The sequence below is a fragment of the Dama dama genome, chromosome 1 (genome assembly GCF_033118175.1).
Source record: "Dama dama isolate Ldn47 chromosome 1, ASM3311817v1, whole genome shotgun sequence".
Classification (NCBI taxonomy): domain Eukaryota; kingdom Metazoa; phylum Chordata; class Mammalia; order Artiodactyla; family Cervidae; genus Dama; species Dama dama.
In genome coordinates, this window is record NC_083681.1 from 76,002,200 (window position 1) to 76,074,077 (window position 71,878).

Genomic DNA, 71,878 nt, shown 5'->3' on the forward strand with positions numbered 1-71,878 from the left:
ATTGGGTTTTAATTGAGGTTGCCTAAATTTGTATATAAAGTTAGGAATAGTCAAAATTATTATGTTAACTTTTATTATTTAAATGTAATTTGTAAGAATTTGGGGGGATGGATATGTTTTCCATTTGACATATGTATTTTCTTGTAGTAGTTTTATGGTTTTCTCTGCATAACTATATTACATTTCAAAGTACTTATTTTTTTTTCTTGGCTATCATTAAAGGAATATTTTTGAGTTGTGTTTTTAACTAGTAATTGTATTTTAATTTTTTATTGTGTTAGTGATGTTCAGATTTATGTATGTATTTGTTTACTTATTTATTCATTTCCTAGATTTATGTATTAGGTTTTGCTTGCAAGAAACAGAAGCCCATAAAACTAGCTTAAGCAGAGAGGAGAATTTATTTGAGGAATAAGGGGCATTCTCTGGTACCCAGGTACACAGGGACTGAATCAGGATTGGAAAAGTCAAGGATCATGGATACTTTCTGCCATGATCTTTCTCTCTACTATTATTCTTGCTCTAGAACACTAGTCTCCCATTCTTTTTTAATCTTCAGGTTTGGTGACTTTACATAATCCTAAAATTTTAAAAATAAAATTGTGTGTATTTCATATTTATAACTTGGTATTTGATGGTCATATACATAATGAAACGATGACTACTGTTAAGCCAATTGACATATTCATCTCCTCCTGTGGTTACTCTTGGTGTCTGTGGGTGTGTGTGAGAAGACTTGTAATGTGCTCTCAGGAAATTTTGAAGTTCAGCATGCATCCTGATGTGAGGAATTCTGACACGTATGACTTTGTTCCCATCTGTCTATATCATTGACTTCTATTTTCTCTGTTGGTTCTAGTCCTTATTGATCAGGTGCAGTTTTACTTTTCCAAAAGAATATTTCTTGAAAATTTCAGTGTGAAATCAGAGATAAGAGGAAAAGCAATGGGTGAAATTTACAGCAGAGAGTCAAGGTCTTCATACTGTTTCTTCCTTATTTTACATGGATCCTATGTGGTGAAAATATGCCTAATATGGTGCCTTAATCTAGAGAGTATTGTTTGGAATCAGATGTTGTGATCCATATTTCTTTTGTTTTCTCTGAGAGCATGTGTGTGCATGTGCGTGCTCCATCACTCACTTACTTATGTCAGTAAATAGTGTCTTACTCTTTGAGACCCAGTGGACTGTAGACCTTCAGGCTCCTCTGTCCATGGAATTTTCCAGGCAAGAATACTGAAGTGGGTTGCCATTTCCTACTCCAGGGGATCTTTGAGACCCAGGGATCAAACCCATGTCTCTTGTGTCTCTTGTTTTGGCAGGTGGATTCTTTACTACAGTACCACCTGGGAAGCCCACTCTGAGGGTGTATAGATGTATAAAAGGTGCTCAGTTAAGCATCTGCTCACGGAAATAACTCACAGAGGAGTCTTCATCTTGGTATCATATACTTTGCTGCTGGCCACCAACCGGGAACGGGGACAGGCAGTCTGGTCAGTCACCACAGTGCTCTCAGAGGACAAGCTCTGCGAGTTCAGGATCTGTGAGTTGTTTGAGCAGTGTGCCAAGAGTTGTGGAAGTGATAGTGAAATGATGGAGACAAACTACTAAGTGGAATTCTCTACAAAGTGTTTGAGCACTTGTTATGTAAACCCAGTTATTGAAGCTGCAGGGCTGGCGAAGGACTCTGACCTGAGTGAGCTGAGGGCTAGAATGGAGTGAAGAAAACAATACAGAGGGCCTTTTGGAAAGGGAAGGATTAACCATGGGAGGATGATTCCCTGAAGAAAAGATGAGGGATAGAAGGAATTTAGAATTTAGGAGTAGTAGTGTGTCATGGGGATTTCCCAATAAATTTGATCCATCAAAATGCAATGAAGATGGTAAAAATATAAGAGCTGAACTTGAATGACTCCCTAAATTCAGAATATCTTCTGGTGGGTTAGAAGAAACCCTATGAATTCAACCTAATTCTGAGTCCTACAGTTGGCTATTTTCTGTGTGATCCTGAGTAAATAACCATTTCTCTGAGCCCTCATTTTCTAATATATAAACTATTGTTAGATTGGTCATATTTAATGCTCAATGAGCACATATTGCCTAAATAAATGAGTTCATGATAAATTTTTGCTGTAAACTGATTTACACTGTCCAATTGGCTATAAATGAGATGAATTTGTTATAATTGGTGTTCATTTCATTGCAGATTTCTGATTACCTCCGGTCCAGTACATATGAATCAACTCCATGGCGAGGACCAATAACGTGACTGAGTTAATTATCGCTGGTCTTTTCCAGGACCCAGAGGTGCAGAGGGCATGCTTTGTGGTGTTTCTCCCCGTGTACTTGGCCACGGTGGTGGGCAACGGCCTCATTGTCCTGACGGTTAGAGTCAGTAAGAGCCTGCGTGCCCCCATGTACTTCTTCCTTAGTCACCTGTCGCTGGTGGAGATCAGTTACTCCTCCACTGTTGTCCCTAAATTCATCACAGACTTACTTTCTGAGATTAAAACTATCTCCCTGGAGGGCTGTGTGGCTCAGATATTCTTCTTTCACTTGTTTGGAGTTGCTGAGATCTTCCTGCTCACGGTGATGGCCTATGACCGCTACGTGGCCATCTGCAAGCCCCTGCACTACACAGCCGTCATGAGCCGGCCTGTGTGCCACCGTCTGCTGGCTGCTTCCTGGCTGGGGGGCTTTTCTCACTCCATGGTTCAGATCATTATCACTCTCCAGCTACCCTTCTGCGGTCCCAACCTGATTGACCACTACTTCTGTGACCTCCATCCCTTGTTCAAGCTTGCCTGCACTGACACCTCTGTGGAGGGGGTCGTTGTGTTGGCCAACAGTGGATTATTCTCCATCTTTTCTTTCCTCCTCTTGGTGTCCTCCTATATTGTCATCCTGGTCAGCTTGAGGAACCATTCAGCAGAGGGCAGACGCAAAGCCCTCTCCACCTGTGTCTCTCACATCACGGTGGTTACCTTGTTCTTTGGACCCGCCATCTTCCTCTACATGCGGCCCCCCTCCACCTTCACTGAGGACAAGCTGGTGGCCGTGTTCTACACGGTGGTCACCCCCATGCTAAACCCCATCATCTACACACTCAGAAATGCAGAGATGAAAGTTGCGTTGAAGAGCTTGTGGGGCAGGAAAGTAAACTCAGGGTTGCAATAAAAATGAAAATATTAAAAAAAATTAGTATGTATAGGGTGACCAAATATGATTCTGACTTTAGTGAATATGAGCAAGAGAGGAAAATTTAACCTGTTCATGTTTTTTGTTGTATTGTTTTTTCATTTATTTTTATTAGTTGGAGGCTAATTACTTTACAATATTGTAGTGGCTTTTGTCATACATTGACGTGAATCAGCCATGGATTTACATCCCAATCCCCCCCCACCCCCCCACCTCCCTCTCCACCCGATTCCTCTGGGTCTTCCCAGTGCACCAGGCCCGAGCACTTGTCTCATGCATTCAGCCTGGGCTGGTGATCTGTTTCACCCTTGATAATATACATGTTTCGATGCTGTTCTCTCAAAACATCCTACCCTCGCCTTCTCCCACAGAGTCCAAAAGTCTGTTCTGTACATCTGTGTCTCTATTTTATTTTATTAGTTTTTACAACACTGACCTAGGATGATGAGAATTTAATTTTCCTTTTCCTTTAGACACCACCAGAAAATTCCAAGCTTCCCTTGTACCTCAGTGCTGCCATCATTAAACCCAAATGCCCCACAGAATTCACGCTTGTAAATTATTTTCTGACTATTTCCTTTTGTGTCAGCTTTCTTTTATTCTAACTTCATGGTCATTAAACAATAAAATATATAATTCTTAGGTGCTCTAGATATGTGTGGTTCTTTAATTTCTATGAAGCTTATTTTATAAATAAAGATTTGTTGTTGATGATTTAGTTGCTAAGTGGTGTCTGACTCTTTTGCAACTCCGTGGGCTGTAGCCCACCAGGCTCCTCTGTCCATGGGATTTCCCAGTCAGGAATGCTGGAGTGGATTGCCATTACCTTCTCCAGGGGTCTCCCTGACCCAGGAATTGAAATCATGTCCCCTGTATTGGCAGGTGGATTCTTTACTGCATACCCACCTGGGAAGCTCAAATGAAGATCTAGGTACCAGTAAAAAATTTACTAAATGACTGAAGAAACTTGTTTGCAAAATAGTAACTGACTTATTCCTGAGAATCCAACCAAGCTTGCCTGTCCACTAAGTGATGGAATGAGGGCACCCTTTTATCAGTCTATGTGGCCTCAGACTTCCCTGGCAGTTCCAGAAGACCTTGGCTCCTGCTCTGTCTAAACCTTCACTGTTTCAGTCTGATCAGAACCAGGCCTCAAAATTTTTCCAGATACCATTCTCTTCATAAAACATGTGCCAATTTCATTGGGTTGGGAAGACAACTTCCTGTGAAAACTAACTGGCTTTTGCTTATGTGGACAGCTTTTTAGGGTATTTAAGCCTATTTTATACTATTGCTATTTCTGGATGTTTATATCTTGAAGTCTACTTGAGGGCTGAACATTACTTACCTTTATGTTCTACTTCAGTGTCGGCATAATTTTATGCACATACTATGTCCTCAGCAAAGTTGAATAAATGAATACAAAATTAAATAGATTAATGGATAACAGAATATATGAATGGCATGTAAACTCTGGTGTCAAGGTTCATACACAGTGATGTGAAGAATAAAGAATGTCCTATGGCCTCAGCATCCAATCCTAAGCTTCAGTTTCTAGAGTACACTTTTACAATTATTTTCTTTGCATAGAAATGGTGAAATTTTCACTTGGCATTATAGAATCACCCCAATTAACAAACAATCTACATTAACCATCTTAATGTTAACAGGTATGCTATCATTCACTTCAGTTCAGTCACTCAGTCGTGTCCAGCTCTGTGACCCCATGAATCGCAGCATGCCAGGCCTCCCTGTCCGTCACCAACTCCCGGAGTTTACTCAAACTCATGTCCATTGAGTCGGTGATGCCACCCAACCATCTCATCCTCTGTCATCCCCTTCTCCTCTTGCCTTCAATCTTTCCCAGCATCAGGGTCTTTTCAAATGAGTCAGCTTTTCACATCAGGTGGCCAAAGTATTGGAGTTTCAGCTTCAGCATCAGTCCTTCCAATGAAGATTCAGGACTGATCTCCTTTAGGATGGACTGGCTGGATCTCCTAGCTGTCCAAGGGACTCTCAAGAGTAACACTGATGCTATCATTAGTGAGTAAAACTTGCTAATACGCTTGAGTCATGACGACAGAAGAAATATTGCTTCAAGTCAGATTTGGTGAGATTAAGATAGAATTGCCACTTTATTAAGTTTCTGTACAGAGCATCTGAGACTGTGTTTTCACCCAAAATATTTTTGGTTTCTTATATACCATCTTTTCCCGTATAAGACCTGAGTAGTTCATGTCATGTTGTATTTTTAGATAAGCTCCTTGTACTCCTTGGTATCAACCATAGCTCTTTCTGAGCTGTTCTTATTTAAATGTCTTCTCTTCTTTGGCGATCCATAAGGCAAAGTGCAGAGATTTTAGGGAAGAACACTTGGATTTAAATTCCCACCTTGTTATCTTCTACCTGTACAACATTGGGTTCATTCGCTTTTTCTCTTGGTGTCAGCACGCTGTGATTTGTGGAAAGATTGTGGCATGTGGAGAGAGATTAGAATTAAATTTTATTTACTTATTTATTTACTGCTGTGCTGGGTCTTTATTGCTGTGCGAATTTTCTCTAGTTGTGGCGAGCAAAGGGCCACTCTCTACTTGCAGGGTTCGGGCTTCTCATTGCGGAGGCTTCTCTTGTTGCGGAGCACAGGCTCCAGACCGCACGGGCTTCAGTAGCTGCATCGCGTGGGCTCCTTGGTCGCGGCTCCCGGGCTCTGGCGCACAGGCTCAATAGATTGGTGCACGGGCTTAGCTGCTCTGCGCATGTGGGATCTTCCCGGGCCAGGGGATTGAATCTGGAAACAAGATTACATTTTTGTTTCATCCCTCCCTGTCTTCCCCGGTGGCTCAGAGGTTAAAGCATCTGCCTCCAATGCTGGAGACCCGAGTTCGATCCCCGGGTCGGGAAGATCCCCTGGAGAAGAAAATGGCAACCCACTCCAGTATTCTTGCCTGGAGAATCCCATGGACTGTAGCCCACCAGGCTCCTCCGTCCATGGGGTCGTAAAGAGTCGGACACGACTGAGCGACTTCACATCAGTGAGATCACACAGGAGTGCCAGAAAGGCTTTTCTAACTTCCTTGGTACCCTCATCCCATTAATATAATTCTAATATCTGAAATTCCCCAGTAGGAGCTTTGTTTCAGGGGAGTAGGGCTTTGCTAGAAGGGAAACTATTGTTAATCACTAATGTCTTAATTTGGATAATTTTACAAGATGGTTTTCTTTTCTTTCTAGATGGTTGTTATCTGGCCACTGAAATACGGTTCAATCCAAATCTAGTTCATCGTCTGCTTTTGCTGTGAGCTAAGAATTGTTTTTACATTTTAAATGTTTGAAAAAAAAAATCAAAGGAGGGTAATACGTTGTGATACATGAAAGTTATACATAATTCATATGTTAGTGGTCATAAATAAGGTTTCACTGGGCTATAGTTGTACCCAGTATTTTTCTTCTTATTTATGGCAGTTTTTGAGTTAGATTGCCATGAGTAGTTGTGAAACAGTGCGGTCTACATAGCCTAAAATACTTACCATGTAACCCTTTAGAGAAATTTGCCTGTCCCTGGCTTAAGCCATAGTGAAGTTTATTATTTATTCAACAAGAAGCTGGGAGGTCAGCGGTCCCAGGGTTGTTTTGTTATTCCTATGATGCCCAAGCACCTGGTTGGTGCCCCTTCAATTCTCTAGGCTGTCCCGTCCTGGCTGCTAGATGTCTATGGTAGCTCTTGGTGTTATCTCCTCGCATGCAGGGAGGGAGAGGCTCTCACTTTATTGTGGGAAATATTTCCCAGAAATTCCCCAGAACAACTCTGACTCCTATTGACCAGAACTAGGTCATATGTCTATGCTGAGATGCAAAGGAGGCTGGAATAGTAAGCAGTGAAAATAGGAATGAGATTATAATATTAGACCAAATATTGTGTTTCCTCTGAGCTGGTCACCCTGGTGTTCAATAATGTCAGAGTTCTTTCATTAAATAAGGGATGTTTCCACAGGGAGTTTTGGTGGAGGGAACCCTAGGGGATAATGATGTGGGCAGAGTGAGGTTGTTAAAGGATTTGAATCTGGTGCCAGAGTCTTCGACTGAAATCCAGTTTAACCACTTAGAGACTGTGCAACCCCAAGTAAATGACTAAAACCCATAATTCAGTTTCCCTAATTAGCATGAAAGTTTGGACCAAGTGCAAGAAGCATTTTATTTTTTTGGCCACGCTGCACAGCGTGTGGGATCTCAGTTCTCTAACCAGAGATTGAACCTGTGCCCCCTGCCCTGGAAGCATGAAGTCTTACCCACTGGACCACCAAAGAATTCCTAAGAACCATTTTCCTAGCAATACTGTTTTCCTGACAGCACACCCTGATTTTTTCCCTGATGAATGATAAAGGATTGAGGCCCTAGAATGTGAGTTCTTTTGTGAAATTTAAAATCTCTTGTTACAAGAAATTTAAACCATATACAGATGTTATCATCATAGCATGGTTAATAGACTCACCTGTACCAGATACCTAGTTTCAATAACGATCAATTTAGGAGAAATCTTGCTATGTCTCTATCAGGGTATCTTGATGGCAACATTGTTGACATTTTGGTTCAGATACTTTTGGGAGGCTGTCCTGTTCATGTAGGATGTCCTGGAATCCCAGGCTTCAACCTACTGGACGCCAGGAGTAACACATCTCCACCCAAACTGTGACAAGGACAAATGTCTCCAGATATTGCCAAATGTCCTCTCAGAGGAAAATCGCCCCCAGTTAGGAACCACTGATTTGTACCAGTTTCTCCTTCCATCCAAAATTTAGAGTATTCCTGGAACATCCCTGGTGGCCCAGTGGTTAAGAATCCACCTTCCAACCCTGCTGATGCGATTCCATCCCTGGTTGGGAGCTAAGATCCATCATGCCTGAGGGCGACTAAGCCCGCGGCCAAAACTAGATAGAGGCCCCCAGGTGCAGGCATTGGAGAAAGCCCACATGCCACGGTGGAAGATCCTGCAGGCCTCGGTGAAGACCTCGTGTGCCGCAGCTAAGGCCCGCCACAGCCAAGGAAGTAAATAAAAACAGGAAACACCCCAAATTCCCAAAACAAAACAAAAAAAACTAGAGTGTTCCTATATCATCCTTGGTAAACTGAAATGAGGTAAAGCAAAGTGGCAATCACCTTAGGACACATATTGCTAACAGACACATAAAACAAATCAAGATAAACCACCGATGCTCACAGACACAGCTGAGAGTTACGGCAGCTTGATGCTGAAATGCTTGGCAGTGCCAGTTGCTTGGGGCGTGTGCTGCCTCTGTAATGCTCACTTGTTAAGACAAATGCTGCTATTTTCCCTTTTTATCTTTTTCTGTAAAAGGAAAAAATCCTTTTCGGGAAACAGGTAACAGGAAAATAGTGGTGGTGTGAAGTGAACCTATGAAAAGTGGGGGATGCCTGTAACCTCGTCCAAACCAAAGGCCAGGAGAAGCGCTATCTCAGTTTTCTGACACATACCACCCATATTCCTTGGACCCATCCTTTGAGTGGTGTCTTGTCATGTGAAGTCACATGACTGAGTTTGTGATAAGCAAGAGGTGGATCTAACTGACCTCTGCATGGTATAGGGACCCACAGCCTAAGTGCCCCGTGAACACTGGGTGAAATTACTTTAATATATTCCCTATTGACTTCTGAAGTTATGTTACCTACAAGGAAGTTTGGGATGTTAGTACCCAGGTCCTGCTTCCCATGAGGCAGGTGCCTGATGAGGAAGGGGAAAGACATGGCCTCTCTGGGGACCAGTCGTCTCTCATTTGATCATCATGCCTTCCCCCTGGCATCCCTTAGCAGGGTGAACTCAAGGCTGAGCTGCCAGAATTCTTCTTTTTCTGTGGAACATGGAGAGACAAGAGTTCTGTGTTCTTCTTAATCAGGTGGAGTAGACCCACGGGCTTAGTCCCAACATTCCCAAGCGTAAGGCTGGAAAGGGGAGCCGATTTCCCATCTGGCAACTCCTGAGCTATATGAGCTCTGGTTGTGAGCTTGGCCTGACTGCTTTGAAACTGTATAACTGAGACCTGCACTACGTGAGGGATGTTCTCAGGGCGTTATTTGCCCCTCTGTGACCAGAGCAGAAAAAAGATCTGGGGTGAGACATCAAAGGCACAGAAACTCTGGGTGAGTTTTGTTTCGTGATCATGTGATCATTACAACTCCCCTTTGAAAGTGAAGGGAATGCTACCAGGAAGGCCTTGGTATTTTGCAAAGTGCTGTCACGCTGGTCTGGTCTTTGCCTGAGGCAAGCACTGCACTTAGATCTGGGATTCAGGGATGGAGAGGATGTGGTCTTGGTCCTTGGTGACCTTTGTTCTTTCAGTATTTGCTGAACTTCTGTGATGTACCAGATACTGCACTAAGAAGGCTAGGATGATCTATATGCACTGATCCTCCATCCTATGTACATTCAGTGAGTGTGATTTTGTGCAGGTGCTTTAGTTGGCACTGGAGATAGAGTGGTGGTAAGAAATAATCTCTGCTCTAAAAGTTCAGTCTGGTGGGGCAGATGGTCACATAAAATAATTATAGTAAATTCAATGTGTGTGTGCTTGCTAAGTGGCTTTAGTTGTGACTGACTCTTTGTGACCCCGTGGACTGTAGCTCACCAGGCTCCTCTGTCCATGGGGTTCTCCAGGCAAGAATACTGAAGTGGGTTGCATGCCCTCCTCCAGGGGATCCTCCCGACCCAGGGATCGAACCCCCGTCTCTTGCATCTCCCGCTTTGGCAGGGTGATTCTTTACCATTAGTGCCACCTGGGACGCCCTACAATTCAATGTGCAAAGTGCAGTATTTCCAAAATGTTCTGAGAGGAGGGTCACTGAGCCTAGGGTTCTATGGATTGCAGAGATGGATTTCCTATTTCTGAGAAGGTTCAAAGGTTGCAGAGTTTGAATGGTAGCATTTCAGGTACGCAAGGGACTATTATATAATTCACTCCTTAAGGAAGGAGTCTTTTGTTTCATATCATTTCAGATCACCCTTCCAAATTACTGCCTCCTGGTGACTACATCATGGCTAAAACACACAATGTGACAGAGTTTATTTTCCTGGGACTTTCTCCCAATCAGCTGGTGCAGAAAGTCTGCTTTGTGATATTTCTGCTCCTGTATGTAGCCATCGTGCTGGGGAATTTCCTCATTGTCCTCACTGTCATGAGCAGCAGAAGCCTTGGCTCCCCCATGTACTTCTTCCTCAGCTACCTGTCCTTTGCGGAGATCTGCTACGCCTCGACGACAGCCCCCAGACTCATCTCAGATCTGCTGGCTGAAAGGAAAGCCATATCTCTGTGGGGCTGCATGTCACAGGTTTTCTTTATTCACTTGTTTGGTGGCACTGAGATTTTCCTGCTCACCGTGATGGCCTATGACCGCTACGTGGCCATCTGCAAGCCCCTCAGCTACACCACCATCATGAACCGGCAGGCGTGTGCCTTCCTGGTGGGAGCAGCATGGGTGGGGGGCTTCGTGCATTCCTTGGCCCAAATCCTTCTCATCTTCCGCTTGCCCTTCTGTGGCCCCAATGTGATCGACCACTATTTCTGTGACGTGCTTCCCCTGCTCAAACTTGCCTGCTCTGACACCTTCCTCGTTGGTCTTCTGATTGTTGCCAACGGGGGGACCCTGTCTGTGATCAGCTTCGTGGTCCTCTTAGCCTCCTATGTGGTCATCTTGCTCCATCTGAGGACTCGGAGCTCCGAGGGGCGGCGCAAGGCCCTGTCCACCTGTGGGTCCCACATCACCGTGGTCACCTTGTTCTTTGGGCCCTGCGTCTTCATCTATCTGAGACCTTCTACCACCCTGTCTGTGGACAAGACGGTGGCCGTGTTCTACACGGTGATCACCCCACTGCTCAACCCTGTCATCTACTCCCTGAGAAATGCTGAAGTGAAGAAGGCCATGAAGAGGCTGTGGGTCAGAGCGATGAAGCTAGAAGAGAGGTAGAGGCTGATCTGTGGTCTTGGTCTTGGTCTTGATCTGTGAGTTCAGAATGATGCTAAGACCAGCATTTAAAAATCCTATTATAGAGGAAAATAAAAACAGAGAAATGCTCACAATAAACATTTTAATAAAAATATGTATATTATTGCATTCAATAAAAATGTAAAAGATTATGTCTAAGTAGATGTAAAGATTGGAAGCAAATCTACTCCATCTTTTCAGTAGTCAGAAAAAAAAAAGATGTCTAGTCCAAACTGAAGGGGCAGAATGGGACGAAGTTCAGTTCGCAGGACTTGTTAGTTCTAGAGTATTCTAACTGGTTTCCATGCTCAACTTCATTATAATTACTTGTAAAATATTTCCTCTTATGGATATACTGTTACTTAAGTCATTGTTATGGTTAGAAGTTTAGATCATTTCTAATTTTTTAGTCATATAAGTAACACTGAGGGAAAAATAATACTGAGGTCAGGATCTGTGAATAGAAATATTTTACTGTATTTTTTTAAAGAAGCTCACTTGCTATTCTGGCCTGGAGAATTCCATGGACTGTATGGACATGGACATGGGGTCCCAAAGAGTTGGACACGATTGAGTGACTTTCACCTTCACTTGCTATAAATAATTTACTATTTTAAAAGTTATTGAAACCTTTAAGGCATAATGTTAAATTGAGGTTTAGAAATGCTGTAGTAACCTTCTTTGTGACAGAATTGAACATGATCACTTAACATTTTCTTGGTGAGAAGTAAGATTTCATGTAGTCTCAAAGTATCTCCCCACAACATATTTATTAGTTGCAAAAGTTAGTTGCAGAAGTCTACAGTGGAGAAACCTGGAATTCACCCCATTAAACAATTCCTCATAGTTAGCATCCTCAGTATTGAGACTGGAGAGGCGTACAGTATTATTACTGTGGTATTCCTACCACAATATGTAACCTGAGTCTAATCATGACAACATATCGTGGAAACACCAACTAAGGAATATCCTGCAAAGTTATTAGCCTATGTTCTTGTAAAATACAGGACAAAAGAATTGAAGAATTTTTCTAGATTACAGAGAGATGATAACCAAATGTAACCTGTGATCCCTGACTGGATCCTGTACTAGATGAAGGTCATTAGTTGATAAAAGTGCTGTAGGTGAGGTATTTTTAATAATAAATGATCTCATAGTTAATTTCCTGATGTTGACAACTGTAATGTGTTTATGTCTTAGAAAGTCCTTGGATCAAGGAATTGCTCATTAAGATATGTAAAAGTGAATGAACAGTAGCACCAACTTTCTGACATTTCAGAAAAAATTCTGCCTATCTATTTATCAATTGAGAGAGTGAATGATAAAATGTGATAAAATATTAATATTTGGGATATTTGGATCAAGGATATAAAGGAATCCTTTGTATTATTATTGCAACTTTTTTGTAAGTCAGAAATTATTTTAAAGTTAAAATATTTTGAAAATTAAAGACAGCTTGTGTACAACTTGCATTTTTAGGTTTTTTGGTAAGTGAGGAGGATAGTTTTAATTATTATTTAGCTTTGAGTCTTATTTACAAAGTTTTTAATGTTTTTAAACATGTAAACATTTAAACTTTAAAGTGTTTAAAGTTTTACATTTCCACACAGTAATATTTATCAGTTTTTCTTTTGATTTTTTGCATTGTGTCTGTTTAGATTATCTTACAAGATCAACTAAGCTTATATATTTAAAGAAATTAGTTAAAATTTTAATTTAATTTGTGAAATGATAATATACTCTTAACATTAAAAAACATCAGCAAAATAAAAAGATAGCCAAGTAGAAAGTTTCATTCCATTCTTTACCTCATTCCCACATCCCCACTAGATGAACAATTTTCTTAGTTTTCTTTTGGGGTTTCTCTAAGCAAATATTAGAATACATATATTATTACATATAATATATATAGCATATATAATATATAAATATGTTTATATAATATATATTTATATTTATCATATAATTATATATATTATAATTATATTTATAAATATATTATGATATAATAAAATATATGATATATGTAACATATAATATATATTATATGTTATATATTATATATTTAATATATTTATGATATTATACATCATATTATGATATATATGATTGTGATATTATAATATATATGATATATAATATATAATATATAATATATTATTACATATATTATGATATATAATATATGATATATAATATATAATTATTAAACACTATATTATAATATATTATATATTTATATAATATATTATAATTATATTATATATTAATATATATTATATTTATATAATACATTATTATTTTATATATATTATATATTATCATAATATATAATGTATAATATATATTTTATAATAGTATATATTATATATTAATATATATTATAATGTATATTATAAAATCCCATATTATATATAGTACATATATTATATTATATATATATATATTCTAGTATTTGTTTAAAGAAACCCCAAAAGAAAAATAAAAAACTGAGAAAATTGTTTATCTAGTGGGTATATATATATCTTTTATCTCTGTGTTTTACACAGACATACTATGTAAATGAACCTGAAATTTGCTTTAGTTACTTAACAATATGTCTTGGAGATTTTTGTATATACAAGGAGAACTTCCTCTTTCTTATAGTTTTGCCGTGTTCATTGAATGGATATACAGTCCTAACTTGTTCAGTCTTCCACTGATAAAAATTTGGATTGTTTTGAAGTGTTGCTGTGAACAACTTCGATTTAAATATGTGCCACTATGCTACGGTGTAGTTCTAGAAATAAAACTGCTTTAGATATTACCAAACTGTCCTTCACCTATTTGTACTCTCACCAACAACTTTGTGTTTCTTGTAAAATATTTTGCTTAATTTTGGGATTTTGCTAATCCAATAATTGAAAAAATGGGAAGTCAATAATTTTAATTTTCATTTTCCTTATTTTGAATGAAGTTGCACATCTTTTCATACAGTTAAAAGACATTTGGGGAGCTCCCTGGCAGTCCTGTGGTTAGGACTCCACGCTTTCACTGGGACGAGCCTGGGTTCTGTTCCTGGTTGGGGAACTAGGATCTCACAAGCTGCTTGGTGTGGCTGAAAAAGCTATTTGTATTTTCTGTATAAACTGTTCCTATAATTTCCCTATCCGTATTTGGGTTGTGGTTCTTTTTATTAGGTTCGAAAGACTGTTTAAATGCAAATATTTGTTCTCTGATATGAACTGTAGTGCACGCATGTGTGCTAAGTCACTTCAGTCATGTCCGACTTTTTGTGACCCCATGGACTGTAGCCTGCTAGGCTCTGTCCTTGCAACTCTCCAGGCAAGGATACTGGAGTGGGTTACTATCCTCCTCCAGAGGATCTTCCTGACCCAGGGATCGAACCTGCTTCTCCTGCGGCTCCTGCATTGTGGTCAGATTTTTTACCACTGAGCCACCGGGGAAGCCCTTCACAATGTATACACATGTCAGAACATCACACTGTATGTCTTAAATATGTACCATTCTTACTTTTCAAGTTTATTTCAATTAAAATAGAAAATTAAACTCAGTATTAACTCATGCTTATTTGCTCAGTTGTGTCCGACTCTCTGCAACTCCATGGACTGCAGCCCACCAGGCTCCTCTGTCCATGGGGATTCTCCAGGCAAGAATACTGGAGTGGGTTGCCTTGCCCTCCTCCAGGGGATCATCCCAACGCAGGGATGGAGCCCAGGTCTCCCGCATTGCAGGAAGTCTTTACCCACTGAGCTACCAGTATTAACTCTTTCTAAGCAGATGGTGTGTGCACGTGTGTGTGCCTGTGCATGCGCATGCGCATGCGCATGTATACGCATGGGTCTCTGACTCAAAGGGGTGAGGTAAGGCAGAAAGGAAACTCTCTCTTCCTGCATCTTTGGCCACAGAAATGCACACCCTGGGCCATTGTTTATATCACTTCCTGTCATTCCATCAGCCTGTGTTATTCCTAGAAGTCTTCCCAGGTTCTGGATATAAAAAAAGCTGTTAAACATACAGTGGTTTTACAACATTTGTTTCTTTTTCAGAGATACAATGGTGAGAAGTTAAGAAATCCTGAGCCTATTACAGTAGCTAATGCCATTTAGTTAAAAAAAAAAAGTTATGGAGATAGGCATTGATGGAGAAAGGTTTAACACAGGTTCCTTTAAGTAGTGAGAAATCCTGGGGCTTTAAAAATAGAGTTTCTGTTCTTGAAGTATTTAAGATGAGTTACAGGAGGAGGCCACATGCATACACCACTGTTTTATAATTTATTTGGCCAAACATACAAAGCTCCAAGGAAGTAGCATGGCTGCAAGAACAGAAGCAGGCTGGGGGCATATTCTAGTTCTATTTAATTCTGGTCTCTTTGCTTCATAGTGAGGCACCAGCTGCTGCTGACACATTCTGCGTGGATGGGAGATGCTACACCGAGTCATTTGACACAACGGGGAAATTTATTATTTATATAGGTCTGAACCATTCTCATCATCTTTCTGAACCCCAGTGACCTAATCTGTCAGGTGGGAATGCTAGTTTCTAATAGAGTGTTACTGTGACTATATGTGAGATGTTAGAGAACTTGAAAGACACAAATGTACCATGCTGTTACTTAAGACACTATGCCCAGAAGTTAGGGAACTATAGTCTTTCTGAAGCCCTTGCATGTGAAAACCATGTGCTTACAGTAGTAAAATGCTTAGAACTTTAAGAATGAGTCACAGTGGGACCTCTGTACTAGGAGTTAGGAAAAGAGTTTAACCATGCTATCAATGCACAGAGTGGCTTGGAATGGTGATTGTCCCTCTTTGACTGGGCACCTATAAAATGAATGAGTTGGGCAAAATGATCCTGAAGGCCCTTCAACGACTAGCATTCTGTGATTCAACTGTCACATGTGGACTATGTGTGAGAAGTGGTCCTGGTCCTCTTGGTTACAGTCTCCCTGGAACTCACTGACTTCACTGAGCTAGTGAGGGGTGAGGTCAGAGTCGGCCAGCAAAGCCTCTTGTGGATGTCTGCAGTGGGACAGAAGGATGATGTGATACTGGATTCTCCTCCATCATTTGCTTGAAATGCAGATGGAAACCTCTAGGGGCCAGGACAAGAGGTTGTTAATTATACAGGGGCAAGTAGAAGTCCCAACATTGTAATTGGATTAATTAGAGATAAGTTCCTTAACTTCTGAAAGGAAACAATTGGGAAGTTGACTTTTGCTATTCTCAGAAATTCCCCAGACAGGGGATGCCAGAAAAGTTCAGGGAATTCAATTCTCTTGTCTCAGTTTTCCATCTCATTCACTTAAACACACAGTTTCACCGTCCAGCAAATATTTTTCTAAATCTTCACTTTCCTGGGTTTTAGGATAGACGGATCTTGTTCTATTCCCCTATAACTCTCTTCATGAGAAAGTCATTAAGTGCTGGAATTGGCACATACAAATATTGGCATGGGTGGTGCCTTGTGAGTTTATAGAAGACAGTAAGCATTAAGTGGTGCTTTTTTGGGTGGAACAGACTCTGACTCAGGGGGGGTCTTCACACTCATTGCACCATTCATTTTTGTTACTCAGGCTTCCATGTATTTCAATCATGGGCAGTCTTTCTTAGATTTGCCCACTCTTTCAGCAGATGGGTCACACTTTAGATATCGTCCTATTAACGTCTCTCCTGCCAACTTCAATGACAGGAGGAGAAAGTGACTCTGTAGCTTGACTTAGAGCAGATATTACAGTCAGCCTCACCAGAACCACTTGTAAAACGGTCACCGTGGGGGCGTTAAAGCTAGTTTTCATCAACTGATGAGTCATGCAAGAATATCCTTTTGAAAAATTCAAGGGGGCTGGCTAAAACACTTTCATGCCTAAAAGTCTCTGGTGAAAATGAAGGCATTAGCTTCTTTCAAACCTGGAGATAGAACTACACAGAAACCTAAACATTGCTGAGGACCAATCTTGGCCCAAGATTTCCAAGTTTTAGATCAGTGCAAACTAACATACTGTTTATATTTCCTTGTGTCTGTGAAACACAAATCTCTGTCTACCTGGAGTGACTTGTGCAAGTGAATCAGTTTTCTGACTACGGAAGTTTCAGAAGATAAAGTTAAGAATCAAGGCAATAAGCAATATTCAAGGTAAGCTTATTCACTTAATCTCTATAGGGGCATACTTTGGAATTATTTTCAAAAAGCTTACTTTTTATACTACATACCTTCATTACACTTATATCTATCTATCTATCTATCTATCTATATAGTTTACAAGATACTTGCAATGATACCTTCGTTTTGAAATAGGTGTAGCAGCAGATGCATAATTCAGGGGTCAAACCTCCAATATTTATTAACTCTGCTGAGTTCCCTACCCTATGTGAGGTGTCACAGTAGAAAACTGTAAAGATGGAAAACTGAAGTAGGAGCACATAATTGTCCACATCGTTACTGTTAATTTTTTTTAGAGCTCACTCTTTAGCTTTGCTTTGCCTTTTGTTATCAACACGACTCTCTTCTCTCTCCACGCTCTCTGTTCAGTGTGGAAGCCTGCTGTCGGGGGGCACCCGTGGGAGGAGTCAGTGGGTGAGATGTGAAAGGGAGAGAGTATTGGACAGGAAGCTGTGCAGACTGATCCTAGTCCAGGCTCTGCACCAGCCCTCTGTGTGAGTCTGGGTCTTCTGTAAGAAGAGAAATCCACGAGCTTCCTTCCAAATCTAACGGTTTATTTTACTCAGTAAGGGACACTAGTGAGGAGAGGCTGGGCATCTTATTCCTCTGGTGATAGAATATCTTTGGAGAAAAAGTAGGAGAAAATGAGTACTGGAAAAGGCAGTCAGATCAATTTATTAAAAATTATATTTTATTTGTTGGACTTATTGAGGACTTAAGCCTGGAATACAGCTTCTCAGATAGCTCTGAGGGACTGTTCAGACCAATCTTATTTTTCAGAAGTCCCAGGACCTAGAGTTCTATGATAGGAAAATTATAATAAGAAATCATAGATGAGGACGAGAATGAAGAAGTTTCACAGAAGTTGTTTATTGGGTCTAATCTATCTTAAGCTTCTGTGTTCATCCTTGTTTCGGTTTTCTTAACCATAAACCCTGGAAATGTGCAGTTACTTACTGACTGATAAGAGTACATTATCTTATCTTTCAGTCTCTCTTCTTTAGTTCTCCCAGTTAAAATGTCAGAATTAAAATTAAAATTACCCCACAGGTAAAATGTCACTGCCACTGTCAATAATATACAGTCTGATGACCTTTTTATGCAATTCTTTCTCAAATGTTTTCCATTTCTATTCAGAAGTTCAATAAATGTCAACTTATTTTTCTTTCTTCCAATCTAAATACTTTAAAAATTTAACTTTTTAGAGAAAACTTGATTGCACCAAATATACATGTTATTCTGTTAACCTTCAATGACGTTAGACAGAAAAGTACGACTAATTTTTTTTTTTCAATTTGAAAACTAAAGTGGTCCTTACAGATCTTCTGAGAGAATCTCTCCCACTGACACCCCTAAACAAAGGCAATTACAGAAACAGAGAGCATTTGCATTCAAAGCTAAATTTCACAGAAATAATTTGTGAAATTAATTATTTGTGGAAAAAATTATCCATTTCTAACCCAGCCATTTTTGCCATGGGGGTGAAGCATGCCCACCTATGATTCCTGTTCTTCACTGAAACACCCTGAGGATGAAATATTGGCACATAGCAAGAGAGTCAGCTGGGTATACAGAGGAGCCTGATGGGGAGGTAAGGGAAGGGCGCACGAATGAGTATAGTTTTATGATGTCTATTTTATACACAAGGAAACTGAGACTCAGAGAGGTCCAGTCCCTTGCTCTAGGCCACAAAGCTCAGTTTAAACAGAGACCTATATTTTCCAAAATGTAGATGCTTCCACTATCTTACTCTTGAAGAGTGTCTAATATTGAATGCAGAGCAAGAGGGTCATATTGTGGACTTCCTACAGCTACTGCTAGTTTTTCAATTACTCTGCAATCTTTGAAATGAACCAGGTGCCCTAGTACGTATAAGAGAGAAAAGGGAAAGGAAGTGGAAAGGACAAAGTTGCCAAGCTTTAATCTCTATTCTTGGAGGTCAGTATGGGTAAGGGCAAATGGGAATCTCTTCGGTTTATTTATCTGTCTCTCTCTCATCTCTGTCTGTCTATCAATCTGTGGTAGAACACAAATAACATAAAATTTACCACTTTAACTATCTTTATGTGCACAAGTGAAGTTGCTCAGTCGTGTCCAGCGCAACCCGATGGACTGTAGCCTACCAGGCTCCTCCGTCCATGGAATTTTCTAGGCAAGAGTACTGGAGTGGGTTGCCATTTATTTCTCCAGGATATCTTCCCAACCCAGAGATCGAACCCGAGTCTCCCACATTACAGGCAGATGTTTTACCATCTGAGCCACCAGGGAAGCATTTACGTGCATAGTTCAGCGTGTTAAAGAGCATACACACTGTTGTGCAACCGTCACCATCATCCATCTCAAGGACATCTTTCATTGCCACAAACTACTCTGTGCATGCACTCACCAAGCACTGACTCCGTGTACCCCCACCCCCAGCCTCTGGAAACCACCATTCTTTCTGTCTCTCTGAACTTTACTACCCTACAGACATCGTACAAGTGGTCTCATACAGTGCTTTTCTCTCTGGAGCTGACTTAGCGTGTCACTTAGCATATTCAGTTCTGTGTTATTCCATAGCCCACTATTCCATAAGCTAGTTCTAAGATGCTTAAGTCAGATCCCGAGGCTGCTGTGAGTCTATGCAAAGAAAGATGGGTGTCAGGCCTACCTTCTGAAGTGGGGAACATGGAGTCCCCATCAGACTCTGAACTAATGGGGTGATAAGGCAGAATGAAAGCATAAATCAATTATACTCTGATATGCATTTCTCTAGCAGTGATACTGAGCATCTTTTCATGTGACTTTTGGCCATCTGTATGTCTTCTTTGAAGAAATAGCTATTCAGGTCTTTTGCCGTTTGTTTTTTTTTTTTTTTTTTGATATTGAGCTGAATGAATTGTATGTGTATTTTGGAGATTAACCCTTCATCTGTTGCTTCATTTGCATATATTTCTTCCCATTCTAAGGATTGTTTTTGTCTTGTTTATGGTTCCCTTTGCTGTATAAAAGCCTGGATTCCCTGGTGGCACAGATGATAAAGAATCTGCCTGCAATGCAGGAGACCCAGGAAGATCCCCTGGAGAAGGAGATGGCAACCCACTCCAGTATTCTTGCCTGGGAAATCCCATGGACAGAGGAGCCTGGCAGGCTATAGTCCATGAGGTTGCAAAGAGTCGGACATGATTGACAGACTAACACTTTCACTTTGCTGTACAAAAGCTTTTAAGTTTAATTAGGTTCTATTTGCTTATTTTTGCTTTCATAGAAACTAACACAACATTGCAAAGCAGTTAAACTCCAATAAAAATTATATCTGATATTCTTATCAATTATCCTCTTATACAATTACTATTTAAAACTTGTGAGCTCTTTTAATCCGGAAAACAGCACCATGGAAAAGGTATTGTCATTTCTGTTTTCCAGATGAAATTTATTGGCATGGAAGAAAATCATAGACTTGTTTAATATCACAGATCTGCTAAATAGCTGTGCTGGAATTGAAAACTCATCTCCTGACCCCAGACCCTGTGTTTCTGTCACCGGATCAACACACAGAAGCTGAACTAGACTGCAGGCTGGCTGTGAAGAGTGTGAATATGGTCTTAGGATGCCTTTAGGTTTGCTGGCAGAGCTTGTTTACCTTGAGGGAACAGCGGCTTCAGAAATGTGATTATGGATTTTCTGTGTCTGATCACCCTTTGTCAGAGCCCTCTGAAGACTTAATCACATTTCCTCTGCTCCATAGCCACCTCCAAGGATAGCGGATGAAGCAGGGTGACTGTCTCTTCCCTTTCAGCCTCTCTCCTATGCCTTTTAGGGAGTCAGGCTGCAATTCAATAAGTGCAGCATAACTGAGGTTGAGAACATCTAATAGCCACTACAAAAGTTGGTTCCATATTACCGTATACAGTAGTACTGACTGAAACTCTTATTATGGATCCAAAGATAAGGTGCACACTTCAGGAGTAGAAAATGTAGTAGCAGCAGCTACATTTTGAAAGATGTAGGCCTCAGTTTAAAGACGAACTGTGTGTCATTGAATTTCTCTGAGCTTCAATTTTTATGTAGGAAATATTCTCATTTCTGCCATGAAGATTCATTAGTTAATGAAGTGACTGAATAAGAGAAAACACTTCAAAGAAGCGTTATTACCAGCTCAGCTCCTGCTTTGGGAAAAATATCAAGCTTTGATGACCATTGTCTTTCCCATCTGTCTCAAGGAGAGCATGTTTTGGAGAAGCTCAAGGCAGAGGGGATTAAGAGGAAGCAGAAGGACAGTTTTCCTCAAGGTCTGAAAAGGATGCTCCGAACTATTGAAGAGACATCTTTGGTTTCTGTGATTTCAGGTGTCAGCTCCTGAGCTTTAGAACATGGCTGCTACAAGCAATGTGACTGAAATCATTTTCTTGGGATTCTCCCAGAACCGGGATGCCCAGAAGGTCATTTCTGTGCTGTTTCTCCTCTTATACGTGGCCATCCTCCTGGGTAATGGTCTCATTGTGGTGACCGTCATGGCCGGCAAAGGGCTCACCTCCCCCATGTATTTATTCCTCAGCTACTTGTCCTTTGTGGAGATCTGCTACTGTTCTGTCACAGCCCCCAAACTCATCCTGGACTCTTTTATGGAGAGGAGAGTCATTTCCCTCAAGGGTTGCATCACACAGATATTTTTCCTCCATTTCTTTGGTGGCACCGAGATCTTTCTCCTGACGGTGATGGCCTACGACCGCTACGTGGCCATCTGCAAGCCCCTGCACTACACGGTCGTCATGAACCGAAGGGTGTGTGGCCTCCTGCTGGGGGCGGCGTGGGGTGGGGGCTTGCTGCACTCGGTCGGGCAAACCTTCCTCATTTTCCAGCTGCCCTTGTGTGGCCCCAAGGTCCTTGACCACTACTTCTGTGATGTCCACCCGCTGCTGAAGCTGGCCTGCTCAGACGCCGTCCTCGTCGGCGTGCTGATCGTCGCCAATGGCGGCTCCATCTCCGTGGTCAGCTTCACGGGGCTGCTTGCCTCCTACGTGGTCATCCTGCGCGCCCTGAGGACCCAGACCTCAGAAGGCCGGCGCAAGGCCCTCTCCACCTGCGCCTCGCACCTCGCGGTCGTGGCCCTGTTCTTCGCTCCTTGCTCCTTTGTCTACATGAGGCCCTGCATCACCCTCCCTGTAGACAAAATAATCGCTGTGTTTTACACGGTGGTCACACCTCTCTTAAACCCCGTCATTTACTCACTCAGGAATGCTGAAGTGAAAAACGCCCTGAGGAGACTGATGCGGAGGAAAGGGAGTGGGGAAGAGAAATAGATGATTCCATCAGGGAAAAACGGGGAGCAAGGCATACGAAATTGGGGTACCGAGATTTCACTGTCTACATTTAACTGACCGGGAGGTCTTGGCCCAGCCACCATCTTTTTTTTTTAAAAACATATAATTTCTTTCTTTCTTTTTCCTTCCTTCCTTCCTTTTCTATTCTTCAAATTCTTCCCTATTTAGGTTATTACAGAACATGGAACTAAATTCCTGTGCTGTACAGTAGGTCCTTGTTGGTTATCTATTTTAAATATAGCAGTGTTTACATGTCTATCCCAAACTCCCAGTCTATCCCTTCCCCAACCCTCTCTTCCCCACTGGTAACCATAAATTCATTCTCCAAGTCTGTGAGTCTGCTTTTCAATTAAGTTTATTTGTATCATTTTGTAAGTGATATCATATGATATTTGTGTTTTTCTGTCTGACTTACTTCACTAATCACCAGGTCCATCCATGTTGCAGCAGATGGCATTATTTCACTCTTTTTAATGACTGAGTAATATTCCATTGTGTATATGTACCACATTTTCTGACCCATTCACCTGTTGATAGACATTTAGCTTACTTTTATGTCTTATCTATTGTAAACAGTGATGCTGTGAACATTGGGGTGCATGAATACTTTTGAGCCAAATTTTTCTCTGGATATATGCCCAAGTTTTGGTTCCTTCATCTTTATGGGACTGGACAGGATTGAAGGGGTCTCTAGGATGAAGTCTAGGAAGGGTCTTCTGGTGCTGCACTTCCACATTTGACAGTGCTCTTGAGGCAGATTGGCTGATTTGGAGAGAATGAACTCTTTAGAAAACCAGGGTCTCTCTGGGAATAATGAAGAGGTTAGGTGGAGAAGGAGCTGCTTCAGGGAGGTGAAAGTTTAGGAGAGAAATAGTGGCCGTTCCAATGCTTAGACATTTTATTGTTCTGACATACCAAAGATTTGCCCAGTGGGTTCTAGGCAGGCCAAGTTGATCCTGGAGGTTTTAGTCCTCAGAATAGAAGATGTTTTAGCTTTCGACAGAGATTCATATAAGCTCATGCTATTAAATGGAACCACAAGGAGATTTTAAGCGATCTGAAAGCACTAGGTGTTGTATCTACTTAGGCACAGATATTTTCCATGTACCATTCACATTTCGATGTCTAAAATTCTCTTCTGTTCACATCTGTCTGTCCTTTTCTCTTCCTCTTGTTTTCCCTCCTTATACCTTCATTTGTTTGGACCATTAGTTTTCTCTCTCTTCAGCCTCTTGGATTCTCATGTTTCTCAGCCCTTTGAAAAAAGCACCCCGATAACCCACTCTCTTGCACAACTATGTTACCTTGTCACTCTCCATCCATGAGCACCCCTGCTCCTTTCTATTCCTCACTCGAGCTGCCTGTTGACTACGGTATGAAGTTAACTGCCCTTGGGTCCTCATTGCTTGTCAATCATGTTTCAATCATATTTTTTTGAGTCCTAATATCTATAACTACCTTCCCACATTAGAAGAACATACCCCTCAAACTCTAACCCTGGCACTGACCCTCACTCACAGCAGATGATTTCTTTCCATAAATCTTTCCAGACAGCACTTCTCTGATTTTAGTGTTTCTCTCCTCAAGACTTCCATGACTCCCCATTGCCTTCTGAATCAACCACAAACACCTATGTTTTATGTTGTAACATATATCTTGTTGATTTACATTGATAAAAAATTCAAAATCTTAAAAAAGTTTAAAGTCACCCTAATATAATATACTCACACTTCTTTCTTGATTGGTTATGGCCAGGTTCTATGGTTTGGTTATGGAGTGGCAGGCTTTAGGAAATTACCTACATGCTGAGCAGTTCAGTTCAGTCACTCAGTTATGTCTGACTCTTTGTGACCCCATGAACCTCAGCATGCCAGGCCTCCCTGTCTAACACCAATTCCCGGAGCCTACCCAAACTCAAGTTCATTGAGTCAGTGATGCCATCCAACCATCTCATCCTCTGTCGTCCCCTTCTCCTCCTGCCCTCAATCTTTCCCAGCATCGGGGTCTTTTCCAATGAGTCAGCTCTTCACATCAGGTGGCCACAGTGTTGGAGTTTCAGCTTCAACATCAGTCCTTCCAATGAACACCCAGGACTGATCTCCTTTAGGATAGACTGGTTCGATCTCCTTGCAGTCCAAGGGACTCTCAAGAGTCTTCTCCAACACCACACAGTTGTGAACTCCAACACAGTTCAAAAGCATCAATTCTTTGGTGCTCAGCTTTCTTTAATAGCTGTGAAAAGAAGAGAAGCGAAAAGCAAAGGAGAAAAGGAAAGATATACCCATTTGAATGCAGAGTCCCAAAGAATAGCAAGGAGAGATAAGAAAGCCTTTCTCAGTGATCAATGCAAAGAAATAGAGGAAAACAACAGAATGGGAAAGACTAGAGATCTCCTCAAGAAAGTTGGAGATACCAAGGGAATATTTCATACAAAGATGGGCTCAGTAAAGGACAGAAATGGTATGGACCTGATGGAAGCAGAAGATATTAAGAAGAGGTGGCAAGAATACACAGAAGAACTGTACAAAAAAGATCTTCATGACCCAGTTAATTACGATGGTGTGATCACTCACCTAGAGCCAGACATCATGGAATGTAAAGTCAAGTGGGCCTTAGGAAGCATCACTACAAACAAAGCTAGTAGAGGTGATGGAATTCCAGTTGAGCTATTTCAAATCCTAAAAAATGATGCTGTGAAAGTGCTGCACTCAATATGCTGAGCAGGGAAAACATCTAACGTTCAAGTCCAGAGAGTCAGGGCAAGACCTTCCTCAATGAAAGTGAAGGCAGGCCTCAGAATATGTAGCATGTCCAATCAGGGTGAACTCTCCTGAACATGCAGTGTTGACTCAGCCTGCTCAGCCCTTTTGGGATGATATCACTATTGTGTCTTTCTATTGTAATTGCAGACTGTATCATGAGACTCATAGCATTCAGAGTCTTTTTCATAATTTAAAAAAATGTGAGACTTGTATGGAACTAGAAGTATTGTACTTTATGTGAGTGGTTAATGTCAAGGGAATTGGGTGAAACGTTGTTGTTGTTCAGTCGCTAAGTTGCATTCCAGCTCTTGGTGATCCCATGGACTACAGCATGCCAGGCTTCCCTGTTACTCACTATCTCCAGGAGTTTGCCACAATTCATGCCCATTGAGTCAGTGATGCTCTCTAACCATGTCAACCTCTGTTGCTCCCTTCTCCTTTTGCCATCACTCTTTCCCAGCATCAGGGTCTTTTCCAGTGAGTTGGCTCTTCACATCAAGTGGCCAAAGGATTGGAGCTTCTGCTTCAGCACCAGTTATTCCAATGAATGGGTTGATTTCCTTAAGGATTGACTGGTTTGATCTCCTTGCAGTCCAAGGAACTCTCAAGAGGCTTCTCCAGAACTACAGTTTGATAACATCAATTCTTCAGTGCTCAGAGTTCTTTGTGGCCCAACTTTTGCATCTGTACATGACTACCGGGAAAACCATAACTTTGGCTATATGGACCTTTGTCAGCAAAGTGATGTCTCTGCTTTTTAACACACTGTCTAGGTTTATGATAGCTTATTCTTTGTAAATTATTTTGAGAATTCTAGGTGTTTAGGCTTTTATCAGTTGAGAAACCATCTCCAGAGACATCTCCCTGTTCTCTTGCTTCTTAGCTTTGCTTGACATTCACATCCAGTCACACTTCTGGGAAGCAGAGACCTAAAACAGAGATGTGGCTTCTTTAAGAAAAGTCTGAAAAGCCAGATGCTGCAACAGAATTAACCACATTGTATATCTTCTGGAAATGATTTTCTTGTGTGTAAAAACCTACTCTGGGGAATCATAAACAGTGTTACAGCTGACATAGTCATAGTCATGTATGACATAGTTGTAGTCATATGCAGGATATCATATAATGTAGGCATTGGGGGAGGTGTCATCACCCCCCCAGTTTACATGGATTTGGCTAATACTCAGATAATTTTGGCTAAAATTGCAGAGTAGCTAGGTAGGGATTGGGTTTCACACCTATGTAATTTGGGAAAGCTCTTTGACATAAAGCCTGAGTACTTTTTCAAAAGGCTGCTTCTGTGCTGGACTTGGGTGGATGAGTTTGCCCACAAGCCTTTAAAGAGCCATTTCTCAGTTTGTTATGGCACTTTGAATCTTGTGGACATGAGCCCTGTTGGTTTTAAAAGCCAGATGGGTTGGGGGCTTATTATCTCTTGGGTATAGGTCTTAAAAGTTGGGGTGCTTGAAGTGGGATACAAAGCCTTTACTCCTCAAGGAGAAGTTCTGGCTTGTGAGTTCCCTCCTGATTGGGGGTGTGTTCTGGGGTTGGGGTTCATGTAGAGGTTGTTGTGTCTGAGCCTTGGAGGTATTAATATCTTCAACTATCATTGTGAATTTTATATTGATTTCTTTAAATCTGAGAAAGAAATAAAAATTCAGATGGAAAAATGGCATTCAGATGTTGTCACTTATTAAAAGTTATGTATCAACCAGATGGCAAAGTTAACCTTTAAAGAAGGCAAATTGACCCTTTAGCCCTTGCTTTTAGGCATCATATTATACTGCCTGTTGTCTGTCTTACCCTATTCACAGGGTGGAAATACTTTTCAACATGCTTTGTTAACATAAGGTAGTAGTCAAGTTGCTAGGTTAGTTCGACCTTGTCCCTGCTGCTTAAGAAAAACAAAACAAAACCAGACAAGTTCATACTTAATACTAGCTTTTCCCCTAAATTGATAACACAATACTGCACTCTATATGTAGCTGTTGTTCAGTTGCTCAATAGTGTCTGATTCTTTGAGACCCCATGGACTGCAGCACGCCAGGCTTCCCTGTCCTTTACCATCTCCTGGAGCTTGCTCAAACTCATGACCATTGAGTCAGTGATGCCATCCAACCATCTTGTCCTCTGTCGTCCCCTTCTTTTCTTGCCTTCAATCTTTCCCAGCATCAGGTTCTTTTCTAATGAATCATCTCTTCATATCAGGTGGCCAAAGTTTGGGAGCTTCAGCTTTAGCATCAGTCCTTCCAATGAATATTCAGGATTGATTTTCTTTAGGATTGACTTGTTTTATCTCCTTGCTGTCCAAGGGACTCTCAAGAGTCTTCTCCAACACCACAATTCAAAAGCATCAATTCTTTGGTGTTCAGCCTTCTTTATGATCCAACTCTTGTATCTATACATGACTACTGGAAAAACCATAACTTTAACTGTATGGACCTTTGTTGGCAAAGTAAGGTCTCTGGGCCTGTACCTGATACCACATGTTTTTAACGTTTGTTTCATGGTGTTATTTTCAGGCCAAAAATTCCCCATTATCTAAAACCCTACACATCAGATTTTCTGTTATTTCTCAAGAATTTTAGCACATCTGAACGTTTTCATCTACTCTGCACAGGACAGAACCCTACAATGCAGACAATTGTAGATTTTGGAAGCACTTCCAATGAAGCCACAGTGGATGGTAAAATATTTTCTAACATGGACTTTCCTCCCAGTTAAATAATATCTAGAAAATGAAGAGAGAATGGAAACCCAGCAGCAAACCTGAGGATGATTCTGGAGCCTTCCTGTTATGCAGACAGCAGGGGCCCAGGTGCAAAAGGAGTGGGAAGCTCAGGGATTTTGGATGCCAGAGCCAAGGTGCAGCTCTTAGTGTTTGCAGCTCCAGTCATTACACAACCTGAGTAGCCCCTGCCCCATCTGGCTAAGGCAGAGGGATGATGGCAGTGCCAGGAGGCTCCGCACTTTGTAAACAGAAGGTGCAACAGAAAGTGTTCTCTCAATGCTAATTTTAGGCCGACTGCTTCGTTAACACAGGCGGAATCACCTGGGCAGCCTTCTGAGGAAAGGGTCGCGGGTTTGTATGCTCAGAGCACCCTAGACGGCTGTCCTCCTGTACCTCCCCTGCTGGACCAGTGCCTGCTTCATCTGCACCCTATTCACAGAACTGACCTTCCTACAAACTTGCCCCAGGCCCAGCTGATGATTGTTCCCAATAGTTCATCAAAAGGGCGGTAAGGGGCGTGCCCCTCTGCTGGTTTCCCGGGTAACTGATGAGCCGACCTGACGTCATTTCCTCCTGTAACTGGTCACCTAGCCCCCAGAGCGAAGCCTGCCGCCATGTCCTGTTGTGTCTGCTGCACATAGTAATGAGCTGCTCCAGGACCTTGCTTTAGGTAAGTTCTCCTTACCTGTTAAACCACTAATGTTTCTGTTGCTGACTCTGGACTTTTTCTTCAGTCTTTATGCTGGTTAAGTAAAGGCCTGGTAGGCCTGTGGGGTAGAGGCCTGGTGGGCCTGTGGGGTAGAGGCCTGGTAGGTCTGCAGGGTAGATGTTTTGTAGGCCTGTGGGGTAGATGTATTGTAGGCCTGTGAGGTAGAGGTCTGGTAGGTCTGCGGGGTAGATGTTTTGTAGGCCCATGGGGTAGAGGCCTGGTAGGTCTGCGGGGTAGATGTTTTGTAGGCCTGTGGGGCAAAACCTTTTAGGCCTGTGGTATGCAGCCCAACAGGGCCAGAGACACAGACCTATTAAATATGCTCCTCCTTTTATGTCAATTATAAGAAAATGCAGTTATGCCATTTGCCTCTTGCCATGCCCTAATTCATTTGACCAGTCCTTGGACTTCTTAGAGTTAAGGCCTTGGTGTGATCTGCTAACCTGGTTCAGTGCCTTAATAATGATATGGCCCCTGCAGGTCCAAGTTAATGCTCCTTAATCCTTGCAGTTTGCACTGTGTGTGTGCATGCTAAGTCACTTCATTGGTGTCTGACTCTTTGCGACCCTACAGACTGTAGCCCACCAGGCTCCTCTGTCCATGGGATTCTCCAGGCAAGAGTACTGGAGTGGGTTGCTATGTCCTACTCCTGGGGATATTCCCAACCCAGCGAAGTTTGCATTAGAAGCCAATATTTTTCCATGATCTAAGACAAACTCATGTCAGCTGCAAGAATGAAAACCAGGAATGGCCCTAAAACATAGCCTCCAGGTGGAGAGCACTCACTGACTTCTGGTCACTAATAGGAATTATTATAATGGCTTTAGCTCTATAGAAATATTGCTCTGAACTCAAGGTCATTTGGCAAGTCTGCAATATGTTCCAACTCTCACATCTATACATGACTACTGGAAAAAACATAGCTTTGATGGATGGACCTTTATTAGCAAAGTAATGTCTCTGCTTTTTTAATACACTGTCTAGGTTTGTCATAGCTTTTCTTTCAGGGAGCAAGCATCTTTTAATTTCATGGCAGCAGTCACCATCTGCAGTGATTTTGGAGCTCCCCAAAATAAAGTCTGTCACTACTTCCATTGTTTCCCCATCTATTTGCTATGAAGTGATGGGACTGGATGCCATGATTTCAGTTGTTTGAATGTTGAATTTTAAGCCAACTTTTTCACTCTCCTCTTTCACCTTCCTCAGGAGGCTCTTTAGTTCCTCTTGGCTTTCTGCCATAAGGGTGGTGTCGTCTGCATATCTGAGGTTATTGATATTTCTCCCGGCAATCTTGATTCCAGCTTCTGCTTTATCCAGCCCAGGATTTCGCATGATATACTCTGCATATAAGTTAAATAAGCTAGGTGATAATATACAGCCTTGATGTACTCCTTTCCCAACTTGGAACCAGTTCATTGTTCCATGTCCGGTTCTAACCGTTGCCTACATACAGGTTTCTCAGGAGGCAGGTAATGGTCTGGTATTCCCATCTCTTGAAGAATTTTCCACAGTTCATTGTGATCCACACAGTCAAAGGCTTTAGCATAGTCAATGAAGCAGAAATAGATGTTTTTATGAAATTCTGTTGTTTTTTTCTATGAACCAATTTGATCTTTGGTTCCTTTGCCTTTTCTAAATCCAACTTGGACATCTGGAAGTTCTCGATTCACGTACTGTTGAAGCCTGGCTTGGGGAGTTTTGAGTATTACTTTGCTAGCATGTGCAATGAGTGCAATTGTGCTTTAGCGAGGGATCACACCATCATGGCTATCTGGGTCTTTAATATCTTTTTTGTATAGTTCTTCTGTGTATTCTTGCCACCTCTTCTTAATATCTTCTGCTTCTGTTAGGTCCATACCATTTCTGTCTTTAATTGTGCTCATCTTTGCATGAAGTGTTCCCTTGGAATCTCTAATTTTCTTGAAGAGCTCTCTGGTCTTTCCCATTCTATTGCTCTTCTGTATTTCATTGCATTGGCCACTTAGGAAGGTTTTCTTATCTATCCTTTCTATTCTTTGGAACTCTGCATTCAGGTGGATATATTTTTTCTTTTCTCCTTTGCCTTTTGCATCACTTCTTTTCTCAGCTATTTTTAAGGCCTCCTCAGACAACCATTTTGCCTTCTTGTGTTTCTTTTTCTTGGGATGGTTTTGATCACTGCCTCCTGTATAGTGTTACAAACCTTCTTCCATAGTTCTTCAGCCACTCTGTCTATCAGGTCTAATACCTTGAATCTATTTGTCACTTCCACTCTTTAATCATAAGAGATTTGATTTGGTCATACCTGAATGGTCTTGTGGTTTCCATAGTTTCTTCAATTTAAGTCTGAATTTTGCAATAAAGAATTCATGATCTGAGCCACAGTCAGCTCCTGGTCTTGTTTTTGCTGACTGTATAGAGCTTCTCCATCTTTGGCTAAAGAATATCTTTATCTTTGGCTAAAGAATCTGATTTTGGTATTGACGATCTGGTGATGTCCATGTGTCTCTCGTGTTGTTGGTAGAGGTGTTTGCTATGACCAGTGCATTCTCTTGGCAGAACTCTGATAACACAATTTTGTGTCATCAAAAAAAATTGATAACAGGAAACTGTGCCCTGTATGTAGTAGTGTCTTAATAAATATAGTTGAGTGAATGAGTTCGGGATGATTCAGTACGGAAATCCAAAGTCAGAATAAAAAAGTGGTTTCCATGGACAGAGGAGCCTGGTGGGCTGCAGTCCACTGGGTCGCAAAGAGTCGGACACAGCAGAGCGCAGCGTGGTGGTGGTGGCCTCTGAAGTTTGTCTGAGCCACTCAGTTAATGCGACAAGGGAGGTGTGCCTGTCTCTGTGGCCCTCTCCTCTAATTGGGTTGTAATGCCTTTGGGGCCTCATTAGCAAACCTCAAGGTGCTCTTGCCAACCATGAGTGTGTGTGCTGACACTTCAGAAGCAGAGGTGTCCAAGCTCTACAATGGCTTTGCCTGTGGCAAGTCTGGGTGAGATCTCCTGAACACTCTGAGCTTGAAAGTTTCCTGAGACCCTGCACTTCTCCAGCCAGAGGCCTTTCCTGTCACTGCTCAGCTAGGAGGGTGGAGCTCACTCAGGTCAGTTCTCATGGAGTCCTGGTTTTCTGGGGGACTCTCTAGCTAGAGCAGACCTGAACCAACCAAGGACTCTTATAGAAAACAGACGTTTTCACTTACTCTGCACTTTCTCTGTTTTGTTCTCAACACAAAGATAGAAGTCCTGCTGCACAGTATCTTAGTGTTTCTCAGGTTCTTGCCTTGAAATGCGTAAAGTGTCAAACTGATTTATTTTCATATTCCCACGGCATCATTAGAATCCTTCTGCTTCAGCCATTTTCTTTTTTTCTACACACACACACATACACATACATATCATAGTGGGGCTTCCCTGGTGGCTCAGTGGTAAAGAACCTGCTTGCTAATGCAGATGTGGGTTTGATTCCTGGATCAGGAAGATCCCTGGAGAAAGTAATAGCAACCCACTCCAGTATTCTTGCCTGGGAAATTCCATGGACAGAAGGAACCTGGTGGGCTACAGTCCATGGAGTTGCAAGAGTTGGACACACCTTAGTGACTAAACAACGGCAATATATCATAGAATTATTTATTTGGGAAAATTTCCTTTTTTAGATTGCCTTATTTTAAACAAAGTTAAATGTATCTAGTTGAAAAATAGAAATTCACTCTACTGTAAAGATTTAGAGATTTAAAAAGAAACATTCCAGAAGTTGTAACATATTTGTGGAATTCATCTGAATAATTTAAAGAAATAAAGGAGTTGAATTTTTCATGCTTCCTCCCAATGCACTATCACTGTATTGATGTAATTGTTTTCCTTTTGTCTTGCATTTTTTTTTTTTTTGCAATGCATATTTCTTTTTTTTAATTAAAAAAAATTTTTTTTTTTCAATTATTTTTATTAGTTGGAGGCTAATTACTTCGCAGCATTGCAGTGGGTTTTGTCATACATTGACATGAATCAGCCATGGAGTTACATGTATTCCCCATCCCGATCCCCCCCCCCCCCCCCCCCCGATTCCCCTGGGTTCTCCCAGTGCCCCTGGCCCGAGCACCTGTCTCATGCATCCCACCTGGGCCGGTGGTCTGTTTCACCATAGATAATATACGTTGCATTTTTTTTTTTTAAGACATGGCATTTTTGTGGCTACAAAGCAGGGATTCCCAAAAGCATCATTTCCAGGGTCTGATGCAGCCTGTGCTCACCTCTGTCATCACTGAGCTCCTGTCTGCTGCCTTCAGTCATCATCTCCCTCCTTTTTGGGTGATCAGGTGTTCCTACTTTCCTAGTCAGGAGTGTTATACAGAGACTGAGAGCATAACTTTGGAGCTGTGTACGTTGGGTTGCATTTCTGGCTCTAACTCTTACTGGTCTGAGAACTTGGCCAAGTCACTCATTTGCTCTAATCTGAAAAAGAGAAACAGGCATCATAACTTCCTCTAAGTATTGTTGAGTGGATTTACTGATGATGCATTTTAACTTCTCCCCGTAGGGCTTGGCATAGAGCATTGCTTAAAATGCAAGCAAATGGTAGTGCTTGGGTGACCATTCCCTCTACTTGTGGAGATGTTCAAACTCAGCGAGTGTTTTCGCAAGTATTTTATTATTTAGAGGCTTGCCATGTGAATGCCTGGTCCTTGGCTGGGGATTGCTGAAAGCAGAATGGAAGGATCAGAGTGTGCACAGAAGGCTGAGTTCCCAGCCTTTCCCACAGGCTGTCCTGGTGTGTGGTCCCTGACACCAGTCAACTTCTTGGAAAGGAGAGCAGATTCCAGAGTGTATTTTACCGAGGCACAGTCTTAGCACACTTTCCCCAAAGCCCAGCTGGCAAGGTGGTCTTTCATGTCAGTGACTCCTCAGATACCTAAAGCTTGAAAGTCTCTTAAAAGACTTGCTGACATTTTAATCTTTTAAGGTAGAAATGTTTCTAAATTGCATTACAAATTTCCTTTCTCTTTCAAGAGCGAGAATATATCTGAAAACTAGTGTGAGCTCAATCAAATTCAGTGTAAGGCACGGCAAATATGAAATGTGTACCCCAAACCCTAACCAATGCCTAAGCAAAGGAGTGAAAGACATGAGTAATCATATAAAGGTATTTACTTGCTTTCTAGTTATTCACCAAATATTGATGATCTTTATTGTCAGGAAGCATTTAACAAGAGGCTTCCTGTGTGCTGTTTTGGATCTGTCAGGAACCCTCTGGCCCTTATTAATTCCTGAATATTCAGGAATTAAGAGGAGAGGCACGCCTTTCCCAGGGCTGAGGAATCCAGGCATTTCTCATTACCGTGATAAGTACCCTTTTCCTTCTTATGAACCATACGGTAAAAGGTGATTGTTTGCAACTCTCTTTGATAGGGATCGCGTTACAGTATATATGCCCACGCCATGTTGATTAAAACACCTTTGCTCCATCAGAGCTTTGGTCCCCGTGTCTTTCTCTCTCTATCTCTCTATTTCTGGCTAATTCCTTGGAGCGCGGAGGCCCGCTGAGCTCACTTTCTTGCCCGGGCTTCTAAGCCCCTCTCGAGAAGGCACACTGCGCCTTCACCCACTCGAGAGGGCGCCCGGTGCCCACGTGCAGCAGCGCGCGCCCTAAGAACAGGGCTCTATTGGCTTTCCGCGTAAACCAGGGGATACCAGCCTCTTTCTCTCTCTTACTCTCCGGACCGCCAGGTTCCGGTCCATTCAAGGACCAACATTTATCAGTAAAATTAATTTGGGGGCTGTGCATTTCTACTTTCCCAGCTTAAAATCACAGTACTTTGTCCTACTATCATTTTGAAATAGGGGAAATAGGGCACCAGACAGAGAGAGAAAGTTGTTTGAGGTGACTGCAAACAACAAAGTTGGGACTAATATTGAGGTCTTTTGACTTCCAGATCAATGCCCTTTTCAGGGTTTCAAGCTGCTTCCTTTGGGCAAAGTCAAGCCTATGTTAAACTCCTGAAAATTTTCAGTAGATTGAAAGTAGAGAAGGTAGGCGTCTGTAGCAAACAAGTGCTGTAGGGGAGAAAGTAGGAGGAAATGATTGCAATAGGGGTGAGGGGACTATTGTATATCGACTGGAAAAAAAACAAAAGGCTCAACCTAAAAGTTTAGAATTGTGTGTTATTTGGTGGACAAAACTGAGAATTTAATCCAGGGACACAGATGAGTCTTGAGTCACTGAAATCGTTCCTTGGATATTCAGTCCAGTTGCTTGGTCGTATCTGATTCTTTGCGACCCCATGGACTGTAGCATGCCAGGCCTCCCTGTCCATCACCAACTCCTGGAGCTTGCTCAAACTTATGTCCATTGAGTTGCTGATGCCATCCAATGATTTCATCCTCTGTCATCCCCTTCTCCTCCTAGCTTCAATCTTTTGATGTGCACCTCAGCTATCTGTGGCCAGTATCCTGGGTTTTCTCACCCTGAGTCTCCTCAGGGCGTACCCTTGGGGATGGCTGCAGCAGGTGGCTGCTAGATGGCAGGCATCCTCTTTCTGTCCTGAGTTCCCTCAGGGCTCGCTGGAGGGGTAGCTCTAATGTGATGGTTTGATGGCTGCCCATCCTTTGCTTACTGATAAAGCAGGCAACAGTTTTCATTCACAACTGCAACAGGGAGAACTCTCTGACAATAAGGTCTACAAGTGTCTTTCAGATCAGCTTGTAACTCCTGTTACGGTGCTTGCTTGCTGTCGGTGACCTTGAATAAGTCCCTTAAACACTGAAGTTTTTGAGCTTCCTTTTCCTCATCTCCAAAGTGAGAATATTAATAGTTATCTTAAAGGTTTGTGATGAGCGTGAACTTGGATAATGTGTGAAGGTCATGACCCGTGCCTGACCCGCGGCAGCTCTGCTAGGATGATGGCAACATGAATCGAAAGAGGTGAAAAGTCCTTTTTGCACTCCACTTATTCTTGTTCGGAGAAGGCAATGGCACCCCACTGCAGTACTCTTGCCTGGAAAATCCCATGGATGGAGGAGCCTGGTAGGCTGCAGTCCATGGGGTCGCTAAGAGTCGGACACGATTGAGCGACTTCACTTTCACTTTTCACTTTCATGCTTTGGTGAAGGAAATGGCAGCCCACTCCAGTGTTCTTGCCTGAAGGATCCCAGGGACGGGGGAGCCTGGTGGGCTGTCGTTTATGGGGTCGCACAGAGTCGGACACGACGGAAGTGACTTAGCAGCAGCAGCGGCAGTCTTGTTCAGGTCCTTACAGGCTACAAGGTCCAAAGGTATGTTTACAGGTTAAGGTTGGTGTGAGGACTTTGGAGGGAACCAGAGAGGATGAAACAAGGACAGAAATGAGTCCTTGGAGGAGAGGCTGAAGGTGTCTGAAGATGATTAGGTTGGGGAAAAGTGGTCTGGGTTGGGAGTTAATGAGGATTCTTGTTTCATCAGTGTTTACTCCCTGAAATAGCAAATGATGTTGCTTCAAACTGCATGAGATTCTAGTTGGACACTAAAAAAATCTTCATGCCCTCTACCTCAGCCTTCTCATTCCAAGAAATTGATCCCAAGATATTCACAGAGGAAGACCATACACTAGAGTACAAAATAGGGAGCAACTTAAATTTCCACTGGATCATAGAAAAAGCAAGAGAGTTCCAGAAAAACATTTATTTCTGTTTTATTGACTATGCCAAAGCCTTTGATTGTGTGGATCACAATAAACTGTGGAAAATTCTTAGAGATGGGAATATCAGACCATCTGACCTGTTCTCTTGGGAAACCTGTATGCAGGTCAGGAAGCAATGGTTAGAACTGGACATGGAACAACAGACTGGTTCCAAATAGGAAAAGGAGGGAGTACATCAAGGCTATATATTGTCACCCTGCTTATTTAACTTATATGCAGAGTACATCATGAGAAATGCTGGGCTGGAAGAAGCACAAGCTGGAATCAAGATTGCCAGGAGAAATATTAATAACCTCAGATATGCAGATGGCACCACCCTTATGGCAGAGAGTGAAGAACTAAAAAACCTCTTGATGAAAGTGAAGGAGGAGAGTGAAAAAGCTGGCTTAAAGCTCAACATTCAGAAAACTAAGATCATGGCATCTGGTCCCATCACTTCATGGGAAATAGATGGGGAAACAGTGGAAACAGTGTCAGACTTTATTTTTTTGGGCTCCAAAATCACTGCAGATGGTGATTGCAACCATGAAATTAAAAGACGCTTACTCCTTGGAAGGAAAGTTATGACCAACCTGGATAGCATATTTAAAAGCAGAGACATTACTTTGCCAACATAGATCCGTCTAGTCAAGGCTATGGTTTTTCCAGTGGTCATGTATGGATGTGAGAGTTGGACTGTGAAGAAAGCTGAGTGCCTAAGAATTGATGCTTTTGAACTGTGGTGTTGGAGAAGACTCTTGAGAGTCCCTTGGACTGCAAGGAGATCCAACCAGTCCATCGTAAAGGAGATCAGTCCTGGGTGTTCATTGGAAGGACTGATGTTGAAGCTGAAACTCCAATACTTTGGCCACCTCATGCGGAGAGCTGACTCGTTGGAAAAGACCCTGATGCTGGGAAAGACTGGGGGCAGGAGGAGTAGGGGATGACAGAGGATGAGATGGCTGGATGGCATCACCGACTCGATGGACATGAGTTTGAGTAAACTCTGGGAGTTTGTGATGGACAGGGAGGCCTGGCATGCTGTGATTCATGGGGTCGCCAAGAGTCAGACACGACTGAGTGACTGAACTGAACTGAACTAAAGTTCATAAGTTAAAAAAAATAGTCAAACTATCACCTTGGGGAAATGCTTAAATAAAGTGCTAAGGGAAAATGCTGAATATATTACTATGAATACATTTCATTCAAATTCATAGAAATGTTTTTGTAACTGAAAAGAAACAACCACAAGAAATTCACTGAGATAATAATGGCTTCTAACTTCTAATCATATTTTCACTACTTTCCAAAGTATCTCTAATGAATATGTTGAACTTGAGCAAACTAGCTAATCTCCCTGAGCCTAATTTTCCTTATCTGTAAAATGGGGATAAGGACAGTAAATATATGGATTAAATAAAAAATGTATTATTATTTATTTATATTTTATTTTTATTATTTTATAATACAGATCATAAAAGTAAAGTTCATATGATGCAGATGATGTTCTCTGGGAGGGTCTGGGTCAGAACAGAGTCTCATGAGTGGAAGGGAAGTGAGAATAAATCTTGACTTGCATCACCCTAACATGTTGTTCCCTCTTTGTCCTTAGAGGAACTGGCTTTAAGAGCAGGGGGCTGACTCCCTTGCTCATTAGATATCCCAAATTTTATGATTCTTTGTACTAGAAATTTAATAAAAATGTTTGGAAATTAATGGAAATGGAAAATCACCTTGGCAATAAATCTTAGGACATGGCCCTTGCAAACCAATCTCCCACCTGAGAATGACGTGCAACCATTGAGATCTAATAATACTTGGTATTTACTGAGCACCTACTAAGGGTTAAGAACTGTGCTAAATACTCTTTTCTTAAAAAAATTATTTATTTTTGGTTGCACTGTGTCTTTGCTGCTGTGTGAAAATTTTCTCTAGTTGTAGTGAGCAGGGGCTACTTTTCATTATGGTGTGAAGACTTCAGAAGTTGCGGTACAAAGGCTATCACTTTACTGTTCTTCTATTCATAAATGTCATTTGCCTTTTTTTTTTTTTTAAAAAAAAAACAACCACAATAACAAGATACTTGTGATAAAAGCGCTACTCAAAACAGTCCTGTACGATTTCACTTCCTTTTTCCCTACACTCTGCCAACCTGCCCTTGACTATGAAATAATTACCATCCAGCACTCTGCTTGTTACCGAGGTCCTCATGGTGGTTTTTCAAACTTACTGATTTATGTAGACAAAGCCTAGCTTTGTAATGTTCACATCTCTTACCTTCCCCCTTTACACTATTTCAAAATTTTATTCTATACATAGCCCTATGGGTAAGGACATTTGATATGGTCCTAGGCTCTTAATGGTCAGTGACAATCTTTGTTGGCACTTAGAGGGTTCAACAATTTTGTTGAATTTAATACAACTTTTAATCTCATAATCATTTATAGCATAGTATCTGAGACATTTGTTTATGCATTCACTTATTCTTTCATTTATTTATTTTACATGCTTTCCAATTTTCCCAGGTCTGTCTCTGGTCTTTGTTCTGATACATGTATGTTCTCGGGTAGATCTGTACATGAAATCTTACAGGGTCTAGATAACAAAATGCTTTCCACATACTGTATTTTAGCTATGGCATAGAAAGGAGTTATCAGTGTTAGTTATGACACCCATTGAAATAAGGTGTTAGACTCATTATCAGACTTAACAGTGTCCTGACTGCTGGATATGGGAAACCTTCTTAATTTTTTATTTTTTTTTTAAATTTTTAATTTTTTTTTATTGGACTATAATTGCTTTACAAAGTTCTGCTGTACAACAGCCGAGATTTGGCTATGAGAATGCGCATATCCCCTCCCTCTTGAGCCTCTCCCCCACCCCCCATCCCTCCCCCTCTAGGTCATCACAGATCACTAGACTGCGCGCCCTGTGCTATCAGCAGCTTCTCATAGCTGTCTATTCCCACATGGCAGTGTATGTGTATGTCAATAATGTTCTCTGTTCATCCCGCCCTCCCTTCCCGCCACGGCGTCCACAAGTCCCTTCTGTATGGGAAGCTTTCTTATATCCTGCAGTTTGTGTCCTTGCAGACCTAACCCAATTGTCAGTGCTCAGGGAAGACATTCCATGGGCGCCAAGAACAACGTGACTGAGTTCGTCTTGCTCGGCCTTTTCCAGAGCCGGGAGATGCAGCGTGCCTGCTTCCTGATCTTCTCCCTCTTCCACGTGCTCACGGTCCTGGGGAACCTTCTGGTCATCGTCACCATCAACGCCAGCAAGACCCTGCAGGCCCCCATGTACTTCTTCCTCAGCCACTTGTCCTGTGCCAACATGTGCTATCCATCTGCCACCACACCCAAGATGATTGCTGACACTTTGGTGGAGCGCAAGACCATCTCCTTTGAGGGCTGCATGACCCAGCTCTTTTCTGCCCACTTCTTTGGTGGCACCGAGATCTTCCTCCTCACGGCCATGGCCTATGACCGCTACATGGCTATCTGCCAGCCCCTGCACTACAGGACCGTCATGGGCCGCCGGAGGTGCGGCCTGCTGGCGGGGGCCTCCTGGCTGGCTGGCTTCCTGCATTCCATCCTGCAGACGCTCCTCATGGTCCAGCTGCCCTTCTGTGGGCCCAATGAGATAGACAACTTCTTCTGTGACGTCCATCCCCTGCTGAAGCTGGCCTGTGCGGACACCTACGTGGTGGGGCTCATCGTGGTGGCCAACAGTGGCATGATTTCTTTAGTGTCCTTCATCATCCTTATCATCTCATACGTGGTCATCCTACTGAGCCTGAGAAGCCGGTCTTCTGAGGGCCGGCGCAAGGCTCTGTCCACTTGCAGCTCACATATCATCACTGTGCTTCTGGTCCTGGTGCCCCCCATGTTCATGTACATTCGACGCTCCACCACCCTGGCTGCTGACAAACTCGTCATCCTCTTTAACATCGTCATGCCACCTTTGCTGAACCCTCTGATCTACACGCTGAGGAACAGTGAGGTGAAAAATGCCATGAGGAAGATCTTCAGGGTCAAGGGGAGCTTGGGGGGAGAAGTGAAACTGGAAGGTATCTGATGAGCCTGGACTTGAGAAACTTCCCGTCTTTGTAGCATCTGAGATGATTTTGCATCTATGGTCTGATGCTTGTAATGGCAACTCTTGCTCTTTTTCTAATAATATTCCACTTGTTCCCTTAATCTTCCAGTCATTAAATATTTATTATCTGCAATGAGTGAGGCACTGGGAATACACATAAAAGTAAATTGTAATCACTACACTCAAGGTGGGGTCATAGTCCCGGAGGCTCATGTATGCTAAGTTGCTTCAGTCATGTCTGACTCTTTACAGCCCCATGGACTGTAGCCTGCTAGGCTCCTCTGTCCATGGGTGTCTCCTGGCAAGAAGACTTGAGTGGCTAGCTGTTCCGTTCTAAAGGGAATCTTCCTGATCCTGGGATTGAACCTGGGTCTCCTGCACTGCAGGCAGATTCTCTACCATCTGAGCCATGGTGGAAGGCTTTATGAGGCTCTTAGTGTGATATTTAAAGGCTCATTCAGGCAACCTGTGACAGCCTGTGAATGTGCAGGTATCTCATCTATAAAATGGATAATAGCACTTAATAATTCCTTTATTAAAACAATAGTTGTTGAAGTTCACATTCTCTTTGGTTACGATATTCAAGGCACTTTACTCATATTCCTCATTTTGTGCTCTCAGGAGACAGGTGAGTAAATAAATGTAGCAAGATTAAAAGATTTACCCAAATCACACAGTAAGTCTTAAGCAAGGGGGAGACCAGGAACATAAGTCTGCTTTCAGGGCTCTTACCACCTCCAGAGGACTCCATGACAAAGCCGAAGTGCATGGATATCAAGCAGGATGGACCAGGGATTTTGGGGACCAACGACTGATGGTTTCCTGGGATGCTGGGGAGCAGAGCTGGGGAGAATAGGTTTCCACCCAGTAGTGTCCAGTCCTTCTCTAGCAGAACAGGGACTGTTCCACATTAATCTCCTTTGCTTTGCCCTATTTGCTCTAGAGAGGCCAGTTTTTTTAGGATGGAATTTGAAGAGCAGGGTTAGAAGTTCTACTCAGGTAACCATTCATGGATCATTTAATTCATTTGGGTCTCAGTTTCCACAAATACAAATGGAGACAGTAATAATACCAGCTTCAGAAGGTTTGAAGGGGATCTTCAGGACTTTATACATTCTTATATCAAAGAATATGCTAGTAAAGTAATGCTCAAAATTCTCCAAGCCAGGCTTCAGCAATACGTGAACGGTGAACTTCCAGGTGTTCAAGCTGGATTTAGAAAAGGCAGAGGAACCAGAGATCAAATTGCCAACATCTGCTGGATCATCGAAAAAGCAAGAGAGTTCCAGAAAAACATCTATTTCTGCTTTATTGACTCTGCCAAAGCCTTTGACTGTGTGGATCACAATAAACTGTGGAAAATTCTGAAAGAGATGGGAATACCAGACCACCTGATCTGCCTCTTCAGAAACCTATGTGCAGGTCAGGAAGCAACAGTTAGAATAGGACATGGACCAACAGACTGGTTCCAAACAGAAAAGGAGTACGTCAAGGCTGTATATTGTCACCCTGCTTATTTAACTTATATGCAGAGTACATCATGAGAAATGCCAGGCTGGAAGAAGCACAAGCTGGAATCAAGATTGCTGGGAGAAATATCAATAACCTCAGATATGCAGATAATACCACCCTTATGGCAGAGAGTGAAGAGGAGCTAAAAAGCCTCTTGATGAAAGTGAAGGAGGAGAGTGAAAAAGCTGGCTTAAAGCTCAACATTCAGAAAACTAAGATCATGGCATCTGGTCCCATCACTTCATGGGAAATAGATGGGGAAACAGTGGAAACAGTGTCAGACTTTATTTTTTTGGGCTCCAAAATCACTGCAGATGGTGATTGCAGCCATGAAATTTTTTTTTTTCATTTATTTTTATTAGTTGGAGGCTAATTACTTCACAACATTGCAGTGGGTTTTGTCATACATTGACAGGAGTCAGCCATGGAGTTACATGTATTCCCCATCCCGATCGCCCCTCCCACCTCCCTCTCCACCCGATTCCTCTGGGTCTTCCCAGTGCACCAGGCCCGAGCACTTGTCTCATGCATCCCACCTGGGCTGGTGATCTGTTTCACTATAGATAATATACATGCTGTTCTTTCGAAACATCCCACCCTCATCTTCTCCCACAGAGTTCAAATGTCTGTTCTGTACTTCTGTGTCTCTTTTTCTGTTTTGCATATAGGGTTATCATTACCATCTTTCTAAATTCCATATATATGTGTTAGTACGCTGTAATGCTCTTTATCTTTCTGGCTTACTTCACTCTGTATAAGGGGCTCCAGTTTCATCCATCTCATTAGAACTGGTTCAAATGAATTCTTTTTAATGGCTGAGTAATATTCCATAGTGTATATGTACCACAGCTTCCTTATCCATTCATCTGCTGATGGGCATCTTGGTTGCTTCCATGTCCTGGCTATTATAGAAAGTGCTGCGATGAACATTGGGGTGCACGTGTCTCTTTCAGATCTGGTTTCCTCAGTGTGTATGCCCAGAAGTGGTATTGCTGGGTCATATGGCAGTTCTATTTCCAGTTTTTTAAGGAATCTCCACACTGTTTTCCATAGCGGCAGCCATGAAATTAAAAGACGCTTACTCCTTGGAAGGAAAGTTATGACCAACCTGGATAGCATATTAAAAAGCAGAGACATTACTTTGCCAACAAAGGTTTGTCTAGTCAAGGCTATGGTTTTTCCAGTGGTCATGTGTGGATGTGAGTGTTGAACGGTGAAGAAAGCTGAGTGCCGAAGAATTGATGCTTTTGAACTGTGGTGTTGGAGAAGACTCTTGAGAGTCCTTTGGACTGCAAGGAGATCCGACCAGTCCATCCTAAAGGAGATCAGTCCTAGGTGTTCATTGGAAGGACTGATGCTGAAGCTGAAACTCCAGTACTTTGGCCACCTCATGCTGAGAGCTAAGTCATTGGAAAAGACCCTGATGATGGGAGGGATTGGAGGCAGGAGGAGAAGGGGGCAACAGAGGATGAGATGACTGGATGACATCACCAACTCGATGGGTATGAGTTTGGGTAAACTCCAGGAGTTGGTGGTGGACAGGGAGGCCCGGCGTGCTGTGATTCATGGGGTTGCAAAGAGTTGGACACGACTGAGCGACTGAACTGAACTGAACTGAAATATTGGAAGCTTTTATGTAATTATTTGCTAATCTTCTTCCTAGTGCTTTTTTTCAATATAGAGAATAATGATTAATTAGGGTTTGCGTTCTCAGAGTGATTGCATTAAAATCTTTAAAACAATCTTAAACTATGTTATTATAATTTTCTCCTTATTAGTTGAAATTTCTCATTTTGTTTCATCTTTGATATTACTCAAGACTGAGTTAATAACATTCATGAATAGCACTGGTGTAGAGTACATTGATTTTGCAAAGTGCCATTATGGCATTGGTAAAACATTTTGTTGCATAGTCAAAGCAGATTAATAAACTCATATGCAATCAAAGTCCAGTTTTAATAAACACCAATTCAGATTTTTTTTCCTCTTTATCAGGGTATCTGAATAGCAGTAGTATTGTGATTTGGCTCAGATAAGCTATGCTGTGGAGGCTATCCTGTGCATTATAGGATATTTCTTAGCATCTCTGGCCTCTGCCCACTGGATGCTAATACCTTCTCCCCCGCAGGTTGGTACAATGAAAAATGTGTCCAGATATTGCCAAATATATTCTTGAAGGCAAAAGCTCACAGTTGAGATCTACTATTCTGCACCCTCATCCACACCAAAGGCCAGTAGAAGTGCTGTCTCAGTTTACTGACACTGCCCACACCCTCGGACCCATCCTTTGAACGGTGTCATTTCATGTAAAGTCACATGACTGAGTTCATGATGAGAGCCGGATCTAACTGACCTCTAAGCAGCATGGAGCCCCATAGCCTAGGTACCCTGTGAACACTGGGTGAAGTTAATTCACCATTCCCTATTGATTTCTGAAGTTATGTTACCTACAAGGAAGTTTGAGATGTTAGTTTCCAGGTCCTGCTTCCCATGAGGTAGGTGCCTGATTAGGAAGGGGCCAGGCATGGGTCTCTGGGGACCAGTCTTCTCTCACTTGATCACCATGCCTTCCTCCCTGGTATCTCTCAGCTACGTGAATGCAGGCTGAGTCACTGGAATTCTTATATCTCTAGGGAACACAAGGGAGGCAAGTCTACTGTGCTCTTGTTTTAAATCAGCAGAGTGGACCCTCTGGCTTAGTCTCAACATTCCCATGCCTGAGGCTGCGGAGGACCGGATTCTCCATCTGGCAAATCCTGATATGTATGAGCTCTGTTTGGTTGCTTGACCTTAATGGTTTTAGACTGAATAACTGGGAAACTGCATACTCTAGGGGATGTTCTTGGGGTATTATTTGTTTTTATGTGGTTAGAACAGAAAAAAGAATTGTGATGAGACAATAAAGCTACAGAAACACTGGGGTGAGTTTTATTTTGTGAGCATGGGATGGTTGCCATTTCCTTTTGAAAGCAAAGGGAATATTGTAAGACATCCATGGCATTTAACAAAATGCTCCACATTGATCTGGTCTCTGCCTGAGGCAAGCACTGTGCTAGACGTGGGACACAGGGATGGAGAGTATTTGGTGTTGGTCCTTTATTCTTTCAACATTTAATGAACATTTACAATGTACCAAATACTGTGCTCAGAAGCTAGGAAAGATTTATATTTACTTTTCATTCCATATACATTCACTGAGTTCTATTTTGTGGTGGATATTCAGTTGGCACCAGAGATGGAGTGTTGAGCAGTTTCTAGTCTCTGCCCCAGTAAATTCACAATTTAGTGGACCAGACCGTCACAGAACACAATTATAAGCTGGTGAGGAAAGTGCTGTGATTTCAAAATGTCTTGAGAGAGGAGGGATCACTGACTGTAGGGGTCTATAGATTGGGAAATGGATTTCCTATCTCTGAGAAGCTTCCAAGGCAGCACAGTGTACGAATACTTAACTTCTCCTGGGATGGGCTAGGAGGGAGATACATGGCATCCAATTGTGACATAGGTTTTATCTCCAAGGAGTGGTGTGGATTTGAGTCTCTGAAAGGGTAAATAACTTTCTAGATTAGTTACCACCTGTAGTAATTGGAATATGAAACTGGGGGTCCAGCAGTGGTTTCTTCTAGGAGTTATTTGGTAAAATTCTCAAAAGATCTGAGGGTTTAGTGATGGTCTCTCCCTTCTCTTGGTCTCTGCAATCATAAACTCTGTCGGTGATTTCCTTATAGTGGTGACTTGTGATAGTCCGTAATCACCTGTTCCCAGTGCTCAAGGAAGGACGCTTTGTGGTGTGAGTGGATGTCACATGACTCCTGGTCTCAGGCGCCCTGGAGTCCAACTGTAGGAGGGGACCATGTTGATACAGTTTGATCTCAGTCACCTTGACCAAATCCAGCATGGATGAAGATAGTCTGCTAACCAGTCAGTGCACAATCGTGGCGATGTTTTGAGGTGTTGGAAGGTTTGCCTTCTTATATGGATGTGTCATAGTCGGCATTTTGGGTGGAGGGACAGAAGCCTGAAAGAAGTGACGGTACCTGTAAAGAGAAGAATTGTGGATGGATTGAACTGGAACTTTTGAAAGGAACTAGGTCACCTGGTGACCGAATGCAGAAGCAGGTAATTAGGTGGAGAAGCAGAAATAAGAGAGGGTGCTGAATGTCCAGGGAAATCTCTTCAGAAGACCCTGAAGGGTATATGGGAAGGTGAGACTCTTATTCTGAAAACCAGGAAGGGAAAGGAGCAAAAGGAAGCAGGGTGAAGGATATCTGCAGGCAAAAGACAGAAGCATTCAATGGCAATAGAGAGATGGTTATTTTGGACATGCAACACTGTACCTGCTGCCCTACATCATCCAGTGAGGTGATCAGTCTCCTAATAGACTTCTCCCAGTTCAACCTCTAGTCCAGTAGTCCAGTGTCTGCATGCCAAGAGATTCTGCCTTTGGGTCCACTAACATTTTTGATGATTCCCCATTGTCTGTTAAATAAACCCCAAAGTCCATAATAGTCCTTTATGAATTGGTACTAGATTCTGGCTCCAACTTTATGGTTGCTATTCTTCACTTTACTCCACCCTCGCTCAAATTTTTATAGTTTGCACTTCCTCCTCGGCTTCCTTGGAGTGTTCTTCCCTTCTTTTCTAAATAACTAACTCATACTTATCATTCAGTATCCAGCTCACAAGCTTCTCACATTTAAAACAGATTGTTATGTAAATTTCCCACTTAATGTAGGAGTCTTTTGTATCATTTCAGATCACCCTTCCAAATTACTGCCTCCTGGTGACTACATCATGGCTATAACACAGAATGTGACAGAATTTATTTTCCTGGGACTTTCTCCCAATCAGAAGGTGCAGAAAGTCTGCTTTGTGATATTTCTGCTCCTGTATGTAGCCATCGTGCTGGGGAATTTCCTCATTGTCCTCACTGTCATGAGCAGCAGAAGCCTTGGCTCCCCCATGTACTTCTTCCTCAGCTACCTGTCCTTTGTGGAGGTCTGCTACGCCTCGACGACAGCCCCCAGACTCATCTCAGATCTGCTGGCTGAAAGGAAAGCCATATCTCTGTGGGGCTGCATGACACAGTTTTCCTTTATCCACTTGTTTGGTGGCACTGAGGCTTTCCTGCTCACCGTGATGGCCTATGACCGCTACATGGCCATCTGCAAGCCCCTCAGCTACACCACCATCATGAACCGGCAGGCGTGTGCCTTCCTGGTGGGTGCAGCATGGATGGGGGGCTTTGTGCATTCCTTGATCGATAGCCTTCTCATCTTCCGCTTGCCCTTCTGTGGCCCCAATGTGATCGACCACTATTTCTGTGACGTGCTTCCCCTGCTCAAACTTGCCTGCTCTGACACCTTCCTCGTTGGTCTTCTGATCGTTGCCAACGGGGGGACCCTGTCTGTGATCAGCTTCGTGGTCCTCTTAGCCTCCTATGTTGTCATCTTGCTCCATCTGAGGACTCGGAGCTCCGAGGGGCGGCGCAAGGCCCTGTCCACCTGTGGGTCCCACATCACCGTGGTCACCCTGTTCTTTGGGCCCTGTGTCTTCATCTATCTGAGACCTTCCACCACCCTGTCTGTGGACAAGACGGTGGCCGTGTTCTACACGGTGATCACCCCACTGCTCAACCCTGTCATCTACTCCCTGAGAAATGCTGAAGTGAAGAAGGCCATGAAGAGGCTGTGGGTCAGAGCAGTGAAACCAAAAGAGAGGTAGAGGCTGAGCCTTGGTGTCTTGGTATTAACATGCATCACCACAAATAGTTACATATATTATACATATATACATATACATACATTTTTGACCTTGTGAGAATCCACTTTCCGCCCCCAGTCCGGCTGTGTTGCCTGTGGGATCTTAGTTTCCTGAGCAGGAGTGGAGACTGCATCCTCGTCACTGAAACCATGTAGTCCTGACCATGAGGCTGTCGGGGAGTTCCTCTGCTTTAAAAAATCCACCCGGCAACTCTGTGCCTTTTGATCGGAGAATTCAATCTACTTATCCTTATAGTAATCATTGAAATGTAAAGCCTTACTGTTTCCATTTGATGAAATACTTTCTGGCTGTTTTGTAGTTAATTTTTAATACTCTTGTTACCTACATTTGTGAATTGGTGACTTTGCATGGTGTCATCCTCTTATTTCCTTATCTTTATTTCTTGTGAATCTACTGTAGATTTGCCTTGTGGTTATCATGAGGCTTACATAAAAGATAACAAACTAGTCTACCTTATGTTGTTAGCAACTTAATTGCATACAAACACTTTGCCCTCTTATACCCCCAAATGTCTTCAATATTACAATATGCCTCTTTTTATGTTGTGTATTCTTTCATAAATTAGAGTAGCTATGATTACTTTGCTACTCACATCTTTTAACTTTTATACTATAAGTGGTTAACACATCATCTATTACAGTATTAGATTTTCAGAATATGACTCTACATTTGCATTATTTAATGTGTTGAATATTTTCCATATATTTTCATGTTACTAGTTACTTTTTTTTTCTTTTCTTTTTTTTTTTTACCATAGGAACTTTCAGCAGTTCTTGTAAGGTAAGTCTGGTGATATTGAATTATCTTAGGTGTTTGTGAAAGTTTTTTTCTTCTTTATTTCTGAATAATAACTTTTCTGGATAGAGTATTCTGGGTTGGCATGTTTTTTCTTTCAATAAATTTGAGAATATCTTTTCATTCTGTTCAAGCCTGCAAGATTTCTGCTATGAAATCTGCTGATAATCTAATGGAGGTTTCTTTGCAGACTTCAAACTTCTCTCCTCTCTCTGCTTTGAAGATTATCCCTTTGTGTTTGATTTTTACAGTTTTATTATAATATATATTGAGAAGGTCATTTTGGATTGATATAATGAATAATTTATTACTTTCATGACTTGAATGCCCAAATCTCTCTCCAGGTTTGGAGAGTCTTCTGTAATTTCTTCAAATAAGCTGTCTGACCCCTTCTCTTTTTCTTTGGAATGACAGTGATATTGATTTTTTTTTTTTGGTGGTCTCCTATAGGTAACATTTCTTCATCTTTTAATTTTTTTCTACTCAGCATTGGATATTCCAATGTTCCTATTCTGTATCTGGGCTTCCCTGGTGGCTCAGATGGTAAATAATTCACCTGCAATGAAGGAGGCGTGGGTTTGAACCCTGGGTTGGGAAGGTCCCCTGGAGGAGGGAATGGTAACCCACTCCAGAATTCTTGCCTGGAGATTCCCCACGAACAAAGGAGCCTGGCTGTGGGATCACAAAGAGTCGGACATGACTGAGTGACTAAACACACTCTGTACCTACTGATTTTTCTTTTTCTAGGTCTATACTCTCTTGTTGATACTCTATATTGCATTTTCTATCCATTGAATTCTTCAGAAATTCAGCTCCAGAATTTCCATTTGGTTCTTTTGTATGATCACTAATCTTTGTTAATTGTCTCATTTTGATCATGTATTGTCTGTCTGATTTCATTGGATTGTCTTGCTATGATTTCTTGAAACTCAGTGAATTTCCTTAAAAGAGATTTTGAATTATCTGTCAGGTAAATTGTAGATCTCCATGTCTTTGGGTTTGGTTACAGGAAGATTACCACAATCTTTTGGTGTTGTCTTGTCTCCTTGATATTTTATGTTCCTGGGAATTTTGCATTGCTGTTCTTGCATTTGATTTAAGTGTCACTTGCTCTGTTATTTACCAGTTACTTTAGGATAAAATATCTTTCATCAGTCTTGCTATTGATTCTAAGATGTTGTAGATTCTAAGGCTTTCTCATACCTTGTATAGATGTACCTGCCCTAAACCTCTTGCTTCCTTTGTGGCGTAATTCTAAAGATTATTTGTATTCTTTTGAGCCTACAATGTGTCAATGGAACTGTCTCTCTCCTTTTGCCCTGAATACAGTGTACAGTTACAGGTTTATGCCCACACACCTGGGACTATTTCTGCATCTCTGCCTGTCTCTTAGAACCTGCTTTTGCTGTTTCCCTTGGGAGTATGCATTGGAAGTTGGCTGCAGAAGGTGGGAGCTTGCATGAAGTGTGCTGGGGATGCCAGTGGTTTAGCTGGGTGTTCCTGGGTGAGATTTGCTCCATGACTTGTGAACAGTCTTCCTGATGGAATCTAGAATTCAATCAGTATGAACTTGTTGTTCAATCACTAAGCTGTATCCAACTCTTTGCGGCCCCATGGACTGTAGCACACCCGACTTCCCTATCCTTTATTATCTCCCAGAGTTCGCTCAACCTCTTGTTCATTGAGTTGGCGATGCCATCCAACCATCTCATCCTCTATCACCCCCTTCTTTTGTCTTCAATCTCTCCCAACATCCAGATCTTTTCCAATGAGTCAGTTCTTTGCATCACGTGGCCAAAGTATTGGAGCTTCAGCATCAGTCCCTCCAATGAATATTCAGGACTGATTTCCTTTAGGATTGACTGGTTTGATCTCCTTGCTGTCCAAGGGACACTCAAGGGTCTTCTCCAACACCACAATCCAAAAGCATCAATTCTTTAGCACTCAACCTTCTTTCTAGTCCAACTATCACATCTGTATATGACTACTAGAAAAAACCATAGCTTTGACTATATGGACCTTTGCCAGCAAAGTGATGTTTTGCTTTTTAATATGCTGTCTAGGTATGTCATAGCTTTTCTCCCAAGGTGTAAGTGTCTTTTAATTTCATGGCTGCAGTCACCACCTGCCGTGATTTTGAAGCTCAAGAAAATTAAGTCTGGGCATACACACTGAGGAAACCAGATCTGAAAGAGGCACGTGTACCCCAATGTTCATCGCAGCACTATTTATAATAGCCAGGACATGGAAGCAACCTAGATGCCCATCAGCAGACAAATGGATAAGGAAGCTGTGGTACATATACACCATGGAATATTACTCAGCCATTAAAAAGAATTCATTTGAATCAGTTCTAATGAGATGGATGAAACTGGAGCCCATTATACAGAGTGAAGTAAGCCAGAAAGATAAAGACCATTACAGTATACTAACACATATATGTGGAATTTAGAAAGATGGTAATGATAACCCTATATGCAAAACAGAAAAAGAGACACAGATGTACAGAACAGACTTTTGGACTCTGTGGGAGAAGGCGAGGGTGGGATGTTTCGAGAGAACAGCATCAAAACATGTAGATTATCTAGGGTGAAACGATCACCAGCCGAGGTTGGATGCATGAGACAAGTGCTCAGGGCTGGTGCACTGGGAAGACCCAGAGGGATTGGGTAGAGAGGGAGATGGGAGGGGGGGAATCGGGATGGGGAATACATGTAAATCCATTGCTGATTCATGTCACTGTATGACAAAAACCACTACAATATTGTAAAGTAATTAGCCTCCAACTAATAAAAATAAATGAAAAAAAAAAAAAAAAGAAAATTAAGTCTGTCAGTTTCCATTGTTTCCCCATCTATTTGCCAAGAAGTGATGGGACCACATGCCATGATCTTTGTTTTTTGAATATTGAATTTTAAACCAGCTTTTTCTCTCTCCTCTTTCACCTTCATCAAGAGGCTCTTTAGTTTCTCTTCACTTTCTGCCATTTTAGTGGTATCATTTGTATATCTGAGGTTGTCAATATTTCTCATGGCTATCTTGATTCCAGCTTGTGATTCACTCAGCCTGGCATTTTGCATGATGTACTCTGCATATAAATTAAATAAGCAGGGTGAACTTAAGTCTGTTTAATAAATTCAAGAATCCAAAATTCCTCACCACCCATCTGCTTCTTCCTTCCCTCCCTATCTGTGCTAATCATGAAACCCCCAGTATAATTCTCTGGAAGCTGTGAGGGTGAAACAAGCCTTCTCAGCAGCATCTTACAGAGCTGGTGAAGTCATATGTTCACTCACCAGCTCTCCTTTTCTCCCGTGGGAAAAGCACAGGCAACCAAGGTCAGCCCTAAGTTGTACCCCTCTGGGGGAGGAGTGATGCTGGCAAAGTTAAGATGTTCCTTCTTCACACCCTAATGCATCCAAAGTTATATATATGTGTGTGTGTGTGTGTGTGTGTGTGTGTCTGTGGGTGTTATACACTCATCTTGCTTCAATGGAGTGTGAAAGTTCCATTGAAAAGTCTCCCCTCCACAAAGATTCTATCATATGTAGGTGAAATCCCCAGTTAGTGTTCCCACTGGCCCTCCCATGACAGGGCCAAGAAGGGCCAGAACTCATTCATATGCTCCTGTAGGCCCCACAGCTGGTCCTGACATCTGCCTGCCTCTTGCCCCATACAACTGTGGGTGAGATTCATTGAGTTACTTGGCATATGGAGTTGGATCCCACATCTGCCATAGAGGCACTTTTGTTCATGGGTGGATACCAAGTATTTACTGTTAAAGGGAGGGATGGAACAGAACTGGGCTCATCTTACGCTAGCATGATGCTGCCGTCACTCTCCATTTTCAGGCATTTGAGGCAATTAAATTCTTCCTTTTTGAAGCTTCTTTGGCCTGTGTTGCTTAATAGTTTCTGTTTGCCAGGTACAGTTCCTGGTACAAGGTAGCTGCTCAATAAGTGCTTGTTAAAGAGATGTTGCCTGTAACATAGCACCTCTATTATTCTTTATGCTAAATATGCTTACATTTTGATCCTTGAACAATACAGATTTGAACTGTGCAGGGTCACTTATCTGAGGATATTTTCCAATAAATATGTTGAAAAATTTCTCGAGGTTTGTGACAAGTTGAAAGAGCTGGTAGATGAACCATGGAGCACAGAAATATCTAAAAAATTAAGAAAAAGCTCGATAACTCATGAATGCAAAAAAAAAAAAGTAGATATTAGTCTACTTTACTATTTACTGCAAATAATAATACAAATCCATTATAAACCGCTAATTAGTCAAAACTCATGCACACTTAATATTACTTAAATATTGGAAACTTTAATGTAATTATTTGCTCATCTTTTTCCTAGTGTTTTTTCGTGAAGTGAAGTGAAAGGCGCTCAGTTGTGTCCGACTCTCTGCAACCCATGGACTATCCTCTGTCCATGGAATTCTCCAGGCAAGAATACTGAAGTGGGTTGCCGTTTCCTCCTCCAAGTGTTTTTTTATTTGGAGGATAATTGCTTTACAATGTTGCATTGGTTTCTGCCATACAACAGTGCAAATCAGCCATAAGTATATAGGTATATATCCCCTTCCTCTTAAGCTTCCCTTTCACCCCCCACCCTCATCCCATTCCTCTAGGTTATCACAGAGCATCACTGGGCTGAACGACCATATCATATAGCAGCTTTCCAATAGCTATTTTACACACTCTTTTGCAACATAAAGGGTAATGGTTAATTCAGAGTTTTCACTCTCAAAAGCAATTGCATTTAAGTCTTTAAAATGATGTTAAAATGTATAATGATTTTCTCCTTAATCATTAGTTAAATCTTGGCATCTCGCTTGAACTTTAATCAGTGTTGAATTAATAACATCCTGAGTAGCATTGGTCTACAGCACACTGACTTACAAAGCGACATTATGACACTGGTGAAAGCGTTCACTACAAAAAATGTGACACATATTCAGGTGTGGTCGAGACAGATTAATATGATCACATGTAGCCAAAATCCAGCTTGAATAAACGCTGCTTTGGACAAATTTTGTTTCTTCTTGAGCAGGGTATCTCAATAGCAGTAGTATTGTTACTCTGGACTCAGATAGCCTTTGCTGTGGGGGGCTGTCCCGTGCATTGTAAGATACTCTTAGAATCTCTGGCCTCTTCTCACTGGTTGCCAGCAGCATGTCCTCCCCACCCAGATTGGGACGATAAAAAAATGTCTCCAGATATTGGGGGGCAAAAACTACCCATGACTCAGAACCACTATACCTTATCCTCCTCAATGGCCAGGAAGTGCTATTTCAGTATTCTGACACTTGTGGCCCATATTCGTGGGACCCATCCTTGAAATGGTGTCACTTCATGTTAAGTCATGTGATTGGGTTCATGATAAGCAAGAGGTATGTCTAATTGACTTCTGAACAGCATAGAGGTCCATAGCATAAGTGCCCTGTGAACACTGGGTGAAGTTAATTTACCATTTCCTATTGATTTCTGAAGTTATGTTACCTACAAGGAAGTTTGAGATGTTAGTATCCAGATCTTGCTTCCCATGAGGTAGGTGCCTGATTAGGAAGGGGCCAGGCATGGGTCTCTGGGGACCAATCTTCTCTCACTTGATCATCATGCCTTCCCCCCTGGTATCTCTCAGCAGAGTGAACTCAAGGCTGAGCTGCTAGACTTCTTATTTACGGAACATGGAGAGGCAAGTCTACTCCACTCTTATTTTCAATCAGGTGGAGTAGATGCACTGGCTTAGTCTCAACATTTGCAAGCCTAAACCTGAAAGGGGATCATATTTTCCATCTGGCCAACCCTGAGATATATGAGCTCTGGTTGAGAGCTTGGTCTTAACGCTTTCAGATTGAATAACCGGGAAACCTGCATGCTCTGAGGGATAGTTTCAGGGCATCGTTCACCCTCTGTGGTCATAATGGAAAAGAGAATTGTGGTGAGACAACAGAGCCCCAGAAACATTGGGGTGAGTTTTGTTTTGTGAGCATGTGTTGATTACACTTTCACTTTGAAAGCAAAGTGAATTACCCGTGGCGTTTTGCCAAGTGCTCTCACATCGGTCTGGTCTTTGCCAGAAGCAAGCGCTGTGCCAGGTACTGGAATTCAGGGATGAAGAATAGATGGTCTTGGTCCCTGGGGACCTTTATTCTTTCAACATTTTCTGAACACTTACAATGTTACTAAATACTGTGCTAAGACGGTAGTTAGTCAGTGTTAGTCTCTTAGTTGTGTCCAACTCTTTGGGACCCCATGGACTGTAGCCCACGAGGCTCCTCTGTCCATGGGATTCTCCAGGCAAGAATCCTGGAGTGGGTTGCCATTCCCTTCTTCAAGGGATGTTCCCAACCCAGGGATTGAACTCTGGTCTCCTGCATTGTAGGGAGTTTCTTTACTGTCCGAGCCACCAGATCTATATCCACTCTTCATTCTGTGTACACCACTGAGTGCTATTTTATGGAGGATATTCAGTTAGCACTGGAGATGGAGTGTTGAGCAGGACATAATCTCGGCAAATTCATAACTTAGTGGGGCAGATGGTCACATAACATAATTATAAATCAGTGTGTAAAGTGCTATGGTTCCAAAACGTCCTGAGAGTACAAGGCCACTGACTGTAAGGCCTGTGGATTCAGAAGATGGACTTCCTATCTTTGAGAATCATCCAAGGCAGCACAGTGAATGGTTACTTAACTTCTCCTGGGATGGAGGTGTATGCCATCCACCTGTGAGGTAGGTTTTGACTCCATGGTACAATTTGGATCTTGAGTCTCTGTGAGGTGAAATAACTTTCCAGATAAGTTCCCACCTAAGGATATTGTATACCTAGGAGTCCAAGCAGTGCTTTCTTCCATGAGTGATTTGGTAAAATTCCCAAGCTGATCTGAGAGGCGAGTGCTGGTCTCTGCAATCGTAAACTCTACTGGTTTCTTCATGGTGGTGACTCATGATAGTCCTCGATCATCTGGGCCTGTCTCCAGTGCTAAAGGAAGGAAGCTTTGTGGCGTGAGTTGATGCCATATGACTCCTAGTCTCAGGCACCTTGGAGCTTAACCATGCAAGGGCCTATGTTGATACACACTGATCTCAGTCAACTTGGATAAATCCAGTGTGGATGAAGATAGTTTGCTAATCAGTCAGTGCACAATCTTGGTGATGCTTTAGGTGTTGTAAGGTTGGACTTCAGAGGAGGGTTTGTCATAGCATGAGTTGGGATTCTGGGAGGAGAAGTCGTTTGCACTTCTGTTGCCACTGGGGGACATACAGTTGAAAAAGTGAAGGTACCTGTGTAGAGAATTGTGAATGTATTGAACTGGAGCTTTTGCAAGGAACTAGGTTACCTAGTGTCCAAGTGTAGAAGCAGATAATTAGGAGGAGAAGCAAAAATAAGGAGTCCTGAGTGTCAAGTGAAACTCTTCAGAAGACTCTGAAGGGTATATGGGAAAGTGAGACTCCTATTTTGTAAGCCAAGAAGAGAAAAGGAACAAAAGGCAGTGAGATAAAGGAAATTTGTAGGTAAAAGCCAAAAGCATTCAAGGTTAATAGAGGGACAATTATGAAGATAACAACACTATCCTTTCTGCCCCTACATCACCCAATGGGGCAATCGATTTTCTAATAGGTTTCTCCTAGTCCAAAGTCTGGGCTTCGCTGGTGGTTCAGATGGTAAAAAATCTGCCTGCAATGCAGGAGACCTGGGTTTGATCCTCTGGTCAGGAAGATCCACTGGAGAAGAGAATGGCTACCTACTCCAGGATTCTTGCCTGGAGAATTCCATGGACAAAGGAGCCTGGTGGGCTACAGCCCATGGAGCCTCAAAGAGTCAGACATGATTGAGCGACTAACACTTTCACTTTTTTCACAGTCCAAAGTCTAGTCCACTAGACCAACCTCTACATACAAAATGATTTTACTTTTCAGTTGCCTACCTTTTTTTGAGGATTTCCCATTGTCTGTTTAGTGAACTCCAGAGTCCATAGTAGTCTTTTATAAAGTGATACCAGAATCTATTTCCAGCTTTATTGTTTCCATTATCCACTTTACTCCAGCCTTAGTCAATGAATTTTCATGGTTTGTACATCCTCTTCCACTTTTTTGGAGTGTTCACCCAAAACATGTTCATCCTTTTTTTTTTTTTTTCACATACCTAACTCCTAATAATCTTTCAATATCCAGTTCACAAGCTTCTTGGACATGCAAGGGATTGTTATGTAATTTTTCCACTTAATGTAGGAGTCTTTTGTTTTGCTTCATTTCAGATCACCATTGAAATTACTGTCTTCTGGTGGTGATTTCATGGCTAACACACAGAATGTGACAGAATTTATTTTCCTGGGACTTTCTCCCAATCAGAAGGTGCAGAAAGTCTGCTTTGTGATATTTCTGCTCCTGTATGTAGCCATCGTGCTGGGGAATTTCCTCATTGTCCTCACTGTCATGAGCAGCAGAAGCCTTGGCTCCCCCATGTACTTCTTCCTCAGCTACCTGTCCTTTGTGGAGGTCTGCTACGCCTCGACAACAGCCCCCAGACTCATCTCAGATCTGCTGGCTGAAAGGAAAGCCATATCTCTGTGGGGCTGCATGACACAGGTTTTTTTAATCCATTTCTTTGGTGGCATTGAAATGTTCCTGCTCACCGTGATGGCCTATGACCGCTACGTGGCCATCTGCAAGCCCCTCAGCTACACCACCATCATGAACCGGCAGGCGTGTGCCTTCCTGGTGGGGGCAGCGTGGATGGGGGGCTTTGTGCATTCCTTGGCTCAAATCCTTCTCATCTTCCGCTTGCCCTTCTGTGGCCCCAATGTGATCGACCACTATTTCTGTGATGTGCTACCCCTGCTCAAACTTGCCTGTTCTGACACCTTCCTTCTTGGTCTTCTGATTGTTGCCAACGGGGGGACCCTGTCTGTGATCAGCTTCGTGGTCCTCTTAGCCTCCTATGTTGTCATCTTGCTCCATCTGAGGACTCGGAGCTCCGAGGGGCGGCGCAAGGCCCTGTCCACCTGTGGGTCCCACATCACTGTGGTCACCTTATTTTTTGCTCCCTGCATCTTCATCTATCTGAGACCTTCCACCACCCTGTCTGTGGACAAGATGGTGGCCGTGTTCTACACGGTGATCACCCCACTGCTCAACCCTGTCATCTACTCCCTGAGAAATGCTGAAGTGAAGAAGGCCATGAAGAGGCTATGGATCAGAGCAATGAAACTAGAAGAGAAATAGAGGCTCTCTTGTTGTTGATCCTTGATGGTGAATAAAAGTGAAGAAAGAATCACTTTGTAGGATTTGTTGTTTTTAGATTACTCCAACTGGTTCCCATCTTCAACAGCTTCATTGTAATCACTTGTTAAATATTTCCTTTTATGAATATATTATTACTTAACTGGCCATTTTTCTGTTACATGTTTAAATTGTTTATATATTTTTACTATTATAAATAATAATGTGCTAAGTATTCTTGAATAAAAATCTTTAATGATACTTCTCATTTTTAAATCTAACTTGCTATCATAAATTTACTGCGTTAAAAGGTACTATAACTTTTGATGCATAGTCTCAAATCAGTTCTCAGAAGGTTTGTAATCCAACACAGTCATTAAACTTTTTCTTGGTGAGGAATAAAATTTTATATACTCTCAAACGATCTCCCCACAAGATGTTTATTAATTGTAAAAATTTAAATGTAACTTTATAGTTGTGAAACCTGGTAGACACTTCCTTTAACAATGACTCAAATTTATTATTGCCATTTACAAAGAGCCATACAATGTCAGTGTGATAGTTCTACCCAAAATACATAATCTGATTTTAACTATGATAAAAAGTCAAAAAGACATTAGTCAAAAGACATTTTGAAAGGAGAGAGATCAAGATGGTAGAGCGGGAGGAAGCTGGCTCGTCTCCCTTCATAAACATATGAAAACTACAGCTACATATATAGTGACTCTCCCTGAAGGTGATGTGGGTGCTAGCAGAATTGTTCTTCTACAACCAAAGCTGTAAAGAGAGATCCCCATGGATTCTGATGGAAAGGGAGGAGATGTGATCTGTTTAGGACTCATACCCCTAGTGGGGAACCCAGAAAAGGAGAGGATATTATAGACTCAGTACTGAGGGGTTGAAACTACATATTAGGCACCCCAGGCCTGAAGTCTGATTCCAGGAAGAGGAGCTCTTTCAGCTTGTTTGAAAATTGATGGGGCTTACTAGAAGGATTTAAGAATCCAAGACTCTGCTCTTAAAAGCACACACACGGCCTTGCTTACTCCCAGTTACAGCACAAAGACAGCAGGTTGAAAACTGCCTGGGGATCTCACTGTCCTTCCAGCACCACTCAAGCACGCCACTCTCTTACCTGTTTGCGCTGGGCCCCTCGTGCTTTGGGGCTGTTTACCACTAAGCTAGAGGCTGCCACTACTAACAGGGGGCACAGACTTGAGGGAACAAACCAGAATGGATCCAGCCCCTGTTTCTGATCAGGGCAGAAGCGGCCATTGCCAGTGCATGCTTTGGTACACACACTTGGGAGAGTGTGAGACTAGCTCCAGGGCAGACAGAGCCTCTGCTCCTGCCTCTGTGCACACTCTCAGAAGGGGGTGAAACTGGGTCTAGGTGGAGACCTCCATCAAAGGACTGAAGGGGAAAAGCCTACCACCTAGAATAATCTACCAGCAAGATTGTCTTTCAAAATTGAAGGAGAAATAAACTTCTCAGACAAGCAAAAACTAAAAGAGTTCATCAATGCTAACCTGACCTTATAAGAAGTATTAAAGGGTCTACTTAAGGGAAAGAGAACTAAGAAATTATAGGAAGGGGAAAATTCCACTGGTAAAGGCAAATATATAGTAAAGGCTGCGGATCAACCACTTAAATAAACTAGCATGAAATTTAAAAGACAAACAATGTAAAATCAGCTATAACTACAATAAAGAGTTAAGGAATATGCATGAAGATGTAGACTATAACTTCAAAAAATGTGGGGAGGAGTAAAAAATGTAGAGATTTTAAAATGTGTTTGCATTTAAATGACAATCAGTTTAAAACAAGTAGATATAGGTCATCATATATGAGCTCCATGCGAAGAGTTGACTCATTGGAAAAGACCCTGATGCTGGGAGGGATTGAGGGCAGGAGGAGAAGGGGGCAACAGAGGATGAGATGGCTGGATGACATCACCGACTCGATGGGCATGAGTTTGAGTAAGCTCCGGGAGTTGGTGATGGACAGGGAGGCCTGGCGTGCTGCAATTCATGGGGTCGCAGAGGGTCGGACACGACTGAGCAACTGAACTGATATGAGCTCCATGATAACCACAAATCAAAAACCTACAACATATACACAAAAACTAGAGAGAAAGAAACACAAACAACATTAAAGAAAATCATCAGACCATACGGGAAGAGTCTAAAAGAAGAAGAGAGTAGAACTACAAAAACAATCAGAAACTAAATGGCAAAATCACTAGTCCATACCTGTCAACAATTACTTAAAATTTTACTGGTCTAAATGCTCTAACCAAAGACTTAGGGAGGTTATTTGGATAAATAAGCAAGACTTATCTAAGTGTTGCCTCCAAGAGACTCACTTCAGAGCTAAAGACAAAAACAGACTGAAAGTGTGGGGATGGAAGGAACATATCATGAAAACAGAAATGGAAAGAAAGTTGGGATAGCAATATGCACATCAGACAAAGTATGCTTTAAAACAAAATCTATAATAAAAGATAAGAAAAGACATTACACAATGATAGAGTGATAAATACAAGGTGATGATATAACCTATATAATATACCTAATATAGGAGCATCTACCTATATAAGACACATTAATATAAATTGAAAATTGACAGTAATACAGTAATTGGAAGGGACTTGTCTGCTTACTTCATTGAACAGTCATTCAGATTTCTCTACCTGTTAACATCCTATCCACCCTCAAAAACCCACCTGAAATACTGCTGCCTTAAAATTTATCAAAACTTAGGTACACACACACTTACAGACCATGTAAGTGTAAAACATGGTACTATTTGCAGTAGACAGAGATGTAAACAAATGTGAAGATGCAGTATGAAGTCAAACTGCATAAAACTAACGGTAGTCCATATAGTATGACTGTAGTAATTCCATTGCCACCTCCTGTTGCTATGACTGTGAGCTCAAGTGTTGCAAAGATACACTTAAAATGCATCTGATGCTAATCAATTACCCATGAGCAGTCACCTCTGCAGTAAATTGTTTTTCTCAGTAAAAAGTGATCTCTTGAGGTTCTTGTGTATTTTTCATCATATTTAGTGCAATATCATAAACATTGAATAACACTAGGGGACCCTTATGAAGTACCACTAGTGATTCTATAAGTACTTTTAAGAAGCAAAGTCATGACATTACAGAAAAGTTGAGTTGCTTGATATGTTCCATAGATTGAGATATGCAGCAAGGGTCTCCTGCCACTTCAAGATAAATGAATCCAGTATAAGGATGATTGTTAAAAAAAAGAAAAGAAAATCCATAAAGGTATCATTGCAGCTATTGGTTCCATTGACACTTTGTCTCTGAAGTCAGGAAGTACCTTGCCAGTAAGGGACTGTCTTTTAAATCTCTTTTGGTATTGGACAGTGCCCTTGATTACTCAGAACCCTATGAGATTAACACTGAAAGCATAGAAGTTGTCTGCTTGCCCCCAAACCCAAGTTGTATAATTAAGCCTTTAGATTGAGGGAGCATAAGGACCTTTAAGATTCATTCTATGTGGTACTCTATGGAAAGGATTGTCAACACTATGGGAGAGAACCTGATAGAGAAAGCACCATGAAAGTCTGGAATAATTACACCAGCGAAGATGCCATTATTGAAAAACCCGTGAAACCATTAAGCCTGAAACAATAAATTCCCGCTGGAGAAAACTTTCCAGATGCTGTGCATGACTTCACAGGATTTATGACAGCACCAATCAAGAAGATCCTGAAAGAGATTGTGGATATGGAAAACAAAAAAAGGCAGGGAGTGAAGTGTTTCAAGATATGGATCTTGAAGAAATTCAAGAGCTAATAGATTGCACACTAGTGGAATTAGCAGAAGACACCTTGATGGAGATAAGTGCTTCCAAACCAGTGCCAGGAGATGAAGAAGACATCAAAGCAGCACCAGAAAACATTTTGACATTAGACAACCTGGACAAGGGTGCCAATTAGTCAAGGCTGATTTTGCCTTCTTTTAAAACATAGACTCTTCTATGAACCAGGCACAGAAACCACACAGTAGAAGGATGATTAGCACTACATAGAAATGAAACTGAAAAGCAAAAAGTCAGATAGAAATTATGATGTATTTCCATAAAGTTACATCAAATGCATCTGCCTCTTCTGCCTTCCCTTCCACCTCTGCCTGAGACAGCAAGATCAACCCCTCCTCTTCCTAAGTCTACTCAACGTGAAGACAAGGAGGATGACGATTTTTATGACGATCTACTTGCACTTAATGATGAGTAAATAATCCTCATGTCATACAGTTAATAACCTTATCTGCTGTGTATGTGTGTAGGTGTCTTTGTGTGAATAATCTATTAACTGCATGGTAAGAAGTATATGCAACCTTTTGACTCACCATCATCATTGCCTGATTATTCATCGTGTAGAATATTCTGCAAAAGACACATGTTGAAGGGAAAAACCTATACTTACATAGGCATAAGATGAGTGATATTAATATAAAATTAGCAATGTGTTAGTTTTCTTACTGTTTTATATCTTTGCTTTCAAAAAGTTTTGTTACCGTAGAGTGTGCCCCTCTCTCTTAATTGGAGAATCTGCATATCAGGCTATCACCACAGGTATTTGGTTTCTAAAAAAAGTAACAGTGTTTCCAATACTGCAGTAAGAATATTACTGTAATACTGTATGCCATACAATTTTTATAATAATTTATTCATTACCATATAGACTAGGCCACTATGAAGCAGTTGTATTGATTACACAGGCTACCATAAAGTGATTATATTGCTGCTTCATTATCAATGCATGAATCACTATGAAAAATATGTTAGTGACTCAGTCGTGTCCGACTCTTTGTGACCCCATGGACTATGGTGTGCCAGGCTTCTCTGCCCATGGAATTCTCCAGGCAAGAATACGGAAGAGAGTTGCCATTCCCTTTTCCAGGGGATCTTCCCATTCCAGGGATCAAATCCTGGTCTCTTGCATTGCAGGTGGATTCTTTACCATCTGAGCCACCAGGGAAGCCCATGAATCAGTATACCTGCCAATAAATACAAATTTCTTTTTCTCATTATATTTTCATTGTTAATGTCTAGTGTTGGTAACATATCCAACATCTACAGTGCTTTGTATCATATAAGATGATATTGATGTAGATACTGACAGATGATCCATTTTGTAAACAGAAGACACAAATTTACAATATTGATAAATACAGTATAGTACTGCAAATATGGGGCTTCCCCGGTGGCTCAGATGGTAAAGAATCTGCCTGCGATGCAAGAGATATGGGTTCAATTCCTGGGCCAGAAATATCCCCTGGAGGAAGGCATGGCAATCCACTCCATCATTCTTGCCTGGAGAATCCCATGGACAGAGGAGCCTGGCGGGCTACAGTCCATGGGGTCACAAAGAGTTGAATACGGCTGAAGTGACTGAGCAGGCATGCATGCACTATAAATATATTTTCTCTTTCTTATGATTTCCTTAAAACATTCTTTTTTCTAGCTTACTTTATTGTAAGAATACAGTATATAATACATATAACAGATCAAACATATAGTAACAGAATTTCCAGTTAACACTAGGCTATTTGCAGTTAAATTTTGGGAAGTCAAAATTTATACTCAGATTTTTGACTGTGCAAGGAGTCAGTGCCCCTAACCCCTGTGTTGTTCAAGGGTCAACAGTATTTTGTTTATGTACATTTTAAAGCATTTGGTCCGGACCTAAACTCAGAGGAGCTGCCCTCCCTTTCTCTCAGTCCTTGATGTAGCAGGCTAGGATGTTAGTCTGCAGGCTGTGATAGGAATTGCTTACTCATGCGGATGTTTCATTGTCTCCTGAGATCTACAGAAAGGACATTAGCAGTGAACTTGAGTCATTGGATATTGCAAGCGCAGATAATATCTATTTCTACTAAGCTGTCACAATTCTCAGGGATTATCTCATCTATTGAGGATTGATTGAGAGTCAGTTGGTCTATTGAGGGATAATTGATCACTTTTTTCCTGGTCTCACTGGAAAACACACAGGAATCAATGAAAACATTTTATTTTATTTTAAGAGGCAGAGATTGTAAAATGTTTAAAATGCCTTCTCATTTCACAGACGTGTAATGATGTAACACTTAACACTGGAGACCTCCTGGTTAGTTTCTCAATTGTCAGTTCCGTTACAACATAAAACCCCAAGAAAATGTATTTTTTAGGCAATAAATATAACAGTACAAAGGGAAATTTGTAGAGGGCAGAAAACTACTCTGTGTGTACAATTTTGTATTCTCTTCCCATTTATTATTTGTATCCTTTTGGGTATAGTTTGAGCTGCATATAACAGTAAAACAGAGCAGCTGATAAGACAGAAGTACAGAGGTAGAGAGGCCAGCGTGATTATTGAGGTCTAACAGTGTTACCAGAAACCTAGAGTCTGCCATCTCAGTCATGCAGCTGTAGCCTCATCACCTCCAAGGGCTGCTAGTGCCACATTCCGGTGTTATCCAACAGAACTTTATGCCGTGCTAGAGATGTCCTCTGTCTGTGATGTCCTATGTGATGGTAACAACTGCGGAGTTGAAATGTGGCTCTCCAGATCAAGGAATGGAATTTTAAACTGTATTTAATTTTAACAAGTTAAATGTAAAACACTTCACGGGGCTAGTGGGTACTGTACTGGACAACACAGCTCTCACATTTTGTCTCTCTTCCTAGGAAGCAGGAAAGGAGTAAGGGGAAGGGGCAAATGAATTCCTTTCTTTTCAGATTTTTCAAAAGTGCCATATAGTACTTTTACTTTCACATTATTTGATGGAAGTTAGTCACGTGATTACCCTTATTTGCAGGGGAGATTGTAAGCTAAAATATTTTCTTCTATGTAGAATTATGTTCTGCTAAATATGAGGGTTCTTCCCTGTTTCAAAAGGGGAGAGGATAAAGGATATACGAATTGGCACATCATCTCAGGCAGTCTATTACAGTCTATTATGTGCTCAGGTACTCAGTCATGTCGGAATCTTTGTGACTCTATGGACTGTAGCCCACCAGGCTTCTCTGTCCATGGGATTTTTCTAGGCAAGAATACTGGAATGGGTTGCCATTTCCTCCTCCAAGGGATCTTCCTGACCCAGAGATTGAATCTGCATCTCTTGCATCTCCTACTTTGGCAGGCGGATTCTCTATGCTGAGCCACCTGGGAATCTATTACCCATGTAATTAAACTCTTTTTTATAAAAATGATTCTGATGGGTTGGTTATATTGCAGAGTCCAATTGTGGCATAACTGACTAATCATTCACTCACTTTGGAGTTTTTAGGTACATTCAATAATTTATTCAGCAAAACTTAATGAGCATTACTATGTTCCAGGCATTGATGAAGAGACTGAGGCATGGGGGGACTAAGTGGCTTAGACTTGAATCCATGAATGTTAGAATCAGGAGGTACAATGAAGTTAGCCTAGGCCAACTTTGTCACTTTATACAGAAATGGAAACAGGGGAGAATGACAGGGTAAAAGGTGAGATGACATGGCTTAAGTTAGATAGTTAATCAACCCCTGAACCCAACTAGTGCCCAGGGGTCCTGGCTCCCTGTCCAGTCCTTTCTTCTCTATTTATTTTCCTGTTAATTCTCAGTAGTACACCCTGGAAAAAATTTTCCTTCATCTTACTTTCAAGTTTCCTCTCTTACTGTCTCATCCTTGAGTGCAAAAACTTTATAGAAATCTCACTAAGCTAATTGAAAGTGATTTTGAATCTCTCCCCAAGTCATAGTTAACCTGGTAAAGTTCACCCTAGAAAAAGGAAATTCCATGGGGAAATTGTTCCCTTGATCATATGTGTGGCTTAATTTATTTCAAATAGTTCAAGGATCTAAACATTTAATCACAACCCTTGAATTTTCAGTGGGTGGGCAGGTTTGTCTACAGGAAAGTCAGGTTCTTAAAAACCTCTGGGTTGCTGCTTCCTGGGCTTATTTGTATTTCTTCGATATTTTATAAATCCAGATATTAATCTAGATCCAAATCCCCTTTATTTTCCTTTTTGTTTTTGCTGATTTGTCTTAGCCATGATCTTTTTTGTTTTCTCAAAGTCCCAGGAATATTGTTGACTTGTTCTTGGGTACAAGATCTGATCTTCAGTCCAGTAGCAACCACCACACAGTACCATCAGAAGGCAGCCTAGTGTTGTTGAAAGAGCACTGATTTCTAAGTTAGTAATCTGGCAACTAACTGGCGTGTGCCTTGGGATCCAATTAACGTGGCTCATCCTCTGTCACCTCATCTGTAAACCAAGGAGGTTAGAGTGAAAGGTCTCTAAATCTTTTCAGCACAACTCTCAGAGTGGCATAGCTGAGTGTGACCTGAACTTGGCTCCCTGGAGGCCCTCAGGGGAAAGTCATCTGAGTGTGTTAATATTAGCCAAAGTATCATGCTTGTCAGGATTCCCAGAGAGGAATTCAATTCTCCATCCCCTCCCAGTTTCTCCAAACCAGATCATTTCCTAAAGTAACTGTCGATTCCAGCAGAAGCTAACTTCATGCTGCATTGGAGGCTCTTGAATGCAGTTGGGATCCATCTGAGCCAGTTCCCTGCCCTAAGGCAGAGCAGACCACACCAGGTTCTTGGACTTAAGGGTGGGTGATGCGACTGAAAGTAGGTTGTAGAGTTTCTGACTAGCCGTATGATATTGGGCAAGTCAGTTCTCTTTCAGCCACAAATGCTCATTTGTTAATTTATAAATTGCATACTATTTATTTCTTTTTGGTTATGTCACAGGCATGTGGGAACTTCCCTGACCAGGGATCAAACCCATGCCCCCCCTGCATGGGAAGTCTTAATCCCTGGAAAACCAGGGAAGTCTCATTTGTTAATTAGGTGGTTGCCTTTGAAGATTTTTTGGAGGGAGAGTACAGGGCAAGGAATCAATTTATTCATTTGTTTTTTTTTTTTTTTTTTGTAAAATGTACATAACGTAAGATTTGGTGATTTGTAAGTCTTTTACAATTTTGTGATTCTGTGAGGTAACATTTGGGATTATCAAGTGAGAACCACATGATTGAGATGGAGGTTCTGTTACTTCATTCTGAGACCAGCGCCATTTACATGTGAAGCTCTCGTTTATTTCTCTGGCCATTGTCTGTATTCTGTCTATCACTGGCTCTGGCCCCGATTCCGGCAGGTAACCTGATGTACCTGCTCCAATGCTGATTTAGGCTTTTACATGCTGGTCATATCTTCTTTCCATGTTTCTTGAGGAGGCAGCATTGCAGGGACAAGGAGGTATGTCTTCTCACTTAAGTGGGAGAGATGGTAGGAATGGCCAGTTAATTCCCTTATATATGTTTCTGTTTCCTCATCTGTATAAAAAGAAAACAGTGATTATAATAATACCCACATCACAGGCCTGTTGTGAGAATTAAATGAATTAATGTATGTATAGCAAATGGTAAGTACTGTTGCAATGCTAGCTATAATTATTAACGAAAAAATGCAATTAATAATAAAGACTGAAGAAGAATATTAAGCAGAAAATTTTGAATGTCATCATAATATATGACAGTCTGTATAGACTCAGAAGCTATAATTATGAAATGATTTAAAAAAGGTATGGTAAAGTACTACGAGAGACCAAAGAAAAGATTGTATTACTCCTATAGTAGTGAGGTTCTTTATCTCTAAAGTAGGAATACTAAACATAGAGATAGAGGAAAGAAACTTTGTATAAAGAAATACCTGTATGATATTCAATTGGGTAATGAAAAAACAAGGATGCAAAGACAGGCAATGGTCAGTTCAAGAAGGACCTGGAATTCCTAATGAGAATATTATATTTTATGCCATGGGCAATGGGGGGCTCTTGCTAGATTTTGGGTAGAGAAGTATCATGATAAGATTTACATTTAAGGATAATCACCAGAGGATTTACAGTGCGAGAGAAGAGAAGACACAGACGGTTGGAGAAGTCTTAAGGGCAAGCGTCATTGAACAAACAAGACTGGGTGGGAAGGAGGGTCAAATTGGAAGGGATAAGGAGAGGTCATTTCTGGTGAAGGAGGGCTCTGTGGTGGGGATGATCAGGGTGGGCTTGTGTGAGGAGGAGGGGACCCTGAGTTGAATAGATGTGAGTCGAAGTTTAGCGGGTAGGAGGGTGATAGTTGAGGTGGCTCAACCTGTTCGAGTCTTTAAAAGTGAGCAGGGAGCTTAGGTTTTCCCCATTCATTCCCAACCCGTGGAGGATCCGAGGAAAGAAGGGTCTAAGGAACAATTTTCTGGCTGTAGTCTGCAGGATGGATGGAGTGGGAGCATCTGGAGCCTAAGAGGCTTCGGTAATCTCCGTATCAGCTGGCAGCAGTTGAGAAGGTGGTAGCAGGAAGAACGGGAAAAACAGTGGCCCACAGGAGAGATGATCAGAGACAAAATGAATGGGATGTGGTGACTGAGTGGGTATGGGAATGAAAGGGAGGCATGGATCACTTGGGACATCACAGTGACAAGCCTGGGCATCTTGGAGGCTGATGATGCCTCCGAGTATCTTCCAGGTCACACTTGCTATAGGTCTCCTGTTATTCTGTAGTTTAGTCTTATTAGATTCAACCCTCTGGTCTCAGTCACTCAGTTGTGTCCGACTCTTTGTGACCCCATGGACTGTAGCCCACCAGGCTCCTCTGTCCATGGAATTTTCCAGGTAAGAATACTGGAGTGAGTTGCCATTTCCTTCTCTGATTCGACCCTAATCTCTGTCCAAATCATTTTCTTGGGTTTGTGAGTGAGAATGTAGTAATGGTGACTCTTGAGAATCACAGTCTTATCTTTCAACCATTGAGCTGCTTGATTTTCCAAGGTGGGAGATTGTTTCAGGTATTTTTACTGATTTTGGGTCCCTGGTGCCTCTGTTGGAAATCCTACCCCACTGTGATGTGTTTAGCAATACTGCTTTTGTTTGGCAGGACCATCAACACAATTTCTCTGCAGCATCCACCTTCCTGGAATTTTAGTTCTCTAGTAGGTAGCTTCTTTCTTCTTTGTGAATGGCAAAGTGCAAAAAAGACTTTTGCAAAGGGCAATCCCTGTTATTTTTATTTTACTTCCAAGAAATTATATTGTTTTGATTCTCATTAAGGCAGAGAATCCCACTGCAGATTTGGTGGTTATTTATGTTGGTATAGCATATTTTTTTTTAAATAAACTCTTTGTGAGAGATATCACTTGGGGGTTTGAAGAAACTTAATATATCTCTTTCTATGTGAATGATGAATTAATTTCTAAATTAAAGGAATAGGCATTTTGAAGGGAAGAAACATTATCTTTGTTTAGGATCAAAGATATCATCAGGAAAAGAGGATAATGAAGATTGTGGTGTATAATCTGCTACAAGTGGCTTTACTAAACCCTAGTCTCAGAATTAGGTAAAGCTTCACATCCATTCATGGCAAGTCATACCTGGGACTTATATCAAAAGGGCACCATTGCTCTGTCTGTGGAATTCTCCAGGCAAGAATGCTGAAGTAGGTTGCCATTTCCTACTCTAGGGGAATTCCGTGGACAGAGGAGCCAGGTGGGCTACAGTCCGTAGGGTTGCAAAGAGCCGGCCACGACTGAGTGACTGACACAGGCACAGATGGGACCTTCCCTCCAGAACAGCCGGTCTCCACCTCGCTGGACAGAGCTCGTCCCAGGGCAGTGTAGAGGTGTTCTCTCTGCAGCTCCTCACTCCACGGAAAGGGGGAGAGGGCATGCCTGATCTCTGCTCCCCATTTACTCCTCCACTGCTGTGCAGCGGTGGGGCCGGGATAGTGGCTGTAACTTCCTCTGTGTGGAGTAAACATCAGGAATGTAGCAGAAAGGCTCTCCCCCAGCCTCCTATCAGTGGTGCTCTGGTATATAGTTAGTAACTGTCTCTCCTAAGTAAACAGCACTGATTTGTGTCATTTCCTGCTTTCCAACATGCTCCCACCAAGGCTGATTTCAAGCTACCAATGTGATGTGTGGAGTTGCAAAGAGATGCCTGTGACAGGTTCTCCTGAGCTGGTCTGAACTGGATCCAACATAGCACAACTTCCAACACTTGTACATTTAACTCATGTCTTGATGGAATATTAATTGTTGGAACAAAGGGGTGTACATTTGATGCATACTATTTGTTCTCAGAATGGTTGTTCTGATCCCACATCTACAACTTAATATGAAACTTTATTTTTTCACCCATGCCAACTCTCCAAGTACCAATCTTTTACTTTTTCATTAAAAATAGTATTTATGTTTTATGAACATTTATTTTATTGTTGTTGTGAAAGTTCCTCAGTTGTGTCTGAGTCATTGTGACCCTATGGACTATAGTCTACCAGGGTCCTCTGTCCATGGAACTCTCCAGACAAGAATACTGGAGTGGGTTGCCATTCTCTTCTCTAGGGGATCTTCCTGACCCAGGGATCAAACCTGGGTTTCCTGCATTGCAGACAGATTCTTTACTATCTGAGCTACCAGGGAAGCCTCCAAAATAGCATATATGCTTTATGAGCATTTATTTTTAGTGCATTTCAGAATCACCTCAGTAATTTCTTTGACTCTCTCAGAAGTCATGACCTCTTTCTCTAGTCTTTTCTTTGCTCCAGAACACTCGTTTCTTAATAATTTTTCAAGTTCAGTGACTTCGTACAGTCTTAACCTCGGCTTATGTCCTTACCTGAGAAATTCTGACACATACTGATTTGTTTCCATCAGTCCAGATCACTAATCTTTGGGTTTTGTTCTTTTGTTGTTAGTTCTGCTCCTTGTTGTTGTGGTTTTCTTTTTCAGTTCTTCAAAGGTATATTTCTTTCTTGTTTTTGCAAACAAGCAAAAGTCTGTGTTTACCAACAGCTCTGAGAGGTGTACATTTCAAAGGCTGATTAAGCTTTGGAGGGTATAAGACAATAGTTCTTTCATGACCATTCGAGTCAAAATTGTAAAAGCCAACAAATATAAAGGAAGGATCCTAACAAGAGCAAGGCATGTAAGCAACCAACATGTTTTCCCTTAGTGTGAATAAATTGACAGGACAGAATTTCTGCTCTTTTAAAGTGAACCATATGTTCCTAAACCCTTTACAAAAATAATATTCCCCACACCCCCAACACTAGAGTAGATACAACAGTATTGATTTGCTATCTAAATGAACAGACCTCAGGAAATGGAAAAGCTGTTCAAACCTAACATGGCAGCCTAAGAAACAAAGTCCTGTATGGGAAAAGTTTGGAATCATGGTGAATGGAAATGTTTCCATGATCGCTTGCATCCCTGGGGTTGAAGCCTTTCCATCTTTTATTCTTTTCTTTTCTTTTTTCCCCTATTTTAATTTCTTTTTCTGTTTTGTAAATAAGTTCATTTGTATCATGTCCAAAGCTATAGTTTTTGAAAATTTTAGTATAAAATCAGAGATAGCTCAATTCAGTTCAGTTGGTCAGTCATGTCCAACTATTTGAAACCCCATGGACTGCAGCATGCCAGGCCTCCCTGTCCATCACCAACTCCTGGAGATAAGGGGAAAAATAATGGGATAAAACTTAGAAATTCAAAGTATTAATGCTATTTCATTCTTATGTCTCATGGACTTTATGTGGTGAAAAAAGTCCTAGTTAGTTAGCTTAATCTGGAAGATATTTTTTTGAATTACATGACATTGTTAGCTTGAGGTGGTATCATGATCTGTATTTCCTCCCTCTAGTTTGGGGTTGTATAGATGTGTAAGGGATGTCAGTAAGTATGTTCCAGGGATGTGACTCATAGAGAAATTCTCTACTAACCTGGAAAAAGAATAAGCAGGCTGGCCACCCATAACAATACTATCTAAGGACAAGCTCTGTGAGTTCATGATCTGTCAGTAGTTTGAGCAGAGGTGCATGGGTTTTGAAAGTAATAGTGTAATGATGGTGACAAGCTAGTGGATTGAATTATCTCCAGTGTGTTTGAGCATTTGTCATAGGAACATAGTTATTG

At 41.7% G+C, this 71,878-nt stretch overlaps 6 protein-coding genes across 6 annotated transcripts; all 6 read left to right on the plus strand.

Annotated features, from left to right (window-relative positions):
* Positions 1-2,247: 2,247 nt before the first annotated feature.
* On the plus strand, positions 2,248-3,261 carry LOC133055070 (olfactory receptor 4B1-like). Its single transcript, XM_061140546.1, has one exon. The coding sequence runs from the start codon at positions 2,248-2,250 to the stop codon at positions 3,175-3,177; it is 930 nt and encodes a 309-aa protein (XP_060996529.1). The 3' UTR covers positions 3,178-3,261.
* Positions 3,262-10,242: 6,981 nt separating this feature from the next.
* On the plus strand, positions 10,243-11,172 carry LOC133055081 (olfactory receptor 4X2-like). Its single transcript, XM_061140555.1, has one exon. The coding sequence runs from the start codon at positions 10,243-10,245 to the stop codon at positions 11,170-11,172; it is 930 nt and encodes a 309-aa protein (XP_060996538.1).
* Positions 11,173-21,704: 10,532 nt separating this feature from the next.
* Positions 21,705-22,634, plus strand: LOC133055093 (olfactory receptor 4X1-like). The gene has a single exon (XM_061140561.1). It carries the CDS (start codon positions 21,705-21,707, stop codon positions 22,632-22,634), a length of 930 nt encoding a protein of 309 aa, XP_060996544.1.
* A 16,985-nt stretch (positions 22,635-39,619) lies between these two features.
* Positions 39,620-40,567, plus strand: LOC133062282 (olfactory receptor 4S1-like). The gene has a single exon (XM_061151136.1). The coding sequence runs from the start codon at positions 39,620-39,622 to the stop codon at positions 40,565-40,567; it is 948 nt and encodes a 315-aa protein (XP_061007119.1).
* A 6,327-nt stretch (positions 40,568-46,894) lies between these two features.
* On the plus strand, positions 46,895-47,824 carry LOC133055104 (olfactory receptor 4X2-like). The gene has a single exon (XM_061140564.1). The coding sequence runs from the start codon at positions 46,895-46,897 to the stop codon at positions 47,822-47,824; it is 930 nt and encodes a 309-aa protein (XP_060996547.1).
* A 9,160-nt stretch (positions 47,825-56,984) lies between these two features.
* LOC133055114 (olfactory receptor 4X2-like) lies at positions 56,985-57,914 on the plus strand. Its single transcript, XM_061140571.1, has one exon. It carries the CDS (start codon positions 56,985-56,987, stop codon positions 57,912-57,914), a length of 930 nt encoding a protein of 309 aa, XP_060996554.1.
* Positions 57,915-71,878: the final 13,964 nt, after the last annotated feature.

Bases quoted from the DNA above. Each gene is read 5' to 3' on its own strand.
- LOC133055114 (XM_061140571.1), top strand. From the start codon at position 56,985: ATGGCTAACACACAGAATGTGACAGAATTTATTTTCCTGGGACTTTCT.
- LOC133055070 (XM_061140546.1), top strand. From the start codon at position 2,248: ATGGCGAGGACCAATAACGTGACTGAGTTAATTATCGCTGGTCTTTTC.
- LOC133055081 (XM_061140555.1), top strand. From the start codon at position 10,243: ATGGCTAAAACACACAATGTGACAGAGTTTATTTTCCTGGGACTTTCT.
- LOC133055093 (XM_061140561.1), top strand. From the start codon at position 21,705: ATGGCTGCTACAAGCAATGTGACTGAAATCATTTTCTTGGGATTCTCC.
- LOC133055104 (XM_061140564.1), top strand. From the start codon at position 46,895: ATGGCTATAACACAGAATGTGACAGAATTTATTTTCCTGGGACTTTCT.
- LOC133062282 (XM_061151136.1), top strand. From the start codon at position 39,620: ATGGGCGCCAAGAACAACGTGACTGAGTTCGTCTTGCTCGGCCTTTTC.